General features: G+C 46.4%; 3 protein-coding genes across 9 annotated transcripts; all 3 read right to left on the reverse strand.

The window, feature by feature from the left end:
* Positions 1-3,931: 3,931 nt before the first annotated feature.
* Positions 3,932-47,839, reverse strand: Ubox5 (U-box domain containing 5). Of its 6 annotated transcripts, none has more exons than XM_059261436.1 (8): positions 47,807-47,838; positions 44,772-44,851; positions 27,152-27,250; positions 19,956-20,123; positions 17,835-17,929; positions 15,091-16,288; positions 6,577-6,738; positions 3,932-4,260 (listed from the first exon to the last, which is right to left on the reverse strand). In XM_059261436.1, the coding sequence occupies exons 5-8, from the start codon at positions 17,886-17,888 to the stop codon at positions 4,052-4,054; spliced, it is 1,623 nt and encodes a 540-aa protein (XP_059117419.1). In that variant the 5' UTR covers positions 17,889-17,929; positions 19,956-20,123; positions 27,152-27,250; positions 44,772-44,851; positions 47,807-47,838; the 3' UTR covers positions 3,932-4,051. The 6 variants fall into 6 exon arrangements, with proteins under 6 accessions (XP_059117419.1, XP_059117414.1, XP_059117415.1 ...); XM_059261431.1 differs by having other exon boundaries at positions 6,577-6,741; XM_059261432.1 differs by lacking the exon at positions 27,152-27,250 and having other exon boundaries at positions 6,577-6,741; positions 47,807-47,839.
* On the reverse strand, positions 30,895-44,854 carry Fastkd5 (FAST kinase domains 5). Its single transcript, XM_059261430.1, has 2 exons — positions 44,772-44,854; positions 30,895-33,802 (listed from the first exon to the last, which is right to left on the reverse strand). The coding sequence occupies exon 2, from the start codon at positions 33,610-33,612 to the stop codon at positions 31,318-31,320; it is 2,295 nt and encodes a 764-aa protein (XP_059117413.1). The 5' UTR covers positions 33,613-33,802; positions 44,772-44,854; the 3' UTR covers positions 30,895-31,317.
* Positions 47,840-52,030: 4,191 nt separating the features above from the next.
* Positions 52,031-57,125, reverse strand: Lzts3 (leucine zipper tumor suppressor family member 3). Of its 2 annotated transcripts, XM_059259582.1 has the most exons (4): positions 56,975-57,125; positions 56,001-56,477; positions 54,811-55,665; positions 52,031-54,505 (listed from the first exon to the last, which is right to left on the reverse strand). In XM_059259582.1, exons 1-4 carry the CDS (start codon positions 57,044-57,046, stop codon positions 53,807-53,809), a joined length of 2,103 nt encoding a protein of 700 aa, XP_059115565.1. In that variant the 5' UTR covers positions 57,047-57,125; the 3' UTR covers positions 52,031-53,806. The 2 variants fall into 2 exon arrangements, with proteins under 2 accessions (XP_059115565.1, XP_059115564.1); XM_059259581.1 differs by lacking the exon at positions 56,975-57,125 and having other exon boundaries at positions 56,001-56,638.
* Between the last annotated feature and the right edge of the window lie 3,823 nt (positions 57,126-60,948).

The following is a 60,948-nucleotide window of genomic DNA, read 5'->3' on the forward strand; positions in this document are numbered from 1 at the left end:
GCCCAGCTCTGGACTCTGCTTCTTGAGCACACTGCAGCAGACAATGGGCTGAGCATTAAGCTATACCAGGCCCCAAACTTCAAGCTCTTCCTGGTGACTGACTGTTCTTCCAGTAAGCTTGATAGGAAGGACAGGCAGTTGTGCCCAGAATAGCTAGTAAGCATGCTATAGACACAGTTCTGGGGGCTGGAGAGGTAGCTCAGTGGTTAGATGCTCTTCTTGCACTTCCAATGGAGTTGGATTCCCAGCACCCATTGTCTGCCAGCTTAAACTACCTAGAACTCCAGTTCCAGGGGATCTGCTATCCTCTTCTGGCCGCCACGGGCATGCATGTGTGTGCGCACACCCTTACACACATATAAAATGCCCCATTTTGGGGCTGGGGTTGTGGCTCACTTACTTGCCTCAAGTGCCCGAGGCCTGGGGTTTGATCCCCCAGTGCAGGTGCCCAGTGGGACCAGCTTTTAGAGGGGTGTTGGAAGAGACACCACCGACGTATTTTGAGTGGCAGCAAGTAGTGATGTCTTGCTGCTCGAAGACACTAGCAGTCGTAACAAGCTGTCCCTCTCCTTTTTCTTCACCTCTGCGCCCTCTGGGAATCCTCTCTTCTGGGAAAATCATGAGGATGTCACCTGGTGGTGAACACTTGCCTAGAATGAGACCCCAGGTGTCATCCCAAGAATGGGGGAGGGGAAGGGGTGGCAGGTAGAGCTACTTCAGCAAGTGGAGCCAGGCAGAAGTCCATGGTTAGTACAGAGTGGGGCTCAAGCCCATCTGACAGCCCCAAGCCAGCCTGTGCTCTCTCCTTCATTTAGGAGTCTTCTACCCCAGGAGAAAGGTTTCTATGACGTGACGGACACACCATCTCTTGGTCTTGCACTGTGATCACGTTTAACTGTGACGGCAGAACTGGTCTGTATCTCAACTGTCCAGACCAATAGCTCCCACGCAATGTGGCTGGCTGGTGACACTAGGAACGTAAATTCAATTTGCTTTGCTTTGAGACAGGGTTCTCTCTGTTCCCCAGGCTGGCCTCAAATGCACAGGGGTTGGGAATACAGACATGAGACATGCCACCCAGTAACTAAAGCTGACCCTTCTGAACAGTGTGGCTTTGGCCACTTCCCAGCCTGGCTCTTCCCTTTCCACTCAGAACCTGAGAGAAGATGCTGCACGTGCAAGCGGCCTAGAGGCCAGGTGAGAAGACAGCAGGGCCTGAATAGGGAGCAGTGGGGGGAGCCGCGGGCGGGGTCCTCCTTACAGAATCCCCGTGGGAGCTCTGTGGGAGAAGGCCAGCCCACAGGAGCCCCACTCCCACCCCAGTGGCCATCACAATGGCATTCAGGTTTTCGTCACAATGCCACTGTGCGTCACAATGCCACTGGCAGTGGGGGGCTGGTCTTTTTGTCTGCAGACCTAGTTACAGGCACTCAGCATCAGAGGACCCTGTTTCCTGGGGACTGGAAAGGGGCCTCAAGATGGAGACCTATAGGAAGAAGTCGAACAGATGTGGGGCTGGACGAGCCCAGTCAGTCTCAGGACCCAGGGTCTGCAGGGACCAGCTGCCCACCTGCAGGGAACAGGGATTCTCCGTGAGCACTGAGCAGCTGCTGGTCTTCTTCCTGGCTCTCTGGTTCTTCTATTTCTTCTACTTTCAAGACTAATTCTGACAGAGCCTCCCTTCCAGCTGCTCAGGGGGTGGCTGAGGGTCAGAGCCTTGGCCCATAGGGCAGCTCACCTGTTCGCCTTGGGAATGAGGACCCAGAGCCTACAGCTGCTGTGTGCCTGTCACCTCAAGCTGGCCTGCCTTCTGTTCTCAGAAGACCGGAGTGCCGCATGTCTCCAGCAGGTCCAGCCTTGTACCTCCATTGAGTACACGACCCCATTACCAGGCAAAGGCCAGGACAGCTATGGAAGGCTGCCAGGTGGAGGCACAGTTGTGGCTGAGTCTTCTTGGTCAGTGGAGTGGAGCTCCGCGTGTTTCCTGGGAAGGTGTTTCAGGACGGGTTACAGGCCCAGTCTCTAATGACAAATAAAATGCCCGTGGGGCCAAATAACATATTTCTTTTTATTTTGGTGTCTTTGAGATAAGTGTTTGCTATGTAGCCCAAGCTGGCCTTGAACTCATGGCAGTCTTCCTGATGTTTGGGTTTACAAGCTTGCACCACCCCAGGCTTTGATTCTTGTGTTCTAGGGAAGAAAAACAGCTCTGTGGGGCTGGCAAGGGTAGAGAAAAAGAACACTTCTTGGGGGTGGGGGTCAGATCTTGAAGAGAAATGCTTAATCACATTAAAGGGGTGGGGGTGGCTCCCCATTGGACTCAGGGTAAGTCCTGCCCACCCCAGGGGCTCTCAGACCTAGTTTTCCAGCAGAACAGGACAAGGACCTCTGGTGGAACTGTGGCAGAGGAGTGGCAGCTTGGGGGCAAAGAGAGCTCCCGGCACTCACAGTGAGCTGTAAAGGCCGAGAGGGAAGTGGGTGACTCTGGAGACCATGACAGGTTGTGGGTAGGTACTCTGTACTTGCATGGGCTAAGAACGGAACACAGCAGGGAAACTCAGGCAGAGTGGGGATGTGCGGAGCCCCCAGACAGTGCAGGTGGCCTGGCCATGCAGACCCTGGTGTCTCCCATGACAGCTGCGGCACAGCTGGCTCTGGTGTGCAGGAGAAAGGAGGTGACATTCCCCTACTGGCCACCGCTGTGGACACATCCCCTGGGAACTCTCAAAGCAGATTCCCTAAGCCTCAGGACGGAGCCCTGGGCGGCCTGAAGGATGGAAAAACATGTGGTTCAAGGGACTGTAATTTATCTTAAAGACAAGGCAGAGCATGCCTGGAAGGGACTGGGACAGTGTGGTCATCTGCACAGATATTCTTCTAATGTCTAGAAGCTCTTGACAGTGAACAGAGCTGCACAGAATCCTTGTTTTCTTTGGGACTCCATAAAGTTTAATTTTGAATGGAAAAAACAATGTAGCCTAAGGAGCCAGTGAGGTGGTTCAGAGATTAGAGGAGACTGCCACACGCTAATGACCTGAATTTCAGTTCTGGAACCACACAGTTGGAAGGAGTGAGCCAACTCCTGGAAGCTGTACTCTGACTTCCACAGGTACACCATGGCACACATGTGCCCATATACATATACAGAATTGGTTAAAAATGTTGCCTATACACAAATATTCTCCTGCAGTGGGCTACATACAGAACAGGAATCTCCTCCTTCAGAGAGTGGCACCAGGAGCAACCAGAGAGACTCTGGCACCTGGCCTGAGAGAAGCTACTGCCTGTCCCTAGCACTGACACACCCATGCTGGACAGATCGAAATCACTGCCTGACAGGTGGCAGCCACGGCACATGGCTGTGCTGGCCTGTGTGCCAGGAGGAAGCCTCAGTGAATGTCAACTGTCATTGTATTAAGGCTCCAAGTGTCTGCAGGGTTGGGAGTACACATGGCTAAGTCATGTGCTTAACAACCCCTACAATGGTCTACTTCGGAGTGACCCTGAGGCAGAGAAGGCTGTGTGAGGTCCTAAGTCACAGTCTACTGAACACCACCCACAAAGCTCCATTAGAAGGTTGTGTGCAGCCAGGTGGTGGTGGCACACACCTTTAATCTTAGTACTCAGGAGGAAGAGGCAGACGGATCTCTGAGTTCGAGGCCAGTCTGGTATACAGAGTGAGTTCCAGGACAGTCAGGACTGTTATACACAGAAACCCTGTCTCAAAAAATCAGAACAAAACGAAATAAAACAAAAGGTTGTGTGCAGGTAACATGTGGGCATCAGGGGGAGTGCTTCTGCACACTCTAGCTGGCTCTGGTTGGAGAGTGGCAAGGCAGGCCAGGGAGAATAGGGATGTCTTCCCTAGCCAGCCTATGGCTTTATTATCCTGTTGTTGCCTAAGCAGGAGTGGGGTGTCCTGCCCAGCTCCATAACACACCACAAGGTGCTAAAACCCAAGAGAGAACAGGGGCACTGGGGTTCTGTTCTTGCTTCCTCCACCTGCAGGTCTCCCCCAAAATGGGGCTTCTCCGGTTGAGGCTCGCGTTACTCAAAAGTGGACCCGAAACACATCCTGGCTGGTGACTGGCTGCTGGCAGGCTGCGCACATCATGGGCTGGGAACGTTGCTTCACATTCAGACAGGGTCGGCACAGAAGGTGGCCACAGGGCAGCTGGTACACAGGCTCCTTGGTGGAGTAGGAAGAAAACGCTCTTTTGCAGGAGGCACACTCTGGACCACAAACACTCCTGGGATGCTCTGGTGAGTCAGAACAACAAGGCAGGATTAGGTGAGGCTGGTCCTCAGTGCAAGCTTTGTCCCTGGGAGCTGGGAACTGGCAGGCCTCCCTCCTACCATCTTTATCAGTCTTGATGCTGTCTATGAATGCTTAAGAACTGGCCTCTACATGCAGTGCATGGGACCAGGTCTGGCCCTTGGCCTCCCACACAAAGTGTACATTCCCCTGCCAAAGCTAGAGCAAGGTACAAGCTTACCCTGACAAGATAAACTGCCAAAAGAGGGAAAAGCAAAATGTGGCCCAAATATCAGGGTCCAGACAGTCAGGGTGGAGGGAAATCACCAGAGGGAGCTTCAATCTGTCGGCAGCTGCCTTCTAACCCCTCAGTCCCTCTCTTGAAACGCCTTGGCCTTGGGCAGGCCTTTCCACTGTAAGATGCACTACAAGATTCCCCTGGTGTGATCAAGAGGAAAGGAGATAAGGTCTACAACACAGGACACTGGGGCTCTGGTGCACGCCACGTGAATCTTAAGAAGTGGAACACCTCTGTGAGCCACTAACTGTCAAAGAATCTTCTGACTGGGTAGGACGATGGGGCCATGGACGATGACCAGCACAGCAGGGAGCTCACAGGGCGTTGCAGGGCTGGGAAAGAGGATGCAGAGTCAGTACCAGAGCGTCCCTCGAACTACAGTGAAGAAAAGCACAAAAGGGGCTGACGGATGCCTCAGTGGGTAAAAGTCCTTCCTGCATGAGCCTGATGACCTGAGTTCCATCTCTGGAATCCACAGTGGAGGAGAACCAACTTCTGAAAGTTGTCTTTTCACCTCCACATGTGTGCTATGGCATGTGCGTACTGCTCACAGGTGCTCGGCGCGCGCGCACGCACACACACACACACACACACACACACACACACACACACACACGCAAATAAGAGCATAAAAGGACCTAATAGTGAATGGCCCATCAGAGTAAGGACACTGAAGGAAAAACGGACTCCAGCAGAAGACAAGGCTCTTGACCAAATGGGCTCAGAGGGTGCTGGGGAGGAGAGCTTTGAAAACAGACAGGACAGTTCAGAGTTACAGGTATTGGAGATGCCAATGAGAAGGACCCCAGCAGCTGTCAGGGAGGGTGGGGCCTGAGTTCCAAAGGGATGCAGGAGTCACAAGGGTGGCACTAGATGAGGGCACTCACTGACAGACTCTAGTAATGGAGACTGGGAAGAAATGGCTGAAGGACAAAAGAGAGACAGGCTGCCAACCACACCCCTAGACGCCGAGAGGACAAGCAGCATGAGACTCAACGGCTTCCCTGGGCACTCTGAAAGACGTGTTCTTGGGAACAGTTAGGGAAGAAGCGATCAGAGTGGGCAAGAGTGAAATGGAAATCCAGATGACAGGACGAGGAGCAGGCTCTGCATCAGCACGAGGAGTCAAGAGTCTTCCCTGTCGGCCTCACCAGGCTCCCTGTGTCCTTTGTTTAACAAGGGGCTCGGGGAGCTGGAGAGACGGCTCAGTGGTTAGAGCACTGGCTGCTCTTGCAGAGGACCTGAGTTTGATTCCCAGCACCTACATGGTGGCTCACAACTGTCTGTAACTCCAGTTTCAGGAGATCTGACACTTTCTTCTGACCTCCACCAGGCATGGACATGGTACACATACATACACACACACACATACATACACACACACATACATACATACATACATACATACATACACACATACATACAGGGAAAACATTCATACACATAAAATGAAAAAAATTTAGTCAGTTCCTCACTTTGTATCTACCATACGATATGATCCTAGGTTATTTTTTTGTTTTTTTGGCAAAATTTGGCCCATTAATCTACCGCTGTGCTTTTCTAGTGCAATGATGAAAATGTTACCAAGAAGGGCAGAAGATGACATCTGAACCTTACACCGGTCTTCACATGTCGATAAACTACCCGGATGTCAGACGAAAGGAGCAGTACAGCCGCCGGACAGAACTGTCAGCCCACCACAGCCAAGTGTGACGGGAACCTCTGTAACCCAACACTCGGGAACTGGAAAGCTCAAGGCCAGTAAGACCCCATGTCAAAATAACCAAAACAAAAACCTACAGCAAAGGACAGCCAGGCTAGAATCCACACAATGACAGGGCTAAAGATCTTGCCTGTGATGAGTCCCATTTCCAGGAAGCCCCACAGGCCCTTCTGGAGAAGACAGGAGAGAAGTTCTCTCTCCAGAGCAGGAGTTACAACAAGGGAGCTGGCTATGCAGGCCCACAGAACCGGAAGTGACAGGCCCACATCCTGCACAGGGAGATGCCAGAGCACAACTTACCGTAGCTGGCAGCTGGTCTCCTGGCAGCACCGCTCCCTCTCGTGCCCAGCTGCTGGAGCTGCCCCCTAGAGAGCCGGGCAGTGAAGCAAGGCATGGAGCCAAGGGTAGAAGTCAAGGCAATTTCTAAACTTTGCGACAGCTTCTGCTCATGGGACACTGGACCTGCTGAGAGACACGCAGACCATAACATCTAGGGAGGCCTAGCAAAAGAGGAACAGCTACAAGTTCTTGGAGGACCAGAAAACGACCCTCTGGACTTCAGACAGGTGAGTATGAAGAAACCTCTTCTATGTCTCCCAGGACTGTGATGGCGGAACAAGCAGTCAAAGTCCTGGGAATCCTGACAACTCCTCCCCATCTATAAAGCTCTAGGTGTTCTCTAGCTTTCCCTAGACAAAGTGTTGTGCAGGAGAGCGCCATCTTGAGGCTGCGATGCAGAACTGCGCCTCCTTTTTCTCCCTTCCCTCACTGATTTTGCGGTGCTGGGGATAGAGTCCCGGACTTGTGCCTTCTAGACACCACACTACCACTCAGCTACATCCCAAAGCCCTGTTACATTCAAAAGGCTGCCTGCTGGCAAAGAAATAAGACAAACAGATGCCAGCTCTGTTCACTCCCTACACACTCTATCCTCTGCCTCAGCGTACTGCCCTTCCCTTTGCATTTTTTTTTTTTTTTTTTTGAGACAGGGGTATCACTATGTAGCCCAGGCTGGCCTCAAATTCATGTTGATTCTTCAGCCTCTGCCTCTTGAATACTGGAAATACAGGTATTTACTACCATACCTTTTTGTTTTTGTTTTTTGTTTTTTGAGACAGGGTTTCTCCATGTAGTTTTGGTGCCTGTCTGGGATCTCACTCCGTGGACCAGGCTGGCCTCGAACTCACAGAGATCCACCTGCCTCTGCCTCCCGAGTGCTGTGATTAAAGGCGTGCACCACCGCCACCCGGCACCATACCTTTCTTATTTAAAAAAAAGCCAGGTGATGGTGATGCACGACTTTAATCCCAGCACTTGGGAGGCAGAGGCAGGTGGATCTCTGTGAGTTCAAGGCCAGCCTGGTCTACAACACGAGTTCCAGGCTGTTACACAGAGAAAACCTGTCTTGAAAAGCTCAAGTGTCAGGAAAATGGCTCTGTCAGTAGGTGCTTTCAGCAAAAGCATGAGGACCTGAGTTTGACCCCCAGAACCCATGTCAAAAATCCAGGAGCACTAGATCACATCTGTAACCCAGTGCTGGGGAGGCAGAGATAGACAGATGCCCTGAGCTTGCTGGTCATACAAGCCTGGCAACCGAAGTTCAATCCCTAGAACCCATAGTGAAAGAAAGTAACTAACCCCTGCAAGTTGTCCTCTGACCTAAACACACATGCCCACACGCACAATGCACAATACACACACACACACACACACACACACACACACACACACACATACACTAATAACACATAGAACCCTTTAAAAGTGGAGAGTAATTGAGGAAAAATTCTAAACAACCCAAGTGACTACCAATAGGAAGACAAAGGGAGGAGTGTATGTTTTACTCTATATCACACCTGTGATCCTAGTACCTGGGAGGTAGAGGTAAGAGGATCAGAAGTTCAAAGTCATCCTAGTACTACAGAGAATTCCAGGTCAGCCTATGTTATATAAGACCTTGTCTCCAAAAAAAAAAAAAAAAAAAAAAAAAAAAAGTCATCTTTAAAACTCTTCATTTGGAGCTGGGAAGAGTAGCACACAACTTTAATCCCAGTACTCAGCAGACAGAGGCAGGCAGATCTCTAAGTTTGAGGCTAGCCTGGTCTACAGAGGACAACCAAAGCTAAACAGAGAAACCCTACCTCAAAAACAAACAAACAAACAAACAAAAACATTCTTAATCTAGGCCAGCATAATGGCTCAGCAGGCAAAAAAAAAAGGTACCTGTTTGGTTGGTTGGTGACTGGACACAAGCTACAGTCGTCTGGGCAGAGGAGCCTCACCTGAGAAAACGCCTCCATCAGACTGCCTGGAGGCCAGTCTGTAGACGTTTTCTTGCTTACTAACTGATATGGGGGGCCAGACTCTGGGGGTGCTGCTACCCCTGGGCAGGTAGGTCCTAGTATAAGATGGTATGAGAAAGCAGTGTGAGCAAGCCATGATGAGCAAAAACCGGTAACCAGATCCTCTGTGGCTTCTGCTTCAGTTTCTGCCTCCCTTCTTCACACAGTGACCAGTGGGACCTAACAACTGTGAGACGAAGTGACCACTGTCCTCTGTAAGTTCTGGTCATGGTGTTTAGTCACAGCAGTAGAAATCTAACTAGGACAGTGGCTGCTCCAAAATTGATCCTCTGGGTTCAGCCTCTGGGACCCACACGCTAGAAGCAGAGCACTAATTCCGGAAGTTGTCGTCACATACACATACAACCCCAAACAAAAAGCTCTTAACGGATCTTAGATTCCAAAACCCACCCACTTTGACTTTGCTTCAATTTGGCATTTAAAATCTTCCTGAGTGAAACAAAGTGGTATAACCTATAATTCCAAAACTGCAAGGCAGAGAGGCAGGAGGGCTGTCACAAATTTAAGGCCAACCTCGTCTACAAAGTGATTTAGTTAAATGCCAATCAGGGCTATGTATTGTAATGGTGATTCCAAATGCAAGGATGCAAGGATGGTTCAACATACGAAAATCTGTCAATGTAATACACCATATAAACAAAATGAAAGAAAAAAAAAAAACATGATCATCTCATTAGATGCTGAAAAAGTCTTTGACAAAATCCAACACCCCTTCATGATAAAGGTCTTAGAGAGATCAGGAATACAAGGAACATTCCTAAACATAATAAAGGCAATTTACAGCAAGCCAACAGACACCATCAAATTAAATGGGGAGAAACTCAAAGCGATTCCACTAAAATCAGAAACAAGACAAGGCTGTCCACTCTCTCCATATTTATTCAATATAGTACTTGAAGTTTTAGCTAGAGCAATAAGACAACAAAAGGAGATCAAGGGAATACAAATTGGAAAGGAAGAAGTCAAACTTTCACTATTTGCGGATGATATGATAGTATACATAAGTGACCCCAAAAATTCTACCAGGGAACTCCTACAGCTGATAAACTCCTTCAATAAAGCGGCAGGATACAAGATCAACTCAAAAAAGTCTGTAACCCTCCTATACACAAATAATAAAAGGGCTAAGAAAGAAGTCAGAGAATTCTGTATCATCACCCTTTACAATAGCCACAAATAATATAAAATACCTTGGGATAACACTAACTAAACAAGTGAAGGACCTATTTGATAAGAACTTTAAGTCTCTAAAGAAAGAAATTGAAGAAGATATCAGAAAATGGAAGGATCTCCCATGCTCATGGATGGGTAGGATTAACATAGTAAAAATGGCAATCTTACCAAAAGCAATCTACAAATTCAATGCAATCCCCATCAAAATCCCAACACAATTCTTCACAGACTTGGAACGAACAATACTCCACTTCATATGGAAAAACAAAAGACCCAGGATAGCTAAAAGAATCCTATATAATAAAGCAACCTCTGGAGGCATCACCATCCCTGATCTCAAGCTCTACTATAAAGCTATAGTAATAAAAACAGCTTGGTACTGGTATAAAAACCGACATACAGACCAATGGAATTAAAGACCCTGACATTAATCCATGCACATATGAACACCTGATTTTTGACAAAGAAGCCAAAACTATACAATGGAAAAAAGAAAGTATCTTCAACAAATGGTGCTGGCATAACTGGATGTCAACATGTAAAAGATTACAAATAGATCGATATCTGTCACCATGCACAAAACTGAAGTCCAAGTGGATCAAAGACCTCAACATAAATCCAGTTACACAGAACTTGATAGAAGAGAAAGTAGGAAGTACTCTTGAACACACTGGCACAGGAGACCACTTCCTAAATATAACACCAGTAGCACAGACACTGAGAACAACAATTAATAAATGGGACCTCTTGAAACTGAGAAGCTTTTGTAGGGCAAAAGACACAGTCAATAAGACAAAAAGACAGCCTACAGAATGGGAAAAGACCTTCACCAATCCCACATCTGACAGAGGACTGATCTCCAAAGCATATAAAGAACTCAAGAAACTAGACATCAAAATACTGAACAATCCAATTAAAAAATGGGCTAAAGAGCTAAACAGAGAATTCTCAAAAGAAGAATGTCAAATGGCTGAAAGACATTTGAAGAAATGCTCAACATCCTTAGTCATCAGAGAAATGCAAATCAAAACGACTCTGAGATACCGTCTTACACCTGTCAGAATGGCTATGATCAAAAACATTAATGACAGTCTATGTTGGAGAGGTTGTGGAGCAAAGGGAACACTCCTCCACTGTTTTGGAAGTGCAAACTTGTACAACCACTGTGGAAATCAGTATGACGGTTTCTCAGAAAATTGGGAATCGATCTACCTCAAGACCCAGCCATACCACTCTTGGGCATATACCCAAGGAATGCTCAATCATACCACAAAGATACATGCTCAACTATGTTCATAGCAACATTATTCTTAATAGCCAGAACCTGGAAACAATCTAGCCCGTCAACTGAAGAATGGATTAAGAAAATGTGGTACATATACACAATGGAGTAATACTCAGCAGAGAAAAACAATGACAGCATGAAATTTGCAGGCAAATGGATGGAACTAGAAAATATCATCCTGAGTGAGGTAACTCAAACCCAGAAGGTCAAACATGGTATGTACTCACTCATAAGTGGATACTAGATATAAAGCAAAGAACAATCAGACTGCAACCCACAGAACCAGGGAGGCTACATAGCAGGGGGGACCCTAGGATGACTGTGGCTTATAATAAGTTTTGGTTTTACTCAGTCACTGGGCAAGCCTCAGTGAAACATTTCACTATTAGGATAAGAATTTGTACCGTATCAAGCTGATAATAGAAAAAAAAAATAAATAAATTTTTAAAAAAGCCAAAGATCTGACTGATTTTGCTCTTTCTTCTGGTGGTTTTTGTTTTTGATTGACTTGGTTCTTCTGATGATTCTTATGGTGTAGCCCTGGCTGGGCTGAAACTCACTATGTAGACCAGGCTGGCCTTGAACTCACAGAGATCTATCTACCTCTGCCTCTTAAGTTACGGTATAAAAGGTGTGTGCTACTACGCTCTAAGTTGCTTTATGTTTGTTTTAAAATTAAACAAAACAAAACAAAACTTATGTATATGAGTGTTTGCCTGGTTCCCACAGAGGCCAGAAGAGGGAGTCATATTCCCTGGAACTGGAGTTACAGATGATTGTCAGCTGCCATGTAGGTGCTGAGAACTGAACCTGGATCCTCTGAAAGAACAGCTAGTGCTATTTACTGCTGAGCCATCTCTCCAGGCCCACATGCCAAGTTCTATTTTTCAAAACATACTATAAGAGACCTAGAGACAATTTTCCTAACTAAGGCACCAGAACTTCTGTTCAGGTGGTGTCAGATGAAATGATACTTTATATTTTTATTTATTTCCCTGTGTACACGTGTGTACACAGCTATGTGGGTTTATGTGTACTACTTGTATGCAGGTGCTGGCGGAAGCCAGAGGGCGTCAGGCCCATGGGACTAGAGTTACAGGAGGTTTTTAGTCCCCTGATGTGACTGTTCACCCCTGGAGGAACATTAAGTGCTTTTAATGGGTAAGTCATCTCCCCAGTTGCAATATTCCTTTCTTTCTTTCTTTTTTTTATTAAGATTTATTTATTATGTATACAGTATCCCTGCAGGCCAGAAGAGGGCACGAGATCTCATTACAGATGGTTGTGAGCCACCATGTGGTTGCTGGGAATTGAACTCAGGACCTCTGGAAGAGCAGTCAGTGCTCTTCGCCTCTGAGCTATCTCTCCAGCCCCCTCCTTTCTTTCTTATCTTCCTGTCTTTTACAAAAATAACATGTCAGCTGGGCATGGTGGCTGTACTGGCTGAACGTGTGTCAACTTGACACAGTAGAGTCATCAGAGGAAGGAGCCTCAGCTGAGGAAATGCCCTCTTGAGATCCAGCTATGAGGTATTTTCTCATTTAGTAATCAATGGAGGAGGGCCCAGGCCATGTGGGTGATGTCATCCGTGGTCTGCTGGCCCTAGGTTCTACTAGAAGGTGGGCTGAGCAAGCCACGGGGAACAAAGCAGTAAGATCCCATCTATTACCTCTGCATCAGCTCCTGCCTCCAGGTTCCTGCCCTGCTTGAGTCCCTGTCCTGACTTCCTTCAGTGATGAACAGCAATGCTGAGGGATAAGCCAAATAAACCCTTTCCTCCTCAACTCGATTTTTGGTCATGATGTTTCGTCACACTAATACAAACTCTAAGACAATGGCGCATGCCTTTAATCCCAGCACTTGGGAGGCAGAGGCAGTCAGATTTCCAAGTTCAAAGCCAGCCTGGTCTACAGAGCAAGTTCCAGGACAGCCAGGGCTATACAGAGAAACCATGTCTTGAAAACAAAACCAAATCAAAACAAACAACAATAACAACAAATGAATAACATGTCTTGTCAGTCTGAAAAGTTACACTAGACATTTCCAGGTTCAGAAGTTTCCAAAGCCAGCCCGGGCTGCTCTGCTCAGGGGGCAGGACTGCGGCTTCCAGGAACCATTGGTGATGGCAGAGGGGAAAGGCGGAAGCTAGGCAGCTTAAATCTCACCTCACAAACAATACAACTCACTCTCACATTTACTTAAATCTCACCTCACAAACAATACAACTCACTCTCACATTTACTTAAATCTCACCTCACAAACAATACAACTCACTCTCACATTTACTTAAATCTCACCTCACAAACAATACAACTCACTCTCACATTTACTTAAATCTCACACTCACAAACAATACAACTCACTCTCACATTTACTTAAATCTCACCTCACAAACAATACAACTCACTCTCACATTTACTTAAATCTCACCTCACAAACAATACAACTCACTCTCACATTTACTTAAATCTCACCTCACAAACAATACAACTCACTCTCACATTTACTTAAATCTCACCTCACAAACAATACAACTCACTCTCACATTTACTTAAATCTCACACTCACAAACAATACAACTCACTCTCACATTTACTTAAATCTCACACTCACAAACAATACAACTCACTCTCACATTTACTTAAATCTCACCTCACAAACAATACAACTCACTCTCACATTTACTTAAATCTCACCTCACAAACAATACAACTCACTCTCACATTTACTTAAATCTCACACTCACAAACAATACAACTCACTCTCACATTTACTTAAATCTCACACTCACAAACAATACAACTCACTCTCACATTTACTTAAATCTCACCTCACAAACAATACAACTCACTCTCACATTTACTTAAATCTCACACTCACAAAAAATACAACTCACTCTCACATTTACTTAAATCTCACACTCACAAAAAATACAACTCACTCTCACATTTACTTAAATCTCACACTCACAAACAATACAACTCACTCTCACATTTACTTAAATCTCACACTCACAAACAATACAACTCACTCTCACATTTACTGAGCATGTTTTCTTCCTGAGAGGCAGGCCTCCAACTTCACATTTTTCCACTTCTCAGTGTGTTGTAGCACTTCGTGGATACATGCAGCAGAGAAAACCACAATGCATTTCCATCAATCTCCTCTGGGAAGACTAGACATAGTACCCCAAAGGTGTCTAGAAACATGACATATAGAAGATTCCAAAGAAGAAGACATGGTCTGCTTTAAGGGAACCTACTATTTCTCCTTCCAGCAGGTCTGAATGGAGGATTTGAAACAGGAAAAGCATTGATCTTGCCAGGGAACACAAAGCAGGTAAGTCCAGCAATGGGACGATTACTGGATGAAGGCACAAAGCACGATGACAGAACTCAGTCAGATGTGGTGGCTTCCACCTGTAGCCTGGGCACTCGGAGACTGAGACAGGAAGATCAACACAATCCAACACCAGTCAGGGCTACACAGTGAGCTTTAAAAAAGCCTGAGCTACAGAGTGAAACCCTCTTTCTCTCAAAATAAATAAATAAAATAAATAAAAATAAAATTTAGCTGGGTTGTGGCGATGGTGGCGCACGACTTTAATCCCAGCCTTCAGGAGGCAGAGGCAGGCAAATCTCTGAGTTCAAGGCCAGTCTGGTCTACAGATCGAGTTCCAGGACAGGCTCCAAAACTACATAGGGAAACCCTATTTCCCTAGGGTTTCCTATATATAAGTAAACAAACAAACAAACAAACGAAATTTTAAAAAGAAAAAAGAATTTCAGAATAATAAGAGAACACAGGCAACCCTTTGGGACTTCTAGATTATCTACGGACCAAGAACAAAACTGAGATACCCTACAAAAACGAGAAGGAAGAAGCATGGCCCCCAACTTCACAGATGTAAGCAGTAAAGCATAAAGCCAAGGACAGTGGCATCACATCAGCAGGAAGGGCAGGGATGACAGAGTCATGACACAGAAGAGTTACCTGCTGAACAGTCCATATCTGTCAGGGCGGGCTCACTGGGGGCTTTCATCTTCTTGGCAGTAGGCTCTGAGGTAGTGGGTGAGAGCAGAGGGCTGGGAGCAGAGGAAGAAGCATCCATGCCAAGGCTGTAGTCTGAGCTGTGTTCAGCCTGCTCCGGCTTCCTTTTCCTTGAGGGCAGGGTAATGACAGAAGGGGTCATTGCTGATGTAGTCTGTGCTCTCCCAAGCAGGTGGCAGCCAGAAACAGAATGCTGGAGGAGGAAACGGTCGATCCGGGCCTTCAGGGAAGGATGAGGTAGGGGCTGGGACTGTGGGGTAAAGGCTAATCCTGTGAAAGGGTCACTGGGCACTCGGCCCCAAGTAGCTTCACTGAGGTTACACTTCTCCAGAGTGCTCTGGTCAATGACCTTTCCTGAGGGAAGCAGCATGGGACATGGCATGATCTCCAGGGTGATAGGATCTAGGAACTCCTCTGGCACATCATTAACCGTCTCAGACATCTCCTGTAAGACACAGGGAGCCTGCTGGCCCTCAGACTGGCCCTCAGGGTCACAGTCACTCTCCATGGGCAAGACCGGAGTGTGCAGACCCAAGTCCTTGGGCATGCTTTCTGATGCTATCAACAAGACACTATTTATCACCTCCTGAGAGCAGGTCTTGGCTGGCTGACCCCACACCTCTAAACGCTTTATGCAAGAGACGCCACTGCCTGTCACATGGGTGATTCCGATCTTGAGGTGGGCCACGTGGCTAAGGGAAAGAGCCCCTTTATTCCATAGTTCCTGGGCTACAACAGCAGGAGAGAGGAGTGTGACTTCCATTGGGCTAAAAGGTGGCCTGGCCTTGAAGCCCCTGTGGCTGAACACCACGTGGTTCTGGTTTTTCAGTAAGACTTTGCCTACCAAGGTGAATGCCTCCTTGTCTGGGACAGATAGCTCCATCGGGTCTGTAGTCCAGCACTCAGGTGAATCCCGAGAGGCTCTGCTAGATAAGGCAGATGTGTATAATTCCAGGCCAGTGACATTCTGACATCCCCCAGCTGTGAGATCTATGTTAATCCTACAGATTTCCACATTAAAGGGAAAGGAAACTGTCACATAGACTGGTGGTCTAATGAAATACTCTGTCCTAAAGCCATGGCTTCTCTTTATGAGGTCTTCAGAGATGAGGTTTTCTACTTCATAACCATCAGCTGACACCTACATTTAATGACAAAGAGGAGACACTGATCCAAATGAAGACAATGGGTTTTCAAGAACTTGTCACTTACAAAAATACTTTTTATATTTATTTATTTTTATTTTATGTATATGGGTGTTTTGCCTGCTTGCATGTCTGAGCACCACATGCATGCAGTGCCCACTGCGACCAGAAGAGGGCGTCAGATCCCCTGGAACTGAAGTTGTAGATGGTTGTGAGCCATCATGTGGATGCTAGAAATTGCATCTGGGTCCTCTGGAAAAACAGCCAGCACTCTTAACACTGAGCCATCTCCCCAGTCCCATAAAATTTCATTTGAAGAAAACCTTAAGTTCTTAATTTTTTTCTTTCTGAGACTGGGTTTCTCTGTGTAATCCTGGTTGTCCTCGCTCTGTAGACCAGGCTGGCCTCGAACTCAGAGATTCGCCTGCTTCTGCCTCCCAAGTGCTAGGATTAAAGGTGTGAGCCACCACTACCACCCAGCTAAGTTCTTAATTTTTAAATTATATCTGTTAAACTGAATTATCTCAAGTTTTTGGAGGCATTCAAGATCATGCCAAAGGCTGAAAGTAAATGTCCCCAAGCATGACTCACTATTAAAAATATGAGCAACAAGCCAGGTACCATGCTGTATAACTACAATCCCAGTACTTGGGAGGTAAAGCAGAATGATCAGGAATTCAAGATCAGCCTCAACTACATAGCAAGTCAGAGGCCAGCCAGGACTCCATGAGACACTTATCTCAAACAAGCAAAGCGAAACAACAACAGCACACAGTACTGGTGTGGTGCTTCACACCAGCAAATCCCCACTTTTGGGAGGTTGATTCCTGGTGTGAACGAACAGTTTAAGGTCATCCTTGACTATATAGTGACTGCAGGCCAGCCTGGGCTGCATGAGACTCTTAAGACAAACAAACAAACAAACAAACAAACAAACCAAGGTCTGGAGAAATGTCTCAGTGGTTAAGAGTCCTTGCTGTTCTTTCAGAAAGGACCAAGGTCCAGTTCCCAGTACCTGTCTGGCCTTAACCTCACAGATTCTTATCCCTCTTTGCCTCCCCCTGCTAAGATTAAAGCTATTCGCCACAACATTTGGCAAAAGTAAATGAATTAAAGTAAAACAAACAACAAGGCAACAGAAAGCATGAGGGGGGGGAGGGAGGGGAAGGAGGAGGAAGGGAGGAGAGAGGGAGGGAAGGAAGGAGAGAAAGAGGGAAGGAGGGAAGGAGGGAGAGAGGGAGGGGGGAGGAGGAGGGAGGGAAGGAAAGGGAGCAATGGAGCGACAGAGTCTACTCTGCTATGACTGTACAGGATATTGATCCAGCGAGAGGAGCATGCACAAACAAGTCAGAGAGCACCTCACAGCAGTCAGTGCTGAGATCCCTTCCAGTGACTGCCTAATTCTTGTCTAAATGCTGTCTGCTGGAATCCAAGGGGGAAAGTGCAGTGAGCCTAAACCAAGGCCACATACACAAAGCAGGAAATAGGGAGAAGTATGAAGACTATATTGTATATTTATGTATATATATTTGGTTGGTTTACCTTATTGCAGTGAATTCTTGGTCTGAACTGTGGGAGGCAAAGATTTATTACCATCTTTGTGGCTGAAAGAATAGCTTCCAGGCATCAGAAACAGCCTTTAAAAAAAAATGAAACTTAATATTAGCCAGACACATTAAAATTCAGCTTTAAAGCCAGAAATAATGGCACAAGCCTTTGATCCCAACACTTGGGAGGCAGAGGCAGGTGTATCTCTGTGAGTTCAAGGCCAGCCAGAGAGCTACACAGAGAAACCCTGTCTTAAAAAAGCAAAAATAAGTAAATATCAGTTTTGAACTTTAAGGAGCTGAATCTAAGAGAGAGCAAATAGGGCAGAAGCAGAACTTCTAGTACATTCTCCCAGTCCACACCATTTCTCTTGTATCCTACTGATGCTGGGGAAGATGCTCACTGAAAAGTTAAGAAGGCAATTTTCTTTCCTTTTTTAAAAAAATATTTTATTTACTGTGTATGTGTGTGTCTGAGTGTATGTCTGCACTATGGGTGTGCAGGAACCCAAAAAGGTCAGAAGAAGCTTCAGGTCCCCTAGGACTGGGGTTACGGAAGGTTGTGAACCACTATGTGGGTGCTGGGACTGAACCCAGGTCCTCTGCACCAGTGTGCTTAGCTGCTGAGCCATGTCCCCAGGCTTGGGAAGGCAATTTTCTGATGTAAGTTCTCCAGGTTGGCAAAGCACATCGTTCTGCAGAGGCTCCCATAGGAAGGAGATAGTATACAAGCAGCAGAGGACAAGAAGGGCAGGTGTGTGTGTGTGTGTGTGTGTGTGTGTGTGTGTGTGTGTGAATGAAAACAATCATAGTGGTGCTGGGCACTCTTAACCCTTCTAAGTGGAATTGCTTCTTTAGTACACACACCTGGAAGAGTCCAAACTCTTTTTGAGAAGGCTGTGGTATTTTTCTTGGCTTACAGATTCTTTCAGCAGTTGAGGGGGCCATCATGGCACCCTCATGGCATGGAATCCTCATGAGCATGGCATTTATGTCCATTTATTTAAGTATACCAGATTCCCTTTTTCTTAACTGTAAAAACTGTTACTGTGTATTTGTGCATACGATGTGTGTGAGGACACATGTGCCACTGTGGAGGTAGGTCAGAGGACAGTCCATTTCCTCCTTTCACCTCTACAGGGTTCTAGGTATTGAACTCAGGGAGTTGGGCTCCAGACTACAGGCACCTTTACCGTCTGACTCATCTACTGATCCTTCAGATTCCTTCATTGAAGAAACTTCTGTAAAATTACATTTATTTATTTATTGTGCATGTCTATGTGTGGCTCATAAATGCCATAGTGTGTGGGGGAAGTCAGAGGACAGTTTGGCAGAAGCTGGTCCTCTCACTCTACTGTGGGGGTCCTAAGGGCAGAATTCCTTTATGGGCTGGGCCACCTCACTTATCCCCAGAGTACTCAATGAATTAAAATTAGGGTAGTTTCTCAGAGAAAGCCAGAAGTTAAGAGCACTGGTTGTTTTTTGAGAGGACCTAGGTTCAATTCCCAGCACCCACACGATGGCCTACAACCAACTCCAACTCCAGTCCAAAGGATCTGGTGCCTTCTTCTGGCCTCTTTGGGTACCAGACATGCACATGGTACAAATACCATGTGGGTAACACAACCACACATATAAAATAAAATTTAAAAATTAATGTATAACATAGAAATGTAGAAGTCGTTTTTTGTTTTGTTTTGTGGTTTTGAGACAAGGTCTCTAGTGGCCCAGGCCATGAACTTCTGATCCCCCCACCTCTGCTTCCTATGAGTATGTGCCCCCACACTCAGTTTATATGGTAATGAAGATTAAATCAGGGATTTCCTACATGCTAGGCAAGTACTCTACCAAATGAGTTACATTCCCCAGCCCTGAACAATGGAAATCTTGAATTCCCTTTCCAACATATATTGGATCAAGTCTCGAGGGGAACTTTAATGGGCCCTGCCCATTGTTACTGCCTCTTTAGACCTGTGTAAGAGCCTTCTCACCAAAAGTCTTAGCCAGCTCCTAAAGCTGCTCCAACTTGGTCAATGGCAGCCAGCTCCACGAGAACATTACTGAAGCATGAGCCCAGGACAGCAGAACATGGACTGCCTTTCTCCACAGCACTTACTGAGTTGGAAGGAACACACAGAAGCTGTTCTGTCCATCCACATTAAATTCTCTTCATTGTTAGCTTCAGTGGCACCCCTTGCTTCCTGTCTGGTATCTTTGGGGGCCGTGGCAGATCATATTCATACTACTACCTGCCAGATTTCTCAGGAGTTTGGATGATCCACACCTGGAGCAAAAACAAATGATAACACGTTCGTTAATACAATTTTAGGGCTGTGGGTAGAAGTCAGTGGTAGTGCACTTGCCTAGCTAGCATGCATGAGGTTCTGGGCTCAATCCCAACTGCCACAAGTAACTTTAAAACTACACAGAAAAACCTTGTCTTGAAAAACCAAAAAAAACAAAAAACAAAAAACAAAAAAACAAAAACAAAACAAAACAAAAAAAAAACCCCAAACCTCTAGGTTCAATCCCTAGCACTAGAAAATTTAAAATAGAGAAAAATAATTTAGTTGCTATATATGATGGTTTGAATGAGAATGCCCCCACAGTCACTTATGTTTGAATGGTTGGTCCCCAGTACTGGAACTGTTTAGGAAGGATTGATGGAGGTGGGTGTCACTGGAGGAGGTTCCAAAAGCTCACACCAGGCTCAGTCTGCCTGTTTCTGTCTCTGCCTGCAACTGTGAGCTCTCAGCTACTTCTCCAGGACCATGCCTCCCTGCCTGCCTGCCTTCATGCTCTTTGCCATGATCAAGAACTAATCACCTGAAACTGTAAGCAAGCTTCCAAATTAAGCGGGGTTTTTTTTGTTTTTTTTTGTTTTTTTTATAAGTTGCCTTGGTCATGGTGTCTCCCCCTGCAATAGAACAGTAACGAAGACACTGTATTAGTCTGCATTTTGTTGCTGGAGAAAGGGGTTAGTTGGCTTACACTTCCATATCACAGTCCATCACTGTGGGAAGTCAGGGCAGGAACTAAGCAGAGACCATGGAGTAAGTTGCTTACTAACTTTCTCTTCACAGCTTACTCCACTTACTTTTTTTATACTCCCCAAGACCACCTGCCCAGGGCTGGCATTGCCCACTGTGGGCTGTACTCTCCCACATCAACCATTAATAAAGAAAATGACCCACACACTTGCCTACAGGCTTACCTGATGGAGGCTTTTTTAGCTTTTGAGTCAGGGTCTATGTAGCTCTGGCTGTCCTGGAACTCACCGTGTAGACCAGGATGGCCTCAAACTCACAGAGATCCGCCTGCCTCTGCCTCCTGAGTGCTGGGATTAAAGGTGTGTGCCACCACAGCTGACTAGAGGTTGTTTTGTTTTTGTTTTGCCTGCATGTCTAACTGTATCACATGCATTCCTGGTGTCTATGGAAGCCAGAAGGGCATGTAGGATCCCCTGTGACTGGAATTACAGATGGTTACAAGCTGCCATATGGTGAGTCCTCTGAAGGAGCAGGTGGTTTTCTTAACCACTGAGCCATCTCTCCAGCCCCCAATTTTTTTTTTCCAACTGAGGTTCTCCTCTCTTCCCAGATGACTCTAGCTCGTGTAAAGTTTGTCAAAAGCTAACTAGTACAGTAGGGCACAAGGTGGTACAATACATTAGCTAACAACCACAACATACCGGAGCTAGATCTTTTCTCAGCTGACTCTGGGTAGTGGTCTGGCCTATCCCTAAGAACATCCCAGCTATTAACATCACCATGCTCCTTACACTTCAGCACACATGCATACACCTACCTGTTCCACAACACTATGCAGAAACCAGTTTGTAAGGTGGGATATAGTTTTCTTAAGCTGTTAAAACAATTATTCTCCACCTGGTATGCTCTTTTTGAAACCCATGAGAAATATTTCCTTTGTTCTTGATATTAAAATAATTGTTTCTCCCTAGCAATTCAATGCCATTAATGAGTGACCAGGATCCTTTACTTCAGCTGCTATAAAGCAGGAATAAATCAGGTTTGCTGGCACAGGCCTTTAATCTCAGAACTAGAGGCAGAGACAGGCAGATCTCTGATTTCCAGGACAGCCAGGGTTATGTGGAGAGACCATGTCTCAAACACCAAATACAAATTAAAAAGAAAAAAAAAAGGAAAAAAGAAAACGCAGTAATAAAATCTGTAGTCTCGTGCTTAAATTTATGTTTCTCTAAAATATTTATTTATGACAGAGTATAAAACTGCTTTGAAATAATTATCAAACTGGATGGATAAAGTGTAATTCAATAGTAAATCATCTCCTTTGGTAGATATTCAACTAGTTAGCAGCTTCTACTCTTGTAGCTGCTCTCAAGATCATTACGCATCAAAGAGAGACCTGACTATTGATCTTCCCAAGTACTGGGGTTATATACGTGTGCTGCCACACCAGAGCTGACACAAACATTTTAAGTGGATTTCTGTCTTTGCCCCTTTAGTCTTACTTCAGTTTACATTTTTTAACAAATTCTACATGGGTTTTTTTATTTGTTTGGTTTTGGTTTTTGGTTTTTGAAGACAGGGTTTCTCTGTGTAGCTTTGCGCCTTTCCTGGAACTCACTTGGTAGACAAGGCTGGCCTCGAACAAAGATCCGCCTGCCTCTGCCTCCCAAGTGCTGGGATTAAAGGCGTGCGCCACCACCGCCTGGCTCTACATGTTTTTAAAGATTTCAATTATAATAACTTGGATCTTAATCTATTAATTTTTGTTATTAAAGTAGGTTGGCAAGTAGCCTAGGCTGGCCTTGAACTTACTATGTAGCCAAGGCTAATCTTGAATTCCTGACCCTCCGGTCTCCATTCCCCTAGTACTGGGGTTTCAGGCATTACCATCATGCCAATTTCCATTAATTTGTTGGGGCTAGTTGTTCTATATATAGGAAAATACACACTTCAGGGCCATTCTATGTGATCAGTTTATTCATTTTTTATTTTTGGATATTTTTGGTGGTGTTGGGAGTTGAGCTTCATGAACACTAGGCATTCATTCTACCACTGACTGACATCTTTAGGTCTTGAACTCACTCATTTTAATAGATGTCGGGTAGGTTTACTTGGGGTTTTATAATATCAGTAACAGTGATGGTATACTTTCCGAAGTGACCATTCTTTTTTTGTTTGTTTGTTTTTTGGTTCCAAGTGCTGTGTTTAGAGAATTCTTATTTTGTCTCTGCATTACTAGAACTTTCAGAATTCTGTAACAGAATGTAATCCTTATTCATTCTTGTAAGAAAATGCTTCTTTGGAAGAAAATGAAAGCCTGTGATATGGCTCAGTGTGGGCAAAAGCACTTTCCACCAAACCTGACCACCTGAGTTCTATCTTCAGGACCCACAGGGTAGGAGAGAACGAACACACACACACACACACACACACACACACACACACACACACACACACACACCTCACCCAGTAAATGTAACAGAATTTTTTTTGTTATTTGTTTTTGTGAGACAGGGTTTGCTGGCTGTCCTAGAAACCAGCTATATAGACCAGGCTGGTCTCAAACTCAAGAGATCAGCCTGCTTCTGCCTTTCAAGTGCTGGGATTAGAAGGGTGTACCAGCATTAAATTTTTGTTTACAAGAAAAATTTCTCTTTAAATACAATGCTTATTGTTCAACTGATATTTTTATTAACACACCAATTTTTTGTTGTTGTTTTTTGAGACAGGGTTTCCTTGGTGCAGTTTTGGTGCCTGTCCTGGATCTCGCTCTGCAGACCAGGCTGGCCTCGAACTCACAGAGATCCGCCTGGCTCTGCCTCCCAAGTGCTGGAATTGAAGGCGTGTGCCACCACCGCCCAGCTATTAACATATTAATTATTTTTAAAGATTTATTTATTTATTATGTATACAATGTTCTGCCTGCATATATGTCTACAGGCCAGAAGAGGGCACACCAGATCTTATTACAGATGGTTGTGAGCCACCATGTGGGTGCTGGGAATTGAACTCAGGACCTCTGGAAGAACAGTCAGTGCTCTTAACCTCTGAGCCATCTCTCCAGCCCCCATATTAATTTTTATACTTTCTTGAAAATTCTGAATTATATATATGCACACATACGTGTATATGTAATATATATAATAAATTATATATATTATCTTATCTAACAGACCAGGATATACCAACCTATCTTTTTAATTCCCAGGACAGGCTCTGTGTGTCTTGAGACCATGTCTTATTCTGTAGCCCACGCTAACCCTAACCCTAAGATCCTTCTGCCGTAGCCTCCTGAAGGTTGGGATTTTATACTCTACTATTAAACACAGCCAAACAGTTCTTTAAATGGACAACTAAATCCTACTGTATATTCATACACTTATAAATCCTTTGCAAGGCACTGAAAGGCAGAGATAAAAAGGAAGTAGCCAGGGGGCAACATAACTGGGTATTATGTGTAGTGGTTAGATACATGACCCTCCTAAGTCTGGGTTCCACCACTGCTGGCTCTACCAAGGTCTTTCGCTGGTATAGTCTTATTAGCTACCTAGTCTCAACACCCTGATCTTTCAAGGTCAAGAACTTACCTTAATGCTTTATTGAGGAGAGGGGGGAGCTCAACATACAAAAAAGACAAAGAGCCTACCTAGAAAAACAGCTTTTCCAGTCCTGCCAAGGAAATTGCCTTGCAACCCAAATTTACTATAAATTCTGTCCAGTAAAATACTTACAAAGTATAGCCTCCTTTTCCAAATGTGATATCAAATACAAACTGGGGACCTCAGATCACAGCTAAAATAGTTGGCTGCCCAAAGAAGCAACTTGAAGCCAGATAACAATGGAAGAATGAGACTTGAGTTCAGTCCCTGTGATCCATATCATCAAAGGAGAGAACTAACTTCCATGAGTCATCCTTGACCTCCACACATGAGCCATGGCATGTTTGCAACCCCCCAAAAATGTTAAAAAAAGGAAGAGTAACTGGAAAAAATACAAAACACCAAAATACAAGAAAATGGGTATTATATTATAACTCTTGCTTCACATTTGTGCAAATATAGTTAATATGCACATATGACCTAACAAAATGTATTTCTTACTGTGGCTCTGGATTTAAAAATAAACAAACAAAACATTAGTCAAGTAGGGCAAGCTCCATAATTCCAGCACTTAGAAGGTGGAAGTAGAAGGATCAGTAAGTAGCTCAAGGTTAGATTTGGCAACACAGTGAGAGTGAGATTAGCCTGGTGTATATGAGACTCCACCTTAAAAAGCAAATACACAAAAATAAAGTTACTGGGCAGTGAACATCTTAGGCCAACCAGGGCTATGTAACTGAGACCTTGTCTCACATACATGCGCATATGCAGAAAAAAGAGAATAAGAAAGTGAGTGACTACGATCAAAACTTTGTGTAAAATTCTTAAAGAATTAATAAAAAAAAGTCTAAAAGAAAAAGAAGAGCAAGGTATAATGGTGGTATATGCATTTAATCCTAGTACTTGGGAGGCAGAGACAGGTGGATCCCTGTGAGTTCAAGGACAGCCTGGTCTTCAAATAAGTTCCAGGACAGCCAGGACTAAATAGTAAGACCCTGTCTCAAAAACAAACAACTGACCGACACCAACAACCTAAAACAAAACAGAAGTGTGGGGCTGGAGAGATGGCTCAGTGGTTAAGAACATTGATTCTTTCTTCCAGAGGGTCCTGGTTTGATTCCCAGCACCCATACAGTGGCTCACAACCATCTGTAACTCCAGTTCCAGGGGACCCAATGCCTCTTCTAACCTTTGCAGGCACCAGACAAGCATGTGGTCCATATTCATACATGTAAGCTAAACACTAAAACACATAAAAATAAATATTCACAGAGACAGGCAAGAGTGCTGACTCAGCAGTTTAGAGAATTGGTTGCTCTAGGACCTGGGTTCAACTCCCAGTACACACGTGGCGGTTCACAACCATCCCTAACTCCAGGTGCTGGGGACCCAACACCCTCTTCTGACCTCTACAGGTACCAGGCACACACGTGATGCACATACATACATTCAGGCAAAACACACACATAAAATAAATCAATCTAAAAAAAAAATAAAGAACCAAGAACATCACTTACTGAGTCATAATCAGTGTGTTGTACTGATTTGAAACAGGGTCTCTCTCAGTAGCCCAGGCTGCCCTCAAATTCATGGACTATTCTCCTTCCTCAGCCTCCTTAGTGCTAGAATTACAAATATAAGCCACCACACCAAGCATTTCTTTTTAATTAAGTAGTTTAAAAATGAAACACCAGAATGTACCACATACAAAGGTGAGCACTGTTTTGTGAAACTTGTTTCGGTTATGGCCGTGTGTGTGTGTGTGTGTGTGTGTGTGTGTGTGTGTGTGTGTGTAAATATACATACACTCACTTGGGCTAAGGACGCAGCTCAATTGGTAGAGAGCTTGCCTCACATGCATGAAGCGCTGGGATTGATTCCCAGCACTGCATAAACTAAGCATGGTGGTACATGCCTATAATCCTAGCATTGGAGAGCTAGAGACAGGAGGATTAAGAGTCAAAGGTCCTATCTGTCTACACAGGAGGCCCGGGATACATAAGACCCTATCTCAAAACCACACACACAAGGCTGGTGAATGTTTAAAGGCACTTGTTATGCAGGTCTGATGATGACCCGAGTTTGATTGATAGAACTGAAAGTGGGAGGCCAGAGCTGACTCTCAAAGTTGTTCTCTGACCTCTACATGTGTACTGTAGCATACGTATGTCCAAACTCACACATACACATCACACACACAGTATAATAATGAATTAAATTGTAAAAAATTTAAAAGCCACTATACTATGGTGGTTTGAAAGAAAACAGCCCCCAAACAGAATAGCACTAATGGGAGGTGTGGCCTTGTTGGAGAAAGTGTGTCATTGTGGGGGTGGGCTTTGAGGTCTCCTATGCTCACGCTACACCTAGTCAGACGGACCACTTCCTGTTGCCTGTGAGTTGAGATGTAAGAGCTCTCAGCTCCTTTTCTGGCACCAGGTCTGCCTGCATGCTGCCTTGCTCCCCACCATGACAATAGTGGACTGATCCTCTGAACTGTAAGTGAGCCACCTCAAAGAAATGTCTTCCTTTAAAAGAGCTTCCATGGTCACGGTGTCTCTCACAGCAATAGAAACCCTAAGACATATACCTACTTACTCCTTCATTTGAGGTTTGTATGTGAAAGGCATTTCTTTCTAAGGGTGGTAATAAATCGAACAGTGGGCTGAGGAGACGGCTTAGTTGGTAAAGTGAGTTCAGATCTCTAATACGCGCTCGCACACCTGTAATCCACCCTTATGCTGAAGAGGCTGATACAGGTCTCGGGGCTCACTGGCCAGCCAGTCTAACCAATTGATGAGCTTCAGGTTCAGTGAGAGACCCTGTCTCAAAAAACAAAACAGAGATTGGAGAAGACACACGTGATGTCACCCTCTGGCCTCCACACACACCTACATGTGCACACATCTACATGTGCATACATAGACACTGACACACAAAGATTGGGAATATAACTCAGTTGTAAAGTGTATGCCTATCACTTATAGGGTTCTGTGTTCGATCACACACACATACATACACACACACCCCAAAATAACCCTTCAAATTCTCAAGTTGGTGATGCATTACTCCATTTGCAGTATCCCTGTCTAACATATACAAGGCTCAAGATTGGATCCCTTTCCCACATAAGCCTGCAATGGTGGCGCGCACCTGTAATCCCAGCACTCAAGAGGAATATTAGTACTTCAAAGTTATCCCTGGCAACATAAGGAGTTCAAAACTAGCCTAGACTAGATGACAACCTGTCTCAAAAAACAAACAAAAAGAAGCTTGAAAGCAGCCGGGGGGTGGTGGTGGTGGTGGCGGCGGCGGCGGCAGCGGCGGCGCACACCTTTAATCCCAGCACTTGGGAGGCAGAGGCAGGTGCAGGTGGATCTCTGTGAGTTCGAGGCCAGCCTGAGCTACCAAGTGAGTTCCAGGAAAGGCGCAAAGCTACACAGAAAAACCCTGTCTTGAAAACCACGCGCCCCCCCCCCCCCCGTGCCAAAAAGCTTGAAAGCTACTGCCATAGGTAAGTAATTGAAGGCTTGTAACAAGGGAGATAAAGGACATTAATGAGGTTGGCCATTAATCTCCTAGATGACAAAAACAATTTTGAACCACTTAGCAGCAATTCAAAGGGCCCCTCTTTCTTCTGGCTGAAAGGTTCTCACAATCTTTCTATTCTACAGGAAGGGCATGAAGACAGCAAAGACGAGCACTAAGGTACAAACTACTCAGAGATAAAACCTTTAGTTTCAGGTTTTCCTTTGATATATTTTCCCTCTTGATTTTTTGAGGGAGGGATATTACTCAAAAGAGAAACAAGGAATGTGGATTATGTCTCATGTATTACTTGAGTACACTGAAAAAAAAATCAAAGCTTTTTTTTTAAAATTTATTTATTTATTATGCATGCAGTGTTCCAGCATGTATGCCTACACACCAGAAGAGGGCACCAGATCTCATCCTAGATGGTTGTGAGCCACTATGTGGTTGCCTGGAATTGAACTCAGGACCTCTGGAACAGTAGCCGGTGCTCTTAACCCCTGAGCCATCTCTCCAGCCCCCTCAAAGCTTCTAAGAAATTGGTTGGGTTTGCTTATTTTGCTTTTTCTGAGACAGACTCTTACTCTGTAGCTCAGGCTGGCCTGGAACTCAGTATGTATCCCAGGCTGGTCTGGAATATGAGGCAATCCTCCTGCTTTAGCCTGACAACTGCTGGTATCACAGGTGTGAGCAACTATGGCCAGCAAAATTGCTTATCAATTTAAAAATATTTATATGGGGGGAGGTATCACACAACATGCCAAAGCATGTGTGGAGGTCTAAGGTGAAGGACAACTTGAGAAGCCGACACAGGACAATTTATAGAGTTCAAGACCAGACTGGGCTACACAGTGAGTCTGTCCCAAAAAACAAACAAAATTAGGTATTGATTGGTGATATAGGCTCAGTGTTGAACACTTGCCTCAAATCTATAGGCCTTAGGTTAGACCCACAGCAACACAGAAACAAATCCCTCCCCATCTAGGAATGCACAGTTTGGAGAGTACTGTGGGCATGTAGAAATTAACTAGACTGGACAGTTAAGTTGCAGATATTTTCTTTTTTGTGTTTAAAACTGAGGTAAGTAATTAAACACTGGACTGGATTCCTATGGTCTTGGACATGTAAGAACTGAGCATCTACAGTCACACTCTGGGTAGGGACAAATCTGTTTCTTCTGCCTTCCTGTGCTCAGGCTTAGAAAGGGAAGAGTCAAGAGGAATTATCTATCTACTAGGTACTGATCTACCCAGGGTTGAGGGATTATCTACTAGGTACTGGTCTACCCAGGACTGAGGGATTTCCTAGAACATGGAACTTTCAATGCTGAAGTGGGGAAAGTCCTGGGTAAATGAGATGAGTCACTATCTCTAAAAGGTAGCTCTCTGTGTGCCCCAGAGCTTGAAGCAACCAAGCTGACTTTTTGTTATTGTTGAGATTCAAAACCTGGAGGAGGGGAAGTATAGAGAGCACTTTGGAAGAGATTAGGGTGACCATGACACTCTGAGCACTTGAACACCCATTTGGGGCCTACACAAAAGTAGTGACTTACACAATGGAACTTTTGAATTTCACAAGAATGTAATGGAAAGTAATTCTGGAAGATACATATATTTTAAAGAGTAGGTCCACACAGGTTAGCGGGAAGTGGGGTTATCTGTCAAATACTGGAAAAGCAATTAACCTTAAAGTAGGTGGAATACTGTGATGCAGTGAGCAATTTCAGAAATTGGACACTTTAGCTTTCAAAGACATATAGTACTTCTTATAATTTCTAAACTGAGTTACCTGTCCATCCAAGAAAAGGCGTGACTTGCAACAATTTTCAGAGCAAGTTAAAATGAAAGAAGTCTCCTAGCCTTTCCCACACAATGCCCACCAGCACAGAAAGACTAAACACAAGTGTGAGCCTAAAAGATCCCTGCAACTTGATGCTGTATGCAGACAAGTCAAAGGCTTAGTGTTTGAGGCACTGTATGAGGCACATGTGAACAGTTTTATTTTTGTGGTGCTGGGGACCAAACCCAGGACCTCACACATTCATGGCAAATACAGTCACTGACTCACATCCTCAGCCCTGTTTTTGCCTTTCGGAAAAAACATGAGTAGTTTTACCTCTCAGAAGACTGTCAAGATTAACAATTTACTCAATGCTTTAATAACATTGTCTTAAAACCCTGTGGGATCTGAGTAAGGTGAGGAGGCTAATTTGACTTTGACCTTGTTCCTTTTCTTCAGGGCCTTATTTCATGTGTTTTTAAATTTCTCCTAAATTTTTCAACTTAAATTTATGTCTACTGAACCCTAACTCAACACAATCTCATTCAGATTTCTTCTGTGACCCTAAACCCCAAGATAATATCTTGATTCTGTGTCTGTGGGTTGCCAGACTTACCAAACAAGATAGTAACGGCTATAGAAAGACTCCAAGCTGGGCAGTGGTGGCACACGCCTTTAATCCCAGCATTTTAATCCCAGCACTCGGGAGGCAGAGGCAGGCAGATCTCTGTGAGTTCAAGGCCAGCCTGGTCTACAGAGTGAGATCCAGGACAGGCACCAAAGCTACATAGAGAAACCCTGTCGAAAAACCAAACGAAAACAAAAACAAGCCAGGAGGTGATAGTGATGCATGCCTTTAGTCCTAGCACTCAGCAGGCAGAGGCAGATAGACCTCAGTGAGGTTGAGTTCAAGGCTAGCCTGATCTACAGAGCAAGTTCTAAGGCAACCAGAGTTGTTACACAGAGAAACCCTGTCTCAAAAAACCAAAAGAAAAAAAAAAAGAGTACTTACTACTCTTACAGAAAACTCAAGTTTGGTTCCCAGCACATACACATATACATAATAGTAATTAAAACAAAAATAAAACACTGCCTCAAAAGGTAACTTAAGGCTAACAGATAAAGAAAAAAATGCATAAGATTTTGTGGCTCAAGATCATTTTGAAGATGCTTATTTATTCTGAGCAAAATATACAACTACAGCAGCTTGCCACGACCATAGGTTATACACACTCTGTAGTAACATAAATAGCTCTGCAACCGAAAAGAGGATACTCATAGCTACTTGATAGATGGTTGTATTATCTACCTACACTCTGGCTTTTATAATTACTTGGTTACAAGATAGGTTATAGAGAATCCCTATATCAAATACTTAGGACCAGAGGTGTTTTAGATTTCAAGTCTGGGGTTATCTGCATGGACTACCACTTGAATATCCCTGATCTGAGATCTGTCAGTGCTCAGTTTCAGATTTTAGAATATTTCTGACTTGGATTTTCTGGTTAAGGATGCTCACCCTACAGGTGTAGGGTGTACACCTATTGTTTTTATGAACATGAATGCCCACGAAGGTCCTTTAGAGAGCAGAGGTGAACACCTTCTCATGGAGGTATGCAAGCTTCTCTAAGCGAGTCCGTTTCAGTAGTGGAAGCCATTCCCAGTAGGATAATTCTACCACACGGTACCCAATTCGAGCCAGCTGCCTCCTCTTCATATTGTGCAGTCCAAGCAGATCCCTAGTACCATAGCAATATTGGTTCTTGTTTGTCAACTGGATAGCTAGCTTCACTAGTGGGGGCTGCATGTGGGCTAGAGGGCACACGTCGTCTGTCCCCACATCCCCCAATCTATCTGTCACATTGCAAGCAGAGTCCACCAAGGGTACAGCTGTCTTCTTTCTTAACTCCATAGGTGGCTGGCCAGTCTCTACCTCAATTTCACTCTGGAAATACCTTTTGGCTTTTCCCTTTAGCAACTGATTCATCAAGTCATCTGTAAGGCTGACTCCCGCCTGCTTAAATGGTAACCGGGCTACATCTTCCGTTGGCGTCACTTCGCTGTTAAAAGGTAGTGGCTTCATGTTAGCATCAAGCTGAACCTCCAAGTCAGAAGATCGGGTGTGAGGCAAAATCATATGGTGCTTGATGTACTGGGGGCCACCTAACATGGTCTCAAGTAAATAGAGAGCTTCTAGGAACTCAGGCTTTGATCTCATATCCTTGCTTGCTAAATTCCACAGTGTTACAGATGCCTCTTGCTGAAGGTGAGAATTAAGACGACTGCCCTCATAATCTGGACACTCAATGGCAACTGTACCATCGAGAGTATACAGTTCCTTAGTGAGTTCAAACTTACTTCTTTCTTGAGCTAACCTGACAAACCCTGGACTTAGAGCAACATTGATAAACTCAGCTGGAAAGTATTCAGAAAATGCCAAGCCAAGCAGGCAGGTCAGAAGGTGCTCTGGGTACTGGTTGAATTCAGGCATCTTCCTGTGGATTTCATTTATCAAACTGGAATAAAATTCTTCTGCGTTGGGTGGCTTATAGTTCAGAGTTCCAAAAGACCACAGAATTTTGGCAACATCTTTACTTCGACAGTGTGTTACTCTTGGAGGCAAAGAAGCAGCTACTGCATTCATTACTCTTTCATCCAGGAAGCGTAAGGCTGAGCAGGAGAGAGTGAGGTGCATAACACCCTGAACCCCCAAGGAAGGAATTCGCTGAGGAGCAATTTCTCCAAACTGCCTCATGAAATTTACATGATCTATATGAGTGAAGCGGAACATTTTAAGAATATGAACTAAGGTGTGGCTGCTGAGATGCTGCATGTTAGCACAAGCCAGGTCTCCAATTTTCCGCATGACAAATTCAGAGAGACTACTACTTGATTTAAAAAACCCCAAACAGATTGTACCAACCTCCTCTAAATTTATCAGATCGATATACTTAAGGATCAGTGATTCTAGTTTTTGCATTAGGTCCTGTGGTACCTGACGATTTTCACCTATAATATAAATTAAGTGAATCAGCTGAGACAAAGATAGCTCTTTCCAGTGTAAATGAAGGTAACTAAAAAAAAAATTTAAAAATCGAGGCACTCTGCGACCTAAGTTCCGCCAAAGATCAGCAACCAGGAGAAGCTGATCCAGATTCATCTCCCACACCTGACGGCAAAACCTGGTTTCATATGCATCTAGCATGGAAGGGGAGAAAGGGATTCTTAAATCAACAAAGGCTTTCAAAATACTGATCAGATCTGAGGTATCAAAGAGCTGCATGTTTTTCATAGTCAGTTGGCAGAGTAAAGCAAAGCTTTTACTGGACAACAAAACAGAATGCTGTTCCGCTGGCAGAGAGCTCAGCTTACAAAAATAAGCAGTAATGACTTCGGGCTGGAGTTTAGTTTGATAAACTCTGACTTTGTGCAAAATTAGTTCACCTTCTGAAACAGACAGGGGTTGGTGAGTCTCAGATCTGTTATAGCTGTGAAGCTGGTACTCTGGCCTTAACTTTAAGAACACTCGGGTTCCTTCAAAGGAATCAAAAACCTCCACATCCTCTTCAACTCTTTTCTCACTGGGTGAGCCTGGATGCAATGTGCTGGCCTTAAGGGTAGAAGCTTTGTTGAATTCCAAACCCAGGTGGGCACTGCTGGTTGTGAAGATTCTCTGAGACAAGGTGGTATTACCAATCTTCTTAACTTTTCTGGCAGGATGGCAGGAGCTATTATGTTCAGGAAGGTTCTGTCCCCCACAATGTGTGCTGTTTTCCATATTCCAATATGCCATGCTTTGGACTGCATGGTAGGCAGAAGGATTACAAGATGCTTGGTATTTTAAAAGTTTTGACAACTTGAGAGTGGCTGCCATTCTGGAGTCTGTACTGATCTTTTTGGCAGTCAAAGCACAGTCCTCACACGTGTGGCTAGGCAAGTTCTTGTTTATATGGTGCTTGGTTAGAGACGGACAGGGAGATGTTCCAAGGAAACTGCCTGTAAATCTTCGGCATACCACAAGAGTCGTGGGCCACAAATGATGGGGCCAGAATTGGTGCCAAATACTGAAAAAAGGGTAGATGAAGAATGAGTGGCTTCTACCTATAACACAAAATTTACACATTATAAGAAATAGGTGCAGCCAGGTGTGGTGGCACACACCCTTAAAATCAATACTTAGGAGGTAGAGGCAAGAGGATCTTGTGAAACTCTATGTGAGTTTCAGGCCAGCCAGGACTATCTTGTGAGGCCCCATCTCAAAAGACAAAATGAAAAAAGAGATAAAAAGATGCAAGCTGTACCACTGTCCATGCAAGTATGTCAATGAATGCCCAAAGCACAAGCCATCAAGGACAAACCTCACACCAGAAGCACCATCAGGTGGTTTCTAGACTGCTACTTGATATAAACTCACTTCCTTGTAGGGAAAGACATGATGGGGAAGGCAGATTTCCGAAAGGAAGCTGGGGGTAAAAGTGGGCAACTCATTCCATTTCTTCACTATCAACACATGAGTCCTCTGGAGAATAATAACATTGGTAAAAAGCTGCCATGCTAACAGTATAAAGGAAAAAGTGGGATATGCTTTATTTTTTTCAATTTTTATTTGATTGTCTGAATGTTTTGTCGGCGTGTATGTCTGTGATTGGTATCTGAGGTCAGAAAAGGGAGTTGGATCCTCTGGAGTTGGATTTACAAGCAGTTGTGAGCCACTGGACTTGGGTAGTGGGAATTGAGCTCAGGTTCTCTGAAAGTGCAAAAAACACTGTTCTTTTCAGGTTTTTTTTTTCTAATTACTTATTTATTTTATGTGTATGGGTGTTTTGCACACCAGAAGAGGGCATCAGATCCCATGGGACTACAGTTATAAATGACTGTGAGCAGCCATGTGGGAGCTGGGAATTGAACTCAGGACCTCTGGAAGAGCAGCTGGTGCTCTTAACTGCTGAGCCATCTCTCCAGCGCACAGTAGGCACTTTGTGATTCCATTCTTCTAGGTCTAGTTTTTTTTCGAAACAGGGTCTCACTATGCAGTCTTGGCTGGCCTAGAACTCACTTTGTAGACCAGGCTGGCCTCAAACTCACAGACCACATCCAGCTCAGGTCCAGTTTTTTGTTTTTGTTTTTTTTTTTTAAACTATTTATCTTTATTTTTTATGTGCATTGATGTATACATGTATGTCTGTGTGAGGGTGTCAGATCTTAGAGTTACAGACAGTTGTTAGCTGTCATGTGGGTGCTGGGAATTGAACCTGGGTCCTCTGGTAGAACAGTTGGTGCTCTTAACCACTGAGCCATCACTCCAGCCCCCAGGTTCAGTTTTAAAATGAAAATATGCTAGGGTTAAGAGGAGTATGTAAGAGTAGAAATGTGAATCACAGAACTAAGTAGAAGATAGCAACTCAACTTTGAAATGACTCTTTACAGTAGGAAGGATCAGGAACTAAGAATGGCCAACAAAATCTAAATACTGAGGACTTTCATTTTAGAGGCTATGAAGGAAACACAGGAGAAATTCTGAACTTCAGGTACTGCTTTGGGAAACTTTAATAATGGCATGAAGGAGGAGGACTGTAATCTCAGCTACTCAGAAGGTTGAACCATCTCTCCAGTCCTTTCATTTGCTTTAAAGTGGGTGTGAGCATTAACTAATTAATTATAACCACAGAAACCCTCCCAGTTCTTACAGTACAAACTTAATTACAGTCCTGGCAGTTCTGGTGCTATTCCTCTTAGAAAAGGCCAACTGTCTTCTTTAGGCTGCTTTATTTTCTGAGTGGTCTTATTATGTAGCTTAGGCTGGCCTCAAATTCATGATATTCTTGCCTCGGTCTACTTACTAGATGCTGGGATTATAGGTGGGTATCATCACACCCAGCTTCCAGAATGTTTATAACAGAGTTTGGATCTCTAGTACAGACACTCAGAAACTCATACATGGTGGTGGGGGAAGCGAAGTTGAATAGAAGCCTGTTCACAGCTGGTCCAGAGGTAGAAGAGAGCCGCTCAAAGCTGTGCTTCAAGGAGGCCCATGTTCACATGGCTGTCCTGCTGACAAGCCCAGGGCCAGCACAGGTCTCCTCTGGAGGGGCAGCCTGGCAATGCTGCCACTGAATCAGGTACTAACTAGGTCCTCACTTGGCTAGAAGCAGCACAATTTCCACTTTCTCCCATGGAAAAAACGAGCAGGCCATGAAACTGGCTCTCCTGTATTCCTCTACCTCCTCTTAAAAACTTTTTTATTCCTGCTAGGTATGGTGTATGTATATGGGTGCTTTGCCTGCTTATATGTCTGTGTACCACTTGTGTGCGGTGGGGGCAAGGTGTTGGGTCCTCTGGAACTGGAGTCTCATATTTTAGCCACCATATGGGTGCTAGGAACTGAACTGTGGTCCCCTGAAAGAGCAACAAGCCACTGAGCCATCTCTCCAGTCCATAGCCTTTCTTTCTTCAATGTTCATTCCTTTTTTTTTTTTTCATACTTACTAGCAAAGTCCAAGGAGACGTGAGCAGCCAATCAATGGACCATATAAGGTTATTGATGAAAAATTTCCATGAATGATCTTCTGAAATCTCTTCCTCTCTGTTTTTAGCCTGTTAGGTCTCAAATCCTGGACAAATGACTGAGGTGTCTATTTAACGTATCAAAGTACACTTGGTCACTAGGTTCTCCCAGCATCTCTCAGTCTCTACTCATTACAGGGTCCTCCTGGCTGGCACACCCTACCCCCTATCCTAAACTTCTCCAGCCCAGAAGCTGGCTGCCTTTCTCCCAGAGGCTCTTCCCTATATAATGCAGGCATTTTGGTTTTACTCGCTCTTCTTTATACCTTTTTTCCTCTTGGATGCTGCACCCGGTTACCCCCTTTCCCTCGCCCTTCCCCTCCCAGTCTCCTCCTCATGTGCACTCTGGACTCTTCCAGATGTCTCTGCCTCTGGCAATGCTCTCCCTTTTTATCTACAATAAACTTTCTCCTCCACCATACCATGTCCTGTTAGGGGCCATGCGAGGGGACCAATAGGCAGCACTGGAACTCATGGAACATGGCTGGGCAGTTGGCAAAGCCACACCTGAGTGAGCCTTGGAGAGGCAAAGCCCCGAGGGCTATGAGTCCTGAGGACCTCATGCTGTTACTGAGCAGAGCTCTGATGGGTGCCTTCATGGTCACCACGTCCCTCGTAATCTAAGGGTTGTATGAAAACTCTCAGGGGGCTTCTAGCCCCTCACTGAGTAGTGTTACTGTTACTTACAATAATAGTGATCGACTTTTTCCAAAACATTGCTGCTAGAGCAGATTAATGATTAAACCACCACCCTTAGAAAGAAATTAGACATGTAGAATTGTTAGTAAAGTTAGGTTAAGATGTTTTTGTTAATGGCTTTGAGGTAGAAAATCTTGGGGTACAATTTAAACTTTAGAAAGACAAACAGTTGAACAAAAGACTCATTGAGGTCAGGGAACAAAATAATGGCAACCTGGCTATTTCTGGCTAGGATGAGTTGGTGATCAAAGGTGATGATTAATTCCTTGTACCCATTTCTGCCCTCAGCTTCCTGATGTAAAAAACTGTTGATGAGTGGGTGTGCACCTGAGGATTTAAAGTAGAGTGGACTGTTTTTCATATATAAAAGTTTAGATTTGGGATGGAGAGATGGCTCAGGGTTTAAGAGTACTGACTCTTCTTCCAGAGGACTTGAGTTCAATTCCCAGCACCCACATGGCAGCTCACACCTGTCTGAAACTCCAGTTTCAGGGGACCCCGACACCCATGGCAAAAACACAAATGCACATAAAAATAAAATAAAATATATTAAAAAAAGTTTAGATTTGTGACTTAAGAGTTTTTATAAGATTACCTTTTGAGATAAGTTATAAAGTGATTGATCCTTTCTTTGTAATCACAAAATGTAGTCTGCCGCCAAAAGAACTGGCTGAGAAAAAATACCTTGCTTGCTTACACTGTTAATCTGTAACAAGTTGCTTGGGTATGAATGTATGTGGGTTCTTGGGGATAGAAAATGTTTAATCATGTAAGGGATATGAAAAACATGTTGTTTTTTAATCATTCACTTGAAAAACAGAATGTAATGACATTGTAATTTTTATCCTGCTTGAGAGATTTTGCTGCGGTATATAGGCTGTAAGGGAAATAATAAAGACACGAGAGAAGGAAAGACCAGGAAAGATGTAGAAGTAGGCATCAGGAAATAGAGGGGAGTCATCAGGAAAGACACAGAAGGGGAACGTCAGGGCAGAAGAATGAAATAAAAAGAATAGAGTAACAACGAAGAAGCTTTTACCCCTCACCAAACAAGTCTGTCTGTGTTTCTCTCACCGACTGCATCTCGCTCCCAGTCTCTCCCAGGACCTGCACAAGGCTGGTCCCTCTGCAATGTCCTTTTTATTTTATAACTTATTTATTTGTATTTTATGTACATTGGTGCTTTGCCTGTATGCTTGTCTGTGTGAGGGTGTTGGGTCCCCTGGGACAGGAGTTACAGACAGTTGTGAGCTGCTATGTGGATGCTGGGGATTGAACCTGGGTCCTCTGGAAGAGCAGCCAGTGCTCTTAACCACTGAGCCATCTCACCAGCCCTGTCCTTTCCTTTTTCTTTCTTTCTTTCTTTCTTTCTTTTTTTTTTCATTCATCTGGTGACGAAATCTGGAACCAGTGATATCCTTTCCTTTTTTATTTTCTTTTTTCATTCAGCCTGTTCTTTCCAGGGTCCATAAAGAGCCAGGACTGAAGGGCAGGCCAAAAGGCTTTGTTCTGCCTACCAGGCTTCTTTCTCTGGGTAACAGGAAAGTATGTTCTAATTTCATGGTAAATCCCTATACACTGGGTTCCTTTTTTTTTTTTTTTTTTTTTTTTTTTTTTTTTTGAGACAGGATCTCACTATGTGGCCCTGGAACTCACTGGGTAGACTAGGCTGAACTTTGACTGAACTTAGAGATCCACCCACCTCCAAGCCCCTAATGCCGGGACAAAAGGTGTGTGCCACCATACCTGGTGCTACATTTGGTGTTTTACATGCCCAGCTTCAACTGCTCAAATGGTCACAAGCTACATCCTTGGGCCCAAATTAAGCCCTGTACCTGATTTTCATAAATAAAGTTTTATCTGGACATATCTAATGTCTGTGTTGGCTTTCTCAATACAATAACTGAGCAACTGTCTCAGAGATTGTATGGATGTAAAACATAAAGTGTTTCTTATCTAGCTCTTTACAGAAAAAGTTCACAGCCCCCTGCTACAGACCACTAGTTAGTGGTGACTAAAACTGTTAATATGAAAGAACATATCAATTAACAACAAATCCTCTGTTTACTTTTAAAATACCTCTGCAGTTGTTTTTGTTTATATTTGTTTTGTTGTTTTGTTGTTTTTTATTCAGGCAGGGTTTCATAAAACCCACACTGGCCTTGAGCCTATGATCTTCCTGACTCCACCCCCTATTACAGGCATGTACTGCCATATCTAGTTTATAAATGGTAATTTTTAAGGTTTTTTTGTTTGTTCGTTTTGTGAGAATGGGTGATGTAGTTCAGGCTAATATCAAATTCACTATGTAGTTGAAGATGGCCTGACCTTCTGAGCTTCCTGCCTCCTACTCCTAGTGCTTGAATTACAATATGTGCTACAATGCCTATTTTATGAGGTATTGGGGATTGAACCCAGAGCCTCCTGCGTCCTAAACAGTACTTGACCAAGTGAGCTGTAGCCCTAGGCCTATAAACAATAATTTTTAAAAACTACCTGTGCATGAGACAGAGATGTCTCAATGGTTAAGTGCATTTGCTGGTCTTACAGGGGCCAGGGCAGTTGTCAACACCCATAAGGTGGCTCACAACCAAATCCAGTCCCAGGGGATCTGACACCCTCTGCTGGCTTCTGTGGACAGTAGGCATGAAAGCAGCACACACACATACATGAGGGCCAAACATTCATACACATTAAAAGAAAGAAATCTAGAAAACATTTTTGAAAATTACCTTTATCAACTAGGCATGGTGGCGCACACCACACCTTTAATGCCAGCACTTGAGTGGCAGAGGCAGGTGGATCTCTGTGAGTTCAAGGACAGCCTAGTCCACAGAGTTCTAGGATAGCCAGGGCTATATAGAGACCTCGTCTCAAAAAAATAAATGAAACAAAAAGAAAAGAAAAAAAAAGGAGGAGGAATTACCTCTATAACTGGCCATAGCAACGCACACTTGTAATCTCAGCACTCAGAAGGCAGAGGCAGAAGATCTCTGTGAGTTGAGTCAAACACTGTCTACATAGTTCTAGTTTAGCCATGACATCATACTGAGACTTTTGTCTTAAAAAAAGGCTGAGCCAGAGAGACGGTTCATCGATCAGTTAAGGGAGCTGGCTGCTCTTCCAGAAGATCTGAGGTTCAATTCCCAGGACCCACATGGTGGCTTACAACCATCTATAATTCCAGTCCCAGGGGAGCCAATACCCTCTTCTGGCCTCTACAGGCACACAGTGCACAGACATACATGCAAACAAAATACCCACACACATAAAATAAGTAAATCATAGAGTGTGGCTACACGAAACTCCGTCTCAAAACAAAGACAGAAAATAAACAGATTATATTCTAAGATGGAAATAACAAGAGCCCCAACTGTCTTAGGGCCTCTTCTGTACCAATGCTGTTTTTTTTCCTTTTCCTAATTAAAATTTGTGTTAGTGAACAATGGGTTTTTAAATTTTTAAAACAATTGTTTTTATACTTACTTACTTTGTGTGTGTTGTGTATGTGGAGACACACATGCTATGGCACATGTGTGAAGGTCACAAGACGGCTTGCAGGAATCAGTTTTCTTCTTCTACCGTGTGGGTCCTAAGGATTGAACTCAGCTTGCCAGGATTGATGACAAGTGTCTTTAGCTATCTCGATGACCCAAAATAATGGGTTTTATTTATGACATGTTGCTCTATGTACATCACTATACTTTTGAGACAGGATCTGTCACTGAATCCGAAGGTCACAACTGGCTAGACTGGCCAATGAGCCCTGGGGATGCTCCAGCCTCCACCTCCCAGGAGGATTCCAAGCCCACGACACATCATATCAGTTTTTTTATGAAGGTTCTGGGCATCCAAATCCGGGCCCTCAGGCTTGTGGGTCACTTTACTCACTGCACCACCTCCCTGCTTTCATGGACAGTCTAGATTCTGCACATGAGACGACACACAACCTGTCCCTCTCCCACCATCACCCTCTCTTGGGTCCTCCTCTCCTCTGCTTAGCCTCCCTTCAAGGCCCAGAGTCCTAAATGAACTATTTGATATGCACCAATCCCCACCTCCCCTTTAGCTTTTTGAGACAGGTCTCTTTGTGCAGTCCTGGCAGGTCTGGAACTTGGGAGAGATCCACCTGCCTCTGTCTCCCTAGTGTGCCACCACACCCCACTTAATTCTCATTCCAACAACCCTTCTGTAAGGTAGGTTTCGTTATTTATGTATTATTTATGAGTAAGATATTTTATAAGATTAAGGCACTTCTCACACAAAAAAAGAAGTTTTTCATATGGTACAAAGCCAAATGACTGAGTGGAGCTTGCTATCAAAGACTCCAAAGGCCACACTACTAGTATACAGAGACAGCAATACAATTCAGGAAGAAGGGCCAGATTTGGGGGCAGGCCTGAGGAAGCTACTCTCCCAGATTTGCGGATGCCAGGAGCTAGAGTATTAACACTGGGTCAGCTCAAGAGCATCTCCCGCCTATCACACCCTAGTGTCGCAGTTATCACTATAATTAGTTCACCCTACTTATGAAAGGAGTACAGAGAAGACTCAAGAACTGACACCTACATGAAAGAGTGGGCTTTGCAGGGTATTCTACAGTCAAAGAAACAGTGCCATAACGGAAGACCTGAAAGTCGGCAGTCAATATTGAGATGGAAAAATTAAGAGTTCAGGGGTTGAGGGGCTGGAGAGATGATCGTACAGTGACTGAGAGCACTGGCTACTCTTCCAGAGCAGTTTGACTGCTCAAGCAGAGCAGTCTTGCAGATGGGGTTTGATTCCGAGAACCCACATAGCTCACAACCATCTGTAATTCCAGTTGCAGGGGATCTAATGCCCTCTTCTGGGCTCTATGGGCACTGCATGAAAATAATACATAGACATGCAGGCAAAACATGCAGACAGATGAAATAAAGTAATTCTAAAAAGAACAGGCACACCTTTAATCCCAGCACTTGGGAGGGAGAGGCAGGTGGATCTCTGAGTTCAAAGCCAGGCTGATCTACAGAGTGAGTTCCAGGATAGCCAGGGCTACACAGAGAAACCTTGTCTCAAAAAACCAAAAACCAAATAAACAAACAGTTTTAAGGGCTGGAAAGTTGGCTCAGTGGTTAAGAACACTTTTTCTTGCAGAAGACCCTAGTTCATTTCCCAGCACCCACATGGTGACTCACAACTCCAATTCCAGAAGATATGATGCTCTTTTCTGAACACTGAGGGCACCAGGCATGCACATGATGCATATACATACATGTAGGCAAGACATTTATATATGTAAAATAAAATAAATTTAAAAAGAAAAATTTAGAGTTTTAAGATGCTAGGCATAGTAACACATTCCTTTAATGCACTGGGGGAGAAGAAGCAGGTATATCAATCAGAACTTGAAGCCAGCCTACTCTACATAGCAAGTTCTAGGCCAGCCAAGGCTATGCAATGAGACTCTGTCTCAGGAGGGAGAGAGGGTGAGTTAGTTTGAAATTAGGTGAGGCAGCACATACCTATACACACCTATAACCCCAGGATTTAGGAGACTCAGGCGGGATTGACACACTTTCAAGGCTAGCCTAAACTAAACATAGACCTCTCTTGCCAAAAATAACAAAAATACTTAAGAGTTCAACAGGAGAGAAAAAAAAAACTCAAAGTAAAAATAAAAGAAAGATCCCAAGGCAAGAACTGTGTGAGCGGACAAAAAGAGCAACCATTTCAAGCTGGAAGAGACAAGATAGGCAGTACCTGGGAAAGGAACTTCTAATGGATAATCTAGGGATGGACAGACTGACAGAAAAATAAGCTAGTAATAACACTAACAGGAATTATTGCCAGGTGTACAAGTACACACTACAGGTGTAGTGGTGCATAGAACTCCAGCATTTAAGAGGCTGAAGCAGGAAGATAATGAGTTTGATGCCAATATGGGTAGATCTTGCTTCCAATTTTAAAAAGAAAAAAAGAGGGGGAGGGAGAACTGGATAGATGGCTCCATGATTAAGAAAAGTTCCTGCTTTTCCAGAGGACCTGAGTTCAGTTCAGACCAGAAACATCTATAACTGTACCTCCAGTTACAAACTGGCCTTTGCAGGCCCACTCATACACACGGCACTTGCTCACATACACATATACATACATAAAAGTAAAATAAAACTAAGAGTCCTCACCTCAAAATCAAAACAGAGAGGGAGGGGTGAAGGATGAGCAACACTAGCTATAACACGATGGCTCATACCTGTAATCCCAGGTACTCAGGAGGCTGAGACAGCATACAAAATTCTACCTGGGCAACTTAGTGAGTCCCAGTCTCAAAACAACAACCTTGTTAAAAGCACTTGCTGCTCTTTCGGAGGACCAGGGTTCAACTCCCAGTACCCTCTTGGTGGCTGACAACCATCTATAACTCCAGTTCCAGAAGATCTGATGCCCTCTTCTGACTTCCATGGGTACCAGGCAAGCACATAGTACACATAGCATACATTCATTTAGGCAAAACATTCATACACATAAAATAAATCTAAAAACAAAACAATAAAAAGGGCCTGAGGGTGTAGCTCAGTAGTTGTTCGTTGCCTACCATACAGAGGCCCTGAGTTCACTCTCTAGCACCACATGAAAGCAGGAAGGAAGGAAGGAAGGAAGGAAGGAAGGAAGGGAGGGAGGGAGGGAGGTTGGGAGGGAGGGAGGAAGGAAGGAAGGAAGGAAGGGCGGGCAGGCAATACAAACGTGTTCTGTGGAAGCAGCCACTCTAGAACTCTTAATCATGTTGCTATAATACTAAATCAAACACTAAGAAAAAGAAATAAGCTAATAGATGCCAAAAAGAACAGACTGTTGAAAAATGGAGGAAGAAACTGGAAAGAACTGACAGTGTTACGAGTCTATTGAACTATTTAAATCAAAAACATGCACAAATTCAACAAAAATAACATTTACAAATCACATGTGCTAGAGGCGTGGTGGTGCATGCCTGTAATCCCAGCACTTGTGAGTGGAGGCAGGAGTTCATGCTCACCCCTAATTACATACTGACTTTGAAGCCAGGCTAGGACATATGAGATCCTGTCTCAAAAACAAACCAGCCAGCCAGGAGGTGGTGGCGGCGCACGCCTTTAATCCCAGCACTTGGGAGGTAGAGGCAGGTGGATCTCTGTGAGTTCAAGGCAGCCTGGTCTACAAAGCAAGTTCCAGGACAGCTAGGACTGTTACACAGAGAGACCTTGTCTTGAAAAAACCAAACAACAAAAAGCCAAGCCTAGTGGTGCACAACTTCACTCCCAGCACTAAAAAGGCAGGGGCGGGTAGAGCTCTGTCATTTTGAGGCCAGCCTGGTCTATACAGCAAGCTCCCAGCTAGCCAGGTCAACACAATAAGATACCCTGTCTTTAAAAAGAAGAGGAAAAAAAAAAAGTAAGGAAGAAGAGGAGAGGCAGAGTAAGACAGCAGAGGAAGAGCATTGCAAAGGAGACATGTGCTGCCAGGTAGAGAAAATAGGCAGAGAGGGAGTTAGTTAACTTTTCTTTCCTCAAGGTTTCCCAGAGCACAAACAAGAAAGCTAGAAATTAATTAATTCCTAGTTCCTTAATTAAAGGATCCAACCTGATGTCACTGCACTAAGCTCCCTGTCTAGTTTAAATTTTCTAAATATACCTTCCTCTCTATCTCCTTTATGGTTGCTAATAGACCACAGCACAGTTTCAGAGCGCTGGAATTTCCAAAAGGTACTACTCAACCACCCAGAAGGATGTGACAACACAGAGTCAGAAATCTTACCTTTCTATCTTCCAGAGACACGCCTCAGCAAGGCCATTTTAAACCGCTGTCCAGAAGTCAGAAAAGGGCAGCCATGGTAACTGTACATCAATTAAGTGCATGACATGTTTAGTACATACAAAAGACCGATTCCTGATTCTCATGCTGTCTTTTCTTTTTTGCAGTACTAGTAAATCAAACTCAGGGCCTCATAAACGCTAGGCTGACTACACAGCCTTAGCCCTGACTTTTCCTCGGGGCTAAAGTCTCCTGATGGGAGTCTACCAAAATGTAAAGCCACAAAGGCTTGTAAACTGACAGTCAAGACCCTGAGCTGTCAGGGAGACCTTAGCTAGGCTGTTTCTCCCCTTTTGTTCCCACACGGGAGCAGAGCCCACCAGCAGTCCAGGAAGGTAAACTGCAGCAGTGGAAGGTCAAAATAGGTTCTATGAGCTAAGCCAAAACAAGATCAAAGCTGGGGGGGGGGGGGCGCGGAGCCCAAGTCCAGCACAAACCATTCCTCTTCTTTTTCCCCTTCCCCTCGCCTTTTTTTTTTTAAGACAGGGTCTCAGCTGGGCAGTGGTGGCGCATGCCTTTAATCCTAGTACTCAGGAGGCAGGGGCAGGCAGATCTCTTTTGAGTTTGAAGCCAGCCTGGTCTACAGAGAGGGTTCCAGGACAGCCAGAGCTACACAGAGAAACCTTGTCTTGAAAAAACATCAAACAAACAAACAAACAAAAAAGACAGGGTTTCGAGCCGGTCAGTTTTAATCCCAGCACTCGGGAGGCAGAGGCAGGAGGAGCTCTGTGAATTCAAGGCCAGACTGGTCTACAGAGAGAGTTCCTGGAGAGGCTCTAAAACTACACAGAGAAACCCTGTTTCGAAAAACCAAAAACAACAACAACAAAAAAAAAAAAAGACAGAGTCTCATGTATCCTAGACTGGCCTCAGACTATGTAACTGAATGGGGTGGTTTGAGGACATGACTGCTCCTAGGTATGGGTTGAGGAGGTTTATTGTAAATATGAAAGAACATAAGAGAGACATCCAGGGGTTGGGGATTTAGCTCAGTGGGAGAGCGCTTGCCTAGCAAGCACAAGGCCCTGGGTTCAGTCCTCAGCTCCAGGAAAAAAAAAAAAAAGGCATCTGGAAGAGTCCAGAGTGAACATGGCTGACAGACTGAACCAGGTCATGTGAGGGGGACGGAGTAAGGAGAGGCAGAAGCCAAGAGGCCAGGAGAGTAAGAACTAAGAGCAGTGGCCAAGAGGCAAAAGGGCCTTTAGCAAAATGGCTGAAGTTATGCAGGAATCAGAGAAGCCGGGGGAAGGGAAGCCCAGCCCCTGGGCTGGAGAGTTTAGGGTAGGAACAGGGTATGACAGTCAGGATGACTCTGTAACAGGTACTGAGAGTTGCTGGGAGAACCTAGCAGCCAGGTCCACTCTGGTATGTTAAATAGGCACCTCAGTTAGCCATCTGTCCTGAGTTGGAGACCTAACAGTATCCAGTAGAGGCAGGCCTTGAACTCCTGTGAGATAGAATGCAGCATGCCCATCCCTCCATTTTTCAGGATGGCTAGAAAGCAGGCAGGTAAAGCTAAAGACCCACACAGCCATGAGAGAAAATTCCCAACAATAATCCCAGTCACACACAACCAGACACTTGGGCTTTTATTGTTGCTTTGGTTTTTTAACCTGTTTTTCCAATTTTTGAGGTTTCAAAGTAAGAAACTTCAGATTTCCTTTTTTTTAGAGGGGTGGGGAAGAGTACAGGGTCTTACTATAGCCCTGTCTGGCCTCAAACTCACAGAGATGTGCCTCCTCTATTTCCTGAGTGCACTACCACGCCTGGCCAGAATTCTTTTATATAAAAGTTGGCTTATTGGCTGGAGAGATGGCTCAATGTTTAAGAACACTGGCTGCTCTCCCAGAGGATCAGAGTTTGAATTCTTTGATTCCTAGCACACACTTTGGCTCACAACCAACTATAATTCAAGTCCCAGGAGGTCCGACGCCTTCTTCTGGCCTCCTCCAGCACTGCATACATATGGTGCACAGATATGCACAAAGGCAAAACGCCCATTCACATAAAAGAAAAATAAAGAAAAAAAAAATTAAGTTGGCTTATTTACACGATGAATGCCAAGGTCTCATTGGGGACCAGACAATAATAAACCACTAAGTGTGGAAGACAGACCGACAACAGCCCTGGACAACTGCCAAAATGACCTCACTTTCTCAGCTGTATGAAGCAAGTCGTAGTCTTCAGATTTTATTTTGGTCCACCATGCAGGACTAAATCACCTAGGGCTAGCCTGGGGTAACTGAGGGCAGTAGGCCTAAGAACCTAGTTCTAGAAAGCCACTGTTCTGAGTATTCGCAGTGTGGACAAAGTACAGAAAAAAATCAGTTATCTTTGATGTTTAAGTGCCTAGATATGAGCTCCACGGGATGAAGCAATGCCTTGATGTCTACGCCGAGTGAGCAATGAAGCTCCCCGAGAAGACTCATGAATGTATCTAGTATAAAGGCTCCTGTCCAAAGTTCCTTGAGCCAGAGCAATGAGATGTCATGATTTGAACAGAAAAGGATCAATAATTTCCTATTCCTGGGGAGAAAAAAAGAGAGGAGGCAAACACGACTACCTCGAGTTGGGCTTGTACAACCAGGAGCGGCTGAAAAATAAAGGCATATGTCCCACTGCCTCACCCCGTCCCAAGCCCTAAACCCAACGCGGTTCGAAATGCTTTCTGGCGAGAAGCTGGTTAAGAAACATCGACTCTTGGGGCCCACCCAAGACCGGCTAAGTCACTTTCCGAGGGCTAGAATGTCAGTCTTCTGCCCGCAGTCACAGCAGTCTGGAGTGCCCAAGGTGGCCCAGATACTAAGGGGGGGCTCTCGGGGGTGGGGGGATGGGGGCGCCCGGGGCGCCGGCCGGGAAGCACCGCCTCGGCGCGGCAGGCCGAGGAACCGGGAAGGCGGAGCGCGCGGCGGCGCGGGCCCGGTGGGGCCAGAACGCAGGCAGCACACCGAGCCGCGTCCTACAGGCAGCCCACTCACCTGAGGCCCGCAGAGGTAGCGCCCCAGCTCCAGTCCCGGGCCGCACAGGGGAAGTCAACACACAGCGGCCCCCAGCATCAGCCGCTCCACACCTCACTTCCGGCCAGCGGCCTTCTAGTTCCGCTTGCGTCAGTCGCGAAGCCGCCGAGGCTCAAAAGACTTCAGTCAGCGGTTTTCCCCTGACATAGTCTAGCGTCAAGCGTAGAGAGGTAACTGAGGATGTGCAAAAGGAAAAAAACAGTACCCTGGATGGATCGCTTTGGAAGTAATTGAGTAGCTTTGCACAGGTTCGAATCCTAGTATTACCACCAAGGTATTGTGACTTTGGAAAAGTCGCGTAAACTTTTCAAGCCTAGTTTGTCATCTACACAATGAAGATAATGATGCATTTCCAATAGTGAAAATGTTTTCAGAAGAGGAACTAGCAATGGGTAGATGAAAAAACGGGCTCAAGGAGCCGGGCATGATGGCGCACACCTTTGATCCCAGCGCTCGGGAGGCAGAGGCAGGCAAATCTTTATGAATTGGAAGCCAGCTTGGTCTACATAGTGAGTTCCAGGATAGGCATGGCTAGGTAGCGCGATCTTGTCTATAACTAACTAACTAACTAACTAACTAAATAAATAAATAAATAAATAAATAAATAAATAAATAAATACATGATAAAGAAAAATGACTGCAAGCCGGGCATAGTAGTGCACGCCTTAAATCCCAGTACTTGGGAGGCAGATCTCTGAGTTCGAGGCCAACCTGGTCAACAGCGCGCATTCCAGGACAGCCAGGGCTACACAGATAAACCATGTCTCGAAGAAACAAACGACAACAACAAAAATGGATGCAAGAAGCTGGGACTGGAGGAGGGTAAGTCAAGCATGGTTTTGTACCTCTCTTAGGAGGGTCTCCCACGTGGGCTGGAAGGAATTCTATCAAGTCCTTTGTAGCAGAAAGGCCCGTTCCCAGGCTGCCATCCATTTAAAAGCTGTGAAGGGGGCTGGAGAGATGGCTCAGAGGTTAAGAGCACTGACTGCTCTTCCAGAGGTCCTGAGTTCAATTCCCAGCAACCACATGGTGGCTCACAACCATCTGCAACGAGATCTGGTGCCCTCTTCTGGCCTGCAGTCATACATGCTGTAAACCTAATAAATAAATAAAATCTTTAAAAAAAAAAAAAAAAAAAAAAAGCTGTGAAGGAGAATTGAGACGTCACACTCCCTCCAGGGCACTGGTGAGAGGACCAGGGCAATGTAAGAGGTTGTGACAAAGAAGTTGGAACCCAGCATCCAAGCTTCTGAGTTCTATGTAAGGCAGTTTGCCTGGGTTTGAACTTTTGTGCCCCTGGACCAGGGTTTATACCCACTAGGGGCTTCTTGCTGGTAGGTTTCAAACCCGGGAAAAACATCTGAGGTGCCTGTTTAACAAATCAAAGTGGACCAAGCTGCCAGGTTCTCTCAGTACCCCTCAGCCACTACCCCGCCTCCTACCCCAAACTTCTCCAACCCTCTAGCTGGGCTGCTCTTCCCCCACCTACCCTTCCCTATATAATCAGCCACTTCAGTTGCCTGGTCCCTTTTGGTCTGCTCTCTTTTGGGCCTCCTGGCTGTTGCATCTGGTTCTCCCCACCCCCCAACCCCTTTGTCCCTCTCCTCACAAGGCCCACTCTGGACTCTCCCAGATGTCCCTGCCTCTGACAATGTCTCTCTTTTATCCACAATAAACTTTCTTCCCTACCATACCTAGGAGGAGTCCTGTCCTTTCCTTTTTCTTCTTTTCTCATTCACTTACGGGATTACAATCTGCCTGCAAGCACAGAGTGAAAAATCCCACACCCAGGGGACAAAACTTGGTTGCTCCTGGGCAGCCACCAAAGTCCAGTTTCTCTGCCAAATACTGTTTCCTTGTCTCCTCTGAAGTGAGAGGAGCTTATGGCCCAGCTCTACCCAACAGGACTGGAAGAGAAGAGTTATGGCAGGGACCTGGGAACTTTTTTTGCTCTCTGTGTGTGTGTGTGTGTGTGTGTGTGTGTGTGTGTATGTGTGCGTACATGCGTGCGTGCATGTGTATGTGTGTGTGTGTGTGTGTGTGTGTGTGTGTGTGTGTGTGTGTGCGCAGGCCGGTGGTCAGCATCAGGTGTCTCTCTCAGTCACTCTCCATCTTACTTTTGAGACAATGTCTCTCACTAAACTGGAGCTCACGGATCAGATTTAGCTATACAGGCTAGCCGAGGAACTCCAGGGACGCATCCGTATTCTGGTGGCCCCTGTGCTGGGGTTACAGACACAGACCAGGCCTCAGGGCCTGCTTTTATGTGGGTGCTAGGAATCCAAACTCAGGTTCACATGCCTGTATGGCATGCACTGTATTGATAGAGTCATTTCCCCAGTCCACAGAGAAGCTTTTTTTTTTTAAGTATCCGTATTTGTTTATTTTCTTTCTTTCTTTCTTTCTTTTTCTTTTCTTTCCTTTTCTTTCTTTTTTTTTTTTTTGAGACAGGGTCTCACTATATAGCCCTAGCTGTTCTGGAACTCACTATATAGACCAGATTGGTCTCCAACTCAAAGATCTGCCTGCCTCTGTCTCCTGAATATTAGGATTAAAGGAGTGTGCTATCACATCCAGCCTCAGAAAAACTTCAATCTACACACACACACACACACACACACACACACACACACACACACACACACAAGACAGGGCTTCTCCTTGTAACAAACAGCCCTGGCAGTCCTAGAACTAGCTCTGTAGACCAGGCTGGCATTGAACTCACAAAGATATGCCTGCCTCTGCCTCCCAAGTGCTGGGATCAAAGTCATGTGCCACCACTGCTTGGCCCCAAAAACTTCTAGGGGCTGGAGAGATGGCTCAGGGGTTAAGAGCACTGGCAGCTCTTCCAGAGGTCCTGAGTTCAATTCCCAGCAACCACATGGTGGCTCACAACCATCTGTAATGAAATATGGCGCCCCCTTCTGGCCTGCAGGCATATATGCAGGCAGAACACTATACATCATAAATTTAAAAACAAAAAAAAACTTGTAATATCATGATAAAGTGATGCAAATTATACTCATCAAAAAGCTATGCCACTCTGCGGCATAGAGGAAACAAGGTAGGATGGGAGGTTGGGAGGATGAAAAACCTAGACTCTAGAGCAGTGCTTCTTAACCTTCCTAAGGCTGTGACCCTGTAATACAGGTGACCCCCAACCATAAACTTATATTCACTGCTAGTTCGTAACTGTAATTTTGCTACTGTTAGGAATCGTAATGTGAATATCTGATATGCTACCCCTATGAAAGGGTTGTTTGACCGCAAGAGGTTGCGACCCACAGGTTGAGAACTACTGTTCTAGATCCACAAGGAACCAGTATCTGTAACACCTTTATCTAGAGTTATTGCGTGAAGGGAAAACCAACCACTCTGTAAAAGTGTAGATCCAGCTGGGCAGTGGTGGAGCACATCTTTAATCCCAGCACTTGGGAGGCAGAGGCAGGTGGATCTCTGTGAGTTCGAGGCCAACCTGGGCTACAGAATGAGTTCCAGGAAAGGCGCCAAAGCTACACAGAAAAACCCTGTCTTGAAAAACCAAAAGAAAAAAAAAAGTGTAGATCTAGTTGCAATGTTTACAGAAAATTATTGGGTTTTTTGTTGTTGTTGTTGTTTTACTATGAAGCATTGTGAGGACTGAAGGAATTACCATAAAGTACAGGTCACTACTTATGGCATACATGGGTCTCTTTGCCATTAATTGAAAACCCATTCTGTGATTCTGTGCTACTCACTGTGAGGTGTTTTAAGTGACTGCAGGCTGCACCTAGCTGTCCCATCTCACCTGCCTTCTGGACAGCAGCGTAGTGTACAGCTCCTGAGCTAGTGCCAGCTGGTAGCACTGCTAACAGCCTGATCTGAAGAGGAAGCCTCCTCCGCTCCCACGCCCCATTGGTAGGAAAGGTGAACCATGACTCCTGGCCAAACATGGAAGACTTGAGCTTTGAGCCAATCTCCTTGCATAGCACAATGAGTTCCTCCTGTCCCATGCCTCCTCCAGAATGTTTGTTCCAGCTTTGCCTGCACCCCCAAACTTTACCTCCCATACTTGCAAAAATACAAGCTGGCCACAGAATGCCATTTAAGAGGCTTTCTCCATTTTATTTCTTTGGGAACGGAAAATGAAAAGTCTTTCCATCACATATGGTAGATATATATATATATATATATATATATTTATATATTTATATATAATTTATTTTGTGGTTGGACATTCCAAAGCTGTTCATTTTTTTTCTCCCCCCATCTCTGTTTTGTTTTGTGTTAATGCCTTCTCCCAGTCCCTGTGGATCAGGCTCAGGGTCTGGAGCAGGTACAGTGAAGGATTAGAGGAATGGGCAGTGGTTGCCAGAGTGGCCTCCAATCAAGGTCAAAAACCCGTTGAGGACCACCCAGAAGGAGCTGTGCAGACGGCTGGAGGGCACAAAGAGGCCACTCCTGGTTTTGTGGGCGGGACACAGCTTGTTGAACAGTCACCAGTCATGGGAGGAGGCTGGTCAGGGCTTGGGGGACTTGCTCACAGTAGATACCAACCCTCTCCATCCAGACCCCAAAATTCCATCTTGGGGCAGGAAGAGGGGGTGAAAAGAGAAATACAAGGACTGAGGGCCAAGTCTCCTCTGATTGTTATTGCTGGTGAATTGGAAATTTTACTTTCTTAAAAGAGACATTAGAATTTCCCTGCCTGTCTTGGGGAGAGAGACTCTGAGAGATTCTAGATAAGGAAGTGAGTGACCTTGACTGTCCCAGCCCATACCAGCCATCCCTGCCCGGACAAATGAGCCAACTCAGGAGTCTGGCAAGCAACCCGAGGGTCAGTGATCCTCAAAGGTTAGCCTTGTTCTTCAGGGACAGTCACATCCAACCCTGACTGGCCCCTCAAACAAGGGGCCCAGGCTCAGACTTGGGCCAGTGGGTCTGAGAAGTGAGCAGGGCACCGAGAGTCGAGCAGGGCTCTCTGCTGGGAGCAAAGGTGAGACCCGGAGGAAAAGGCAGCCTGGGAAGGTGATGTGAGCGTGAAAGCAGGAGGCTGGTGGAGACAGTGAGGGAAAACACAGGAAGACATCAGACATCCATCTGAGCTCAGAAATGGGGCGAACAAAATACCTAAGAGGCAGGTAGCACTTCATAGCTATCATTAGAGCTGAACAGTGACCCTGGGGATGGTCACCAAGCAGCAGGGGATATAGCCTTGTAGGATCCTGGCCAGAGGGTGAGGGTGGGGCTGAGAAGCCTCTAGGCGACCCTTTCCAAGAATAGGAAGGCAGGTCTCCGCTGGGTACTGAGCTTCCAGCCCCGACTCTCACCTCCCTCAATATACACAGAGGGGCACATGCTCAGGACTAGTCCAGGCTCTAAGGCCTGAGCCAAAGATACCTTGCTGGGGGAGGGGTTGGGCAGGTAGCCCTCTCAACCACAGGCAGGCCATCTGCTCCTACTTCTCCTGCTAATCTGCCTGGGGAAGGAGAACACCACATGAAGGAGAGAGACCAGGAGCCTTGGGTCTGTCGGCATTGGTAGACCCACGCAGGCTCCTTCAGGCTGTGTGGCCTAGGAGAGCACAGACAGTAGCACTGGACACAAGGTGGCCAGCATCAGTGGCCCAAGATCCGGGAAGGGGGCTAGGGTACTTCCTGGCAATGCAAGCCTGCCTCCATCTCCAACGAGAGGCTTTCCAGAAAAGGAGCATGCTCCCTGTACCTGGGACCTCACCCGCCGTGCACTCGGCCCTCCCCGACGCTCTCCTTGGCAGGAGGGTCTGGAGGGGCTCCCCACAAAGGCAGTGCTGGAGCTGCATGGACTCGGGGGTTAAGGGGGCTGGTCACAGCTGCTTTGAGAACCTCTTTGGTCTGGGGATATGCAGCACACACGGGGAAGGGAAATGAATGGAAGGGAACATTGGTGACTCCGACCTTCAGACAGGGCACTTGTCAGAAGGTTGTGCACGCAGATAGAGAATCAGATTTCTGTGGACTCGATGCGCTCGAGGCGGGAGGGGGTCCAGGCTTTCTTCTCCTCACCATGCTGGGGAGTAGGCGTGCTGGCACCCCCTGCTGCCCCACGCTCCCGAAGCCGCCGCTCCAGCTGCTGGTTGCGCTGGTACATCTCCACATAACTCAGCTGGAGCTGTTTCTGGTACTCGATGACCTTCTCCTTCTCCTCCAACCACACCCGGCGCTCCTCTGCAAAGCTGGCACCCTGGCGCTCCCGGGCACGCCGCTCAGCAGCCAGCTCAGCCTGCAGTCTCCCCACCTCCCTGCGCAGGGCTCGTGTCCCACTCTCTCCCCCAGCATCCACCTCCCCATCGACAGAAACCAGGGAAGCCGCAGCTGCCACCCCAGCCTGCCGTCGCATCTTGGCCTCATCACTCTCACAGGAGGCCAGTGCCTCCTGTGGCTCGGCCAGGTCCACAGGGGTCAGTGCAGGCTTGAGGCAGGCAGTGGGCAGCTCGCCTTCACTCAGCTCCAGGCTGGCCTGTTTGCTGCCGAAGGAGTCCCTCAAGCTGAGCAGCTGTTCCTCCTTCTCCCGGAGGGAGGCCCTTCCCTCCCGAAGTTGTGAGCGCAGCCCCACGATCTCACTCAACTTCTGCGACACATCGGCCTGCGAGTCCTTGAGTTGCTGCTTCAGGAGGGAAATCTCCCCGGCCTTCTGGCACACCTGGACAGGGACAGGCAGAAGCAGAAGCCAGGGTAAAGGCAGAGCCGACGGAGTAAGGGCTCATCTCAACCCAGCTCCCAGATCTAGCTCCGGAGCTTCCCCTGGACTCAGGCTCAGCCCACAGGGGGCTCCCTGCCTTATCATCTGACACAGCCCAAGGGCAGTGGCCACTCTGAACTGATTCGGTCCTACTCCCTTCACGACTTCCCCCCGCTACACAGCAGTAAGTTGCTGCTCTGGGGTCTCTAGAGGAAGAGAAGTTGAAAGGGAGCCAGAGAAGAAAGATCTAAGCCCCCAGCCCGCACCTCCCACTTAGTTTCCTCCATCCGGGGCAGGAAGTCGGCCTGCTCCTTCTGGCAGGCGGCCACCTTGTCCTCTAGCTCTTCCCGTTGCCTCATCAGCTGGGCCGCCTCCTCCTGCAGCTGCTTCTTGTCCTGCTGTAGCCGCAGCACCTGCAGCTGGAGGCCCTGCTGGGCGCGCTGGGCGCGGCGCGCCACCTGCTGCAGCTTCCCACTGCAGCCCTGCCGGAGCTCGGCTAGCTCCCGCTCCCAGGCCTTCTGCCGCTCCTCCAGCACCTGGGCCACGGCTGCCTCGCTCTGTTCCAGGCTGCGCCGCAGAGCAGCCACCTCCTGCTCCTTCTCCCACAGCCGCTCCTCCAACTCCTGGATCAGTGCACTGGGCGAGGGTGGCGAACAGGCTGCAAACGGCAGGCCCCCACTTCCACCCTCCCCAGATCCCAGGTGGCCTGACCGCCCCATGGATGATGACGACCCACTCTTACTGGAGGCCCGCCCGCTGTCGGAGGTCCCCAGATCTTGGTAGCCTGACCCCCCACCACTGCTGCCACTACTATAGCCGGCAGTGCCAATACGGTTGATATGGCTGGTGGAAGCACTGAGGGGTGCCAGATGCTGGCTATAGCTGGAACTATAGGTAGGCAGGCTTGTGAGTGAGTTCCGGCCTGAGTCTGAGAGGCCACCCCCACTCCCACCCGCGGGGGTCATGGTCCGTGACTTGTCCAGTCCGCCCTTGAGGCCAGCGGGGCCCTGTCGTCCCTCAGGGGTCCCATTGGTCTGTGGAGGACACAAGTTCTGCATGGAATGAAAGTTTTTGGGTACAACAGGTTTGAAGGCTGACGGCCGAACTAGTGGCTCTGAGCACTGCATAAAAGGAAGGGGAAAGAGGCATCAGACTGAGATCTCTTATCCTTGGCCCCTCCTCTTCCTTATGTCCAAGACTTGTTCGAGAACCACCTCCTGCCCCTGTTAGATCTCACCAAGTCTCCCCATCTGAGGCTCTACCTCAAGTCTCCCACAAGCCATCTCTGTCCTGGATCCACAAGAAAGACTTAGCCCCAGGATTGTACTCCAGAACCCCCCACAATGGTTCTCATCCCGGCTCCCATGATTCCCTCTAAGAAGCCCCACCTTAACCTCCTCACCGTTACCCCCCACTCTAAACCAGGCTATGAGGCCCTCAGGTCCTGGGGACTAACCTGGTCTAGCTTGCCAGAGGTGGTCAGGAGCTTCGGTGGGTGGTTGGGTTCACGATACTGTGGTGGAGCCTTGTCGCTGCCCCCGCTGCTGCTGCTGCCCCCGCTGCTGCCCACCACGTTACCACAAACATCTGTGTGGTCACTGCCCCGCAGCTCGCCATTGAGGTAGAGAGAGTTGGCGAGAACCTTGTCCTCTGATGGGTAGCGGCCAGGTCTCTCCCTGCCGGCTCCACTACCACTGCCTCTAGGACCAGGGAAACTGCCCTGGTTGCCCCCACCCCCTGCTCGAGTGCCCACGCTTTTCATAGGAAACTCCTGGGCATGGGTCACCCCACTACCCACACTGCCCATGGTCAGGCGGGGATCTGGGGGTCCAAGCTCAGAAGGCCGGGGGGCAAAGGCCAGGAGAGGATCCCTCCCGGGATCAGCGCGCACAGGTAACGTCTCTAGCTTCGCCATGACTAAGCCAGAAGGGAACTGTGGGCACAAGAGGGAAGGCAGAGAGGTCAGAATCTACCCTCAGCCCCAAGCAAGTCAGCCCGGGCCCCACTTTGTCTCTCTGTGTTCCTTACAGCGGACCCCAGAGTATAAACCAGGCTTCCAAGATGAAGGACTAGCTCTGCCTTTGTGCCAAGGTACCATGCACATACCTTCTCAGCGGGGCTCACTCCTTCACCCCACTCCACCCATGAGCCTCCCAGACTAGTGACTTAACGGCGCTGCAACTCCCAGAGTTTAGTTTTCACTAAATTTACCCCGGATCATGATTGCTACAGTCCAGCTTCCTGGGCTGGGAAGACGGGATTGGTTGAGAAAAGCAGTACCTGACTTCAAGAGGGTAAAGGAGAGACACAAATAACCCTATACAAAAAAAGATGACAGTGCGGGTCTTTCCCAGCACCCAGCACCCCCCCCCCCCATCTAAGGTGGTAAACAAGGTGAAAGCTAACTACAGGCAACACTTCTCTCCTTACCTTTCCAAACAGGTTGGGGGCCGGCGGGTCCTCAAGCTTGGGACCCTCCGAGGCCGAGTCTGCAGGGGCCATGTGGCTCACTCTGGAAATCCGGGCTAGGCCCGAAGCAGCTGCGTGGCTTTGGACTAGCCGACCAAGCCATCCCGTACTACAGTTTTCTCCTCTGTGAAATGGGAAGAATTGAAAACGGAGCTGCCGCGCCAGGCGCCCGGAGGCGGCAGGCCAGGGAGAGAAGCCCAGTCTTGGAGTTGGGTGGGCGGAGCTGCCGCAGCGGCCTGCGCCAAGGTCACCGGTGGGCGCAGCCCTGGTTATGCAGACCCACAGACACGGGCTGCGGCGGCTGCAGCAGGTGGCAAGGGAGCCCTCCCAGAGGTTTTCCTAACTTGGCCTCGTGGTGGCGTGGCCCCAGAGTGCCCCACTCTCTGATATCAGTACTCCATAGCAGTTCCTAAATTGGCAGAGATCGGGCCAGGGACGCAGCAACACCAGAACACAAGCAGCCAGCTCCTCCCGCCTGGCTTTTCCCACAGGTGGGTGAAGGAGGGGCGGGACTTGCGCAACCAGTGATGATGACCCCTGAGGATGCCATGCCTGCTGAACCTTGCTAAGAATGCAGTACCACCAGGAAGAGTTCTTGGATTAGCCATTCCTCCACACACACCCCCTTTCCCTTTGGACCTTGACCCCGTTCAGTTGACCATGAAGTCCTCTGAGCCAGTTCGGTTGGGTGTGCTCTCTCCCTCAAAGCTTACCCACAGGAGGGGGAGCAAGGCCTCCTGCTCAAAGAGGCCTAGCTTGCTTCCTGGTTCCTTTGTCTCAAGCCAGCACCTTGGAACACCTGTCCCGGAGAGCTGTATAACAGTATAACACAGGTGGGCAGGGATTCCAGGCAAATCCCGGTCAGTGGCATGAGGTTCTAATAGCTCAAATATGTGTGTCAGTTATGAAAGAGGGATGTTCTTCAGGCTATAAACTCCAGAAAGCAGGCAGGACACCCTGTTAAGAGGTCCATGCATGCTCCCATGAATGCTCTGCAGACCTCTTTCTTCCAAGATGTCTAATTCTAATGCTGCTTCATTTTGTCAGGCTCCGAACCGAGGGAGGCTGCCAACACATGTGCCCTTCAATTTCTTCTGGCCACAGTCTACACTGTGGCTCTAGGTAGTGGGTAAGTTCACTAGCAAGCTGGCCGTCGACATTGCAGAAATTCATTCAGTGCCTATCCCTACAGGTACGGAAAAGAGCACAGTTGCTCACATGCAGGCTGACACTAGTCTTGTGCACATGAAGCACCTAGGGAAACACTGAGATGTGGGATGTACAGGTGCGCCACCCCAAGAGTGAGGCCTCTGTACATTTATGCCCTCAGCCTCTTTTGCCTTACCCTAGCTCCTGCTGCCTCCACTTGGGAGAGACTCTAGCCTGCTAGCCCTCAGCCTTGAGACCCCCTCCTACCCTAAGCATTGGCCCCTCTCTCATCCTCCCTGAGTTCAATGCAGGGAAAAGCTGGGACTGGCAGGGTGAAAATCAAATGGCCTGAGGCTTGAAGCCAAGAAGGAAGCCTGGGCATGGTTACAGGAAGAACTGGCAAATCCTCATGCAGCTGGAGCTCAGGTGGCGGGAACATGAGGAGGCTAGGGCACAGGTGTGGGTGTGACATCATGAACATGACAGGGGGAGGGAGACTGCTTAGGAGAAATAGGTGTTGTTGAGAAGACCCAAAGATACCTCTTCCAGGGCGGAAAGACTGAGATTGTTAGCATCCCAGAGTGGTGTGGGCGGGCCCAGCAGCAAGGGTGGTGGAGCCCCACAAGTCTGGGAGGCAGTGTGCGAGCAGGGAAAAGTCCAAGAGACACTGTGCCCGAAAGCCAGAATGGGGAGGGGATTCAAAATAGGGGCACTAACTAGCCTGGAGGCACAGGCCCATAATCTCTTCTACTCGGGATTCTGAAGCAAAGATTGCAAATTCAAGGGCAGCCTGAGCAATCTGGTGAGACCCTGTCTTAAAAAAGAAAAATGTGATCAACTACTTCCCTAGCAAGTGCAAGACCCTAGATTCAAACCCTAGTATAGAAAAATCAGGAAGAGGAGGAGGAGGAGGAGGAGGAGGAGGAGGAGGAGGAGGAGGAGGAAGAAATGCAGCAGGGGGAGCTGCAGGGCAGCCTGAGCTACTTGGGGGGGAATTGCTTGAGCCCAGAAGTTTGATACAACTCTGAGAACCAAATGAGATGAGAGTCCATCTTAAAAAATAAAACAAACAAACAAACAAAAAACAAACCCAACAACACCAAAGAAACAAAACAAAATGAGAGAGACTGGGAGGGAGGGAGGGAAAAAGGAAGGAGAACACAGGGGCAGTTTCTAGTGTTGAAAAGAAGAAAGGGCCCAGAAGGGAAACTGGAATTGAAGTGTGGCCTGGATTTAGCAGCTGAAAACATCACTGGTGACTATGTCAAAAACGGTTTTAGAAAACCAGTGCAAAGCAAAAGCAGACAGACCACAGGCATGGAAAGGTGCTGAGGAGACAGCCGAGTCCTCTGTGAAAAGAGGCCAGAGTGGAGCTGGAGAGACGGCTCAGTGGTTAAGAGCACTGGCTGCTCTTCCAGAGGACCCGGGTTCAATTCCCAGCACCCACGTGGCAGCCCACAGCTGTCTGTGACTCCTGTGGAATCCAGTACTCGGGAGGCAGAGGCAGACAGATCTCTATGAGTTCGAGGCCAGCCTGCTCTACAGAGTAAGTTCCAGGACAGCCAGGGCTACACAGGAAAACCCTGTCTCAGAGGGAAAAAAAAAATGGTTGGGGAGGAAGAGGAAAGTAGAGGCCCTCACTTAAAGTTTGAAATCAAAGGGCTTTTTCTTTCTCTTTTAAAATTAACCCTGAAAACTTTCCATGGTCGCATGGAGGTAGGAGGATCAAGAGTTCGAGGTCTGCCTTGAATACATACTGAGTTTGAGCCCAGTCCAGGCTACATTAGATCCTGTCTCAAAAAACAAACAAACAAACAAAAAAAAAACAAATGGGAAACACAATAATAAAACCACAGGCCAGGGAGATGGCTCCGTGAGGAGGAGTGCCTGCTGCGGGAGCACGAGAACCGGAGTTTGAATCCCCAGCAGTCCAAAAAGGCAGCTGTGTCTGTGCCAGCGCCCGTAACCCCAGCACTATGGAGGGCAGAGAATGGAGGAGCACTGAGATCTACTGGCTGCCAGCCTAACTCTAGGTTCAGTGAGAGATCCTGGCTCGAGGGAATAAGGCCGAGAGGGATGGAGCAGGACCCCCATCATTCCTCTGTGTGTGTGCACACATGCACTTCACCAAAAGCCAGAGTTTTGATAGGAGTTACAGATGTGATAAAAACACTGAAGGCTGACGCCACTAGTGAGATGCAGGCAGAGGACTAGCAAGGGAGCTGCACCAGAGGCTGGGGTGGAGGAAGGAACAAACACAGGAGCGACCGTGGTGATTCTGAGTGACAGGGGATAACGTAATGAATGTTTGGAAAGATGCTTTATAAATAACTGCCAAGTGCACTCCTCCTGAGATCAGACCATAGTTTGGGGGTGGTCATCTGTCACTCTGCTTCACTCTTCCTCCAGAGTGGATCCTTGTCCAATTCATGCTGTACATGAGGACTGCTCCGTAGTCACCCGGTAGGCAGTTCCCAGAGTTCCTTGCCATGATTCTGACCTGTCATAGCCAACCCCTCCTAACTACTTCCTGTCCCTTGCCTCTTCCAACCTTGAGCTCCTGCAAATTCTTTCCTCAGAACCCTGGTAGAGATCTGGAGGGACAAGGAGTGGACTATATTTCCCTGGTAAGTAAGTAGGAACAGAGGGGAGAAGGCAGGGCTGAGCTCTCTCTGTAGGCCAGGCGCCTGGACTGGCCTCCGAGGGAGCTGTAATCTGCAAGGGCAGTTGAACAGCATCACTCTGGGATGATAGCCTGTTGCCTGTCTCTGTTTTGGTTCCATCAA

Source organism: Peromyscus eremicus, chromosome 4 (assembly GCF_949786415.1).
Source record: "Peromyscus eremicus chromosome 4, PerEre_H2_v1, whole genome shotgun sequence".
NCBI classification, from domain to species: Eukaryota; Metazoa; Chordata; class Mammalia; order Rodentia; family Cricetidae; genus Peromyscus; species Peromyscus eremicus.

Bases quoted from the DNA above. Each gene is read 5' to 3' on its own strand.
- Ubox5 (XM_059261432.1), bottom strand. From the start codon at position 17,888: ATGGTAATAAATCTTTGCCTCCCACAGTTCAGACCAAGAATTCACTGC. The intron at 16,289-17,834 runs GTAAACCAACCA...CATTAAATGTAG, and splicing joins CAAGAATTCACTGCAATAAG to GTGTCAGCTGATGGTTATGA. The intron at 4,261-6,576 runs GTAAGTTGTGCT...CTGACTCACCAG, and splicing joins GAGACCAGCTGCCAGCTACG to AGCATCCCAGGAGTGTTTGT.
- Fastkd5 (XM_059261430.1), bottom strand. From the start codon at position 33,612: ATGGCAGCCACTCTCAAGTTGTCAAAACTTTTAAAATACCAAGCATCT.
- Lzts3 (XM_059259582.1), bottom strand. From the start codon at position 57,046: ATGGCCCCTGCAGACTCGGCCTCGGAGGGTCCCAAGCTTGAGGACCCG. The intron at 56,478-56,974 runs GTAAGGAGAGAA...TTGTGCCCACAG, and splicing joins CCCCCAACCTGTTTGGAAAG to TTCCCTTCTGGCTTAGTCAT. The intron at 54,506-54,810 runs GTGCGGGCTGGG...GTCCCTGTCCAG, and splicing joins TGGAGGAAACTAAGTGGGAG to GTGTGCCAGAAGGCCGGGGA.